We start from the raw sequence: 72,089 nt of genomic DNA on the forward strand, positions 1-72,089 counted from the left end.
ATCTTTTATAGCCAGTTTTAGGTAAATGGCTAAAATCAAGCTCCAGAGACTCAGTCAGAGGGGGGAGTAGTGAGCTGGCAGTAAAATGGAAAAATACAAAGAGAACTTTAAGAGATTGAATCTGAAAGGGTCAGAGGCCCCATGCCAAATCAAATTCATGTTGAGAAGGTTTGTTCCAGTTTTCTTAGCTTTCCATTTGTTTCCTTTTCTGCCCTGGTTCTTTGTAGCTTTGTCGAGTGTTATCTCTAATCTTTCTCCTCCTTTATGACTTGCTTCTATGCGGCACCTACAACGGCCTCGCTTACCTTGTGGAGAGAACTCTTCCATCGACTGATTTTCTTCTGATGACAAAAAAACTGGCTTGAATTTTAAAGTTGTCATCATCTTTAAATTTGGCACGACGGGGTTCGTGCACAAGGTAGTGGGTTATATCTGGGAAGAGGAAGCTTTGCCCTATGTGAAGTAATCTTGGGCCTCAGTTTCTTTATCTGTAAAGTGGGACTAGAAATAACTCAGGGGGTCATTGGGAGGATTAGACATCCTTGCATGCGTGAAATTGCTCTGTGTATGATAAAGTGCTAAATGAATCTTATTATACTTAGCAGTTGAAAGAAGGCAGGCTTAGCTGTTACAAGTGGCCTTTGCTTGGAAAGAGGAAGTCAGGCAGTTCCCCTGGGTTTTATTATTTACCTGAGTAGCAAATAGGACAGAACATACTGGTTCACATGGCACGTTTCCCTGAATTGTCTCCCTGGGGCGGGCTGGTTCTGTGGTTAAGGAAACACCGCCTACACCACTTTCTTCTGTCACCGCTGGTCAAAACACAGAGAATTTACAGTTTATCTCCCATTGATCTGCTTTCTGAACACAGTCGTTCAGTCCCCATTTATGGGCATACTCTGTAGAAGTTTGGGGGCAGCTGGAGTGTGTGCAGCCCATATGCCCTGCTTCTCTCTTCTTAGATTTACACCTACCTGCCAGTCACACAGTGTCCCTCTCCCAGGTGTGTGCTGGGCATGTTAATGTCTCCAACTGTTGGGCACAGGGCCAGCCGTGTGAGCACTTGACCTGCACTGACTTGGCTTCTGTGTCAGTGTTGACCTGCCCAGCAGCAGCATCTCAAGTAATAATGTGGTCTTTGAATCTGCTGCTGTCACCTTCAACTTTAATATATTTTTAACATTTTCCAGTGTTGCTTAGTCTAAGGTATTGAGGGGGTTTATAGCTCGTTATTAAATACACACACCTGTATTCCACTTACTGACACACATCCATTATGTTCAGGGGCAAAGCTTTGCAGAGAGCTGATTGATTTATTGGGGCTATACTTTTATTTATTTCTTAAGCACTAGGGACCCTCAGATGCCTTTTTTTTTCTTTTCTTTTTTTTTTTTTTACTCTGGCTATTGAACTAAGGTTGTTTTAAGTGCTTTCAGTAACATTTCAGAAAACTGACTAACTGGGTTGCAATTGCAGTTCCAAATCTTATTAGCTTTTTGATCTCGTGTGAATTACCTCCTCTCTCTCTATTTTAATATTCTTATCTGTGAAATGTGGATGAAAGTCAGATCAAACTCATATTTTGGGCAGAGAGATTAAATGAAAAAATCCTTATAAAGTGCATATCAGAATGCATGATATGTACTAAATACTCAATTAGCTTACTTAGTATAATTATTTCAGAAAACCCAACACAGAATATCAGGACTATACTACTGAGATAAATAGCAGGTGTTCCGATCTGGATATCTACACTTTGGCTCTTTTAGGGAACTCTAGATTTGGGATGTTCAAAAGGTATTCCAGCTACCATTAATTAAAACTGACTTAGCCCTGGCTGGTTAGCTCAGTCAGTTAGAGGGTCATCCCCAAACACCAAAGTTGTGGGTTCAGTCCCCAGTCAGGGCACATATGGGAAGCGACCAATGAACGCACAGCTAAGTGGGACAACAAATGCATGTTTCTCTCTCTCTTCTTTCTACTCTCTGTCTCTCTAAAATCAGTCTATCAATCAATAGTAAAAAACATACCACCACCACTCACAACAACAAAAAAACTAACTTAAAGCCTTCAAGGGTTTTTTGGGCAAAAGGATCTTGAGCCAGCTTATGATTTGAGGTAGGTTTATGAAATTCATAAATTACTCCATCCAATAAACGTGGATTGAGGGCTGCTATGTGAGCCAGGCACTTTGGCTCAGACATGAAAAATATACGATATCTTTTCTTTGAAGAGATGTGTTGCTCCTCTTTGAGACGGATTCTCTCTTAATCGCCACCTTCCTCACTGAAACCCTGTTATCCTGTATCTTTATTAACCCACCAGGTGGACTCATCTGTAAACACTGACTACTGAAGATGCCCTGATGGTTCACACATTTACAACATCCTTTGATCTTTTTATAAAGTTAGACAATTTTTAAGACTAGTTTTATATTCACAGTGAAATTAAGAGGAAGGTACAGAGATTCCTCATACATGCCTTGTCCCTTCTCCCATACACATGCACCTTCCCTGTTATTAACATCCTTCATAAAGTGGTATATTTGTTGGAATTGATGAATCTACATTGACATAATCACCCAAAGTCCGTGGTTTACATTAGGGGTCACTGTTGGTGTTGGACATTCCGTGGGTTTTGACAAATACATAATGACATGGATCCACCATTATAGCAGCATACAGTACTTGCATTGCCCAAAAAATCCCATGCCCCACCTAAACATTCCTCCTCCCTGTCCTGTCCCTGACAACCAAATTTTTTTTTAACTTTTTTGATCATTATTTTCTTTTCTAGAATGTCACATATTTGGATTTTTTTTCAAGCTGTCATTTTTCACTTAGTGATAAGTATTAAGGTTCCTCCCCATCTTTCCATGGCCTGATAGCTCGTTTCTTTTTAGTGCTGAGTAATATTCCATTGTCTGTCTGTACTACGGTTTATCCGATTACTTACTAGAGGACATCTTGGTTGGTTCCAGATTTTGGCAATTATGAATAAGACTGCTATAAACATCTATGTTCAGATTTGGGTTGGGTAGAAAATTTTCACTTCTTAGGGTAAATATCAAGGAGTACGATTACTGGATTGTGTAGTAAGAGTATGTTTAGTTTTGTTACAACTTACCACATTGTTTTCCAAACGACTGTACTATTTTGCATGTAATCTTCAGATGTCTTCCCATGTGATCTTCTGTCATCTATTTACTTCCTTGCCTTGAGATTGTTTCTTTGCTTATCTAGAATATAGGTGCCATGAAGACATACGTTGTCTGTTCACCTCTGCACGCTACCTGGGATAGCCTGTGTGCTGTAGGATGAACTCTCAGTAATCACTCTCTTAATGAAAGAATTCCACCATCCGAGGCTTTGCAGTGTGGGGGTTAGATAACGATGCCGTCACCATTTCTATATGTGCTCCCCATTTCCTGGCTGCATTCTCTATCTTAATCAGGAGCTATCATCCCCAACGCGTCTCTAGTGTGTTCTGCGAATGAGACCATATGTTCAGTGAGGCAGCAGTATTTTGGGGAAAGACTTTTTTGACCGGCGGGTCAGAGACTTTGGTTTGTGTAATCCTGTTAGGAAACTGTGCTTACTTGGAGGGTTTCATCTTCTGATTTACGAAATCCTTTGCACTCAGAAAGGAAGTCTCTGAGCTGTGCCATCTGGTCTCAGTGCCGGGTTGTGAAGAGCACACTTCCAGATGGATGCTCTGCGCATGGATGCCGGCCCTGCGAACACACGCCGGGAGGTTCAGGGACAGGGAGGTGGACAGTGATAAATTTGCCTTTAATGCAGAAGCTTCCTGTCCCCTGGGCAGCAACGCTTCCATTTTAATTTTTGTTTCATCTTTTTTTTTGGTTTCCCATCATTTTTCTCTTTCTGGACACTTATACACAATTTTTGTTTAGAATTTCATTAAATAACACCTTCCATTTTAATTTTTGTTCTCCCAAGTTCTCCTGGCGCATGGAAGAGACAGCCTTTCAGGGGACAGGAAGTGAGAAATGAACATTTGGGGGAAAGTAGCAGTGAACCTCCTACGATAAAAATCTTCATTTCCCTTGAATTTTGATATAAAAGAGTTTTCAGATATTATGTCCATACAATTGATATTTATTACTGGCATTTATGTGCATTTATCGTGAGCTAGTCACTGCCAAGTGTTTTACATGTATTATCTCAGTTAATTCTCAATAATCCTACAAGGCAGGTTTTGTTATTATCCATCTTGGAGAAGGAGAAACTGGGGATGCCCTGAGAGATGAAGTGACTTCCCAAAGTTACCTAGTAAAGTGGGTTTGCTGGAACCTGAACTCCGATGACCTGCTTCCAGATCTGTGTTTCCTAACAGCTAAGCTGTGCCATGAGTTTTATAGACTCAACTGATGTTCTTACAGATTTTAGTGAAATGCTGGTGTCATACAAACTTATCTGGTTCTCTTGAATGTAAGTACATATTTTATGCAACACTTTGTTAAAAGCTTTTTGAAAAAGCTCTTCCAAAGCTCTGGCTGGTTGGCTCAGTGGTAGAAAGTTGGCCCGGCGTGTGGATGTCCTGGGTTTGATTCCCAGTCAGGGCACATAGAAGAAGCAACCATCTGTTTCTCTAACCCTTCCCCTCCACTTCTCTCTCTTTTCCCCATCCACAGTCATGGTTCGATTGGTTCGAGCATGTTGGCCCAGGGCACTGAGGATGGCTCTGGGCACCGAGTATGGCTCCATGGAGCCTCTGCTTCAGACACTAAAAAAAGCTCAGTTGCTAGCATGGCCCCAGATGGGCAGAGCATTGGGCCCAGATGGGAATTGCTGAGTGGATCCTGATAGGGGTGTTTGTGGAAGTCTGTCTCTCTATCTGCCTTCCTCTCACTTGGAAAAAGAAGAAAAAAATGTTTTAATAAATTTTTAGTTTTATTTCAAAGAACTTTGATTTCTTCTATGTATACTATCGTACTGTTATTCTGCATATAGACACCACCATCCCCCGCCTCATCATGCTGTTAAGAGGGAGAATGAAAATGTGGCAAGTGTAATATCCCCAAGTATTTAACAAGCTCATCAATCAAACACTGTCTCATACTCCCTTTATAAATCCTGGTTCACACTATCTTTAAGGTATCTGAGATGGATACCTTTTCAACTTGTAGTAAGCTAAACAGGTGATTCTTATGTTTCTTTTCTACTTCTCAGTTTTCTAAAGATTCATATCACTTCCTGGAATACTTTTATTTTCACCCAGTTTGGTTTACTTCTAACTTTGGTCTTAAAGAGCCATACTTTGTGCTCTTTTTGTCTCAAGCAATTTCTCTTACCTAGTAATAGTCTGGGTGAGATTGTTTTTCAGGACAGTTTCTTAAACACAAAGAGTCTAATAATCAAAACTCCTCTCTCTGCTTACCATAACAAGAAACTGGAGAGTAAAGGTCTGACTGTCCCCCTTTGTCCTTTCCCCATAACTACTAATTCAGTAAGAACAAAACACAAATAAATATCTCAATTTTTTGTCCATTGTATTAGTGAACTTTTCTTTCTTTGTGGATTAAGAGACTCAAACACAAATCCCAATATGGCATCTTCACGATCTTTGGGTTTTCTAGACATTTCAGGAATAAGGAAAGCTTGAAACTGGGTCACACATTTATTTTTTTTAAATTTTTTTAAAGATTTTTGTATTTATTCATTATAGAGAGGGGAGAGAGAGTGAGAGAGAGAAGGGGGGAGGAGCAGGAAGCATCAACTCCCATATGTGCCTTGACCAGGCAAGCCCAGGGTTTTGGACCGGCAACCTCAGCGTTTCCAGGTTGACGCTTTATCCACTGCGCCACCACAGGTCAGGCCTGGGTCACACATTTATAAAGCTAGATTGTATCTCATAGCTTTGTCTAATTCAAGATGGAGGTCATCTCCTCATCCTTGTAAATTTTATGTATTATCAATAAACAAATAAATACAACAACTTATATTGCTTTTCTATAAAGTACTGTTTATATGTGAAGTTTTTCAGTATATCATTTCTAAAAGAGAATTTATATTAATTTTAATTTAATGCTGCTATGAATGAATTTATTGAGCATTTGTACTATGCCTTCCTTGTGTTTAGAATTCTGAGGATGTTAAATAATCTATGCCATGGTCCAAGTTATGAAGGAATTTAAAGGCTTATTAGACAGAAATGTTTATAGAAAATTACAAATTTGTAATTATTACAAAGCAGTTAAACTGTAAAAATAAGAAACAAAGATATTTTACTTGTACTTTCCAATTTCTTCTAAGAAAAATTTCAGGTATCTACAATCCAATATATTATTTTTCATATTTCCTTCTGTATGTTTTATTCATTCATTCATTTTGTCATACATTCATTCACTATTAACTGAGCAAATATGTGTAAAGATGACCATAAATCTTTTCTAGGAATTTTGAGATTCCATGTAGTCGAGTCTAACCATCATTTTAATGGTAGAAAATAAAAACAAAATGCTTGACAATGATAGATAAAAAAGTTTGAAATATTTAACAGGATTTTGGCTTCTGCTTCCATTGACATATTTTAGGCTAATGGTATATTTAAAATTGTTTTAAATCAAACAGTGATAGACCACTTTTTATTTTAGAAACTAAATCAGTCATTGGGGATTTTAAAACCTAAGGCTTTTTTTCTGAACTCAAAGAAGGGAAAAGAGAGACAATTCCTAGTTGATTATAGTGCAATGATGAGTACTAAAAATAGAAGCAGGCAAAAAAGACTATGGGAGATGGAAGAAAATGGAGAGCACCTAGAACTTCCTGGGAGAGGTCAAGAATGGTGTCTGAGAAGACGCGACCATAAAAGGGCGGAGGGATAAGGAAGAGTCCAGTTCCTTGGGTTGAAAGTGTGGCTTATTTAGGTTCATTGTAATTAAGAGGAGAATGAGAAAGAGAGAGAACAGGGTGGGAGGTAGGGGAGGATAGACAGAAAGAATGAATGTGTGTTTACTGAGAACTGTTTTAGAAAATTATTTACTTAGATTGAATTCCTCAGTTGATCCCCAGAAACAAAAAATTACTTGAGTCACTATTTATTGATTATCCCAAGGATGGCACATAATAAATATTCTAGATTCCAAGGAGAAAAGCTAATTCACTCATTAGTACCTAGAATCTCCTAAGGTATTAGGGCTTAAAAGTCTGAGGAATTCCAGGTGAGAGAGGCTTGAAAATGAATGAAGGCGATAGTTGAATATGACTCATTAGGATAAATATTTTGAATTTAACTTACTTTTTTACATTTGGTTTTGTTCTTCTTATAGTATTTGTTTGAGGTTTTGGGATATCACTTTTTGAGTTATATCTACCTCTCTTCCTGTCCTTCCTTCTTACCTTCCTTCTTACCACTTTAAAAGAGTCCTCAAATATCAATAATTGGCCAATGTAGGACTTTCTCCCCCTGCATGAGCCAAGGATTTTGTTCAAGGATTGAAACCTTAGTATAAAGTCTTATTTTGTTGTGCTAATTCACATCTTCTGCATTTGATGTTAAGCAAAATTTTCATGGCCAGAATTCAAGTTGTGGTCTTTATAATGGTATGGAGGGAGTATGAATTGGCCCCAGAGAGGTGGTATTTAGGCTGATTTTAGAAAGGATTCTATTTCCAAAGTGACTAATTTTACAGAGTAAATCTCTATAACAATTTCCCAGCCTTCACAGTGAAGGAAGCTTTCCTTTCCTCTCTTTCTTTTTTTCTTTTTGTAAAGGTTAATGTCTTCAGATGTCCTCCAAACAATGTGCTCTGTGTCTCTTTATCCATTTTTGCAGTTCTGGTTCGCTTCTTACATTGCTGGAGAGGGAGTTAATCAGCACGTCTCCTAAATGGTAAGTCACTCCTTTAGAGAACAGATAAGACGTGGCTTCCTCTCTTGACCTCTGCTAGCAGGTTTCTGCCAGTTCGGACAGTCTTCTCTTTAGAAAGCTTCCAACTTTTTGTTTCAGGGGCTTCCTGGCACAGATTGGGAATAAGCAGGTCTAGGTTTACAAAGGTTGGCCCACAAGTTGGCACCTGCTCCTCACCGTTCTGTGTCTGGGGCCAAGAGAAGCAACCCTTATGACCTCCTTTCAGCTTGTGCCACATTGCCAAGAAGAGAAATGATTCAGTTCTTTACAGAGATGCTGGCTTCTTCTTCTAAGCCCTGAATATAAATTCTGCACAGTGCACAATGTTATCTAGGGAGCTAGTGCCCAGTGATTTGAAAAATCAGGTTAAAGTTACTAAATTTCACACCCTGGAGAGAGAGAGTTGATGTGGTCATCCAAAGGAGAAGGTCAATTCAATTGGACAGGGCCAAAATTAGAAACCGTCTTGGCTTATTTTCATGATGGCATTGTATAAACCAGACCACATAGTCCTCCAGCATTATTCCTCTGGCCGTGCTTTTATTAGACAAACAACAGCATGTCTTGAATGAAGCCATAGCTGAAATAAAGAATACAAAATCTTTTCTTCTTAATGAGGGAGAAGCAAACCATTTTCTCACATAGATAGTCTATTGATATATTATTAGACAGAAAAGGCTGAGTTCCAGGAGCCGCACGATTGATCAATCATGAGAACTCATATGTTGCGATGTATAACGGTCTGGTTGTATTGGGCCCCTTGCAGTGAGGATAGCTTGCCAGGATGTAATCTGCAACCCTTTGTTTTTATTTTGACAGTTTCTGGTCCCACCATTGCTTTTAAGTAAATCTCATTATGTGAGCTGAGCATCTAAATGAAAGGTGGTTTTTTTTTTTTGTTTGTTTGTTTGTTTGTTTGTTTTATCTCTGCCAGCATAGCAAATAAACCTTCCTCCTGCTTCTAGAATCCTATGGGCTCCTCTGTGCATCAAACAGCTGCATCAGCTTTATAGGAAATAAGTTTGTTCCTGTATTTTTCCATTAAGGGCTTGTTTATAATGGTAAGGCTAACTGTGAAATCTCTTTGATAATGCAGAAATCTTGAAATCTTCTTGACAGCACACCGTTCTAAAGTCTTTCTCTCTAAAGCAAGTAAGTTAGGCCCCAATGTTCCAAACATTTTTAGTGGTAAACTCTATGCTTTGCACGGTTTGAAATTTCACACTGCACAGTTCTCCTGCAGTTTTTGGGACCTAACCTCGATTTCTCATTTCATTTGCACCTTCTTTCAAGTCGTCAGGATTTCCATATAGAAATTGAAATGGGAAGCGAGGCTCTTGCTATAAAATAATTCTTTTGTGACATTACCTGGTAGTTAGATATGGAGTGAATTCCAAAGGAAGGGTTATTTTCAAACATTTCAGTGAAACTAATAATGCTACTATTTTAAGTTATTAACACATAAAAATTTTATACTGTGTTTTCCTTCAATGCATTGGCTTAAAAGTGTTGAAATGCTATCCTAAGGGTAAATTATTGTGATTTTATTTATAATAACTGGGAGCTGTATATTTCTCTAAGATTAAAAATATATATATATACAGCTCTGTGGTTCCATCAGAAGTCTATTACTTTCACATTTTCTCATTTATAACTTACTACACTTATGAGAGTTCAGCTAGCAGCAAGCATCTTGAACTTAAGAGCACTGAATCATTTTCCCCACAAAAGAATTCTATTAAAGGGTGTAATAAGATTTTGAAAATTAAAAAAAAAAAATGCTCAAGCCACTGACTTATAATGGTTCACCTAGGAGATCACATTAGATGAGGCATGTTTGAATCTTACTTTTCTGTTTCCAGGCCATTATTTCTTCTACCAGATTTCAGGGAGGTGAAATTGATGGCAGTAGAGGCAAACAAGAGAGGGACAGGGACAGAGTTTGCCGACATGATAGCTCTCCAGCTCTGAAGGGCACTGTCATTTCGGAGGCTGCATTCTTCACGGGGCCATGGCCACATCGGTGGCACCCATCCGGCTTTCTTTCCGGCTCTCACGCTGCTGCCCGCCCCACTGGGCTTGCAGCCTCCGGCTCGTCACCATGCCATCTTAATTCTGAGTGCACAATCAGTGTCTGAGAGCTCATCAGAACCTCAACCTCATTATTTCTCATTTGGGTCACTCAGCACTTTTAGTGGCCACGTTCGATGGCTATGGATGAAAAAGAAAAAAAGCAATAGGTGGAGGTGTAAAATCCTTTATCTCCTATTCTCCTTCACTTTCGGTGCATTTTGTATGCAGATGGGGCTGGAGGTTCAGAGAGCTCCTACGAGCACGCCCGTTTGGTAAGATCTGGGTAGCTTGTGGACCACCATGTAATCGAAATGAGCACAAGGTCATATGATAGCACTGACTGAGCATTAATCACTGCAGTCTGAGCTTAGGTAAGTTAAATTGTGGTTTCTCTTTCCTTTTTCTGTTAAATAAGGGCAATAATATCTTTCTTATGTCTTTTGGGTAATAACATGGGATAATCCATAAACAATTTTTTATATTCATTTCCAGTATCATAATTGCATAGAGAATGTAAAACTCAGCTGGCTACACACTTTTATGCTAAAAAAGAAAATGATTGTACAAGGTAAGGCTATCAATGTGCAAGGAAAGAAGTCTGTCCTGATATTCTTTCCTTTCTTCCCTATATTCCCACTCAGAGCTGAGAAGCCGTGAGTGCTGGACAAATATCTTTTGGATTTTTTTTTTTTAAGAAAGCAATCCCAAAATATTGGAATTGAAGTGAACATGTAAATAGTGGAAATTTTTCTATATCATGTTGTGCACATTCTGCTTTTGTAGCAACAAAAGTAGTAAATAACAGTTAACACTTACTGAATATTTATGGCCTGTCTTACACTGTCCTTTATGCCTTCTCTGTATTTTCTTTTAATCCTGACAAGATTCCTATGATAGCAGCTGCTATTATTATTCTCATTTTAGACTTGAGGAGATATATAGCTCAAAAGAGGTAAGTCGACTTGCTTATCTTAGAAAGAAAGTCTTCATTCAGTGTGTGTGGCATTGCACTTAAACATATATTTTTATTCGATTTTTTTTGTAATTTTGTGAAAATAGACTAGAGCATTACTGAATATTAGTCTAGGAGGATATGAAATGAGACAACAGCACTTGGTTGGTGGATAAGCAAATGCAGTGTGACGTCACAAACACACAGGAGCATCCAAGAAAGCTGAGATAATTAGTCAATAATGATTGAGACACCAGGCATTTCCTAAGGGAACATTTAACCAGCTGGGAGGAGTTAATGGACCAAATCAGGCTACAGGTCATTAACTCCAACAGTCATTATTCTTGGGAAATGTCTTATTTTGAAGTTAATACTATGGCTTGAATATGTGTATTTAAAGAAAATTGCTTTTTTGTTGTTGTTGTTCTAGATGGACTGAAGCAACTATGATGAGGGAAAGTCTGTGAAAGGGACTGATTGTGGTTTTCTAGAGCAAAATATGACAGAAAAAATGTGTATGTGTGAAAAGAGAAGCATATCTGAATACTTTAGGCTCCATTTTTTTAGTCATAGGGATTGGAATTTACCCATCATCCCTTCCCTTTCACCACCCGCCATGGCAATGGGAAGCATGATCCCCTTCCATAAGATCAGATGAGCCCCTGCTCACCTGCAGAGCTCAGTGAAGCAGTGCTGCAAGGGACTGTTGAGCTAAGATAAAGGTCAAAGGCCAGGAGGAGTGGGAAAGAAGAGGGAGAAAGGGGGAAGCAAGAAAGACAGAGTTTCCTAGAAAGTCAGCAGGAAGAATTGACAAAATGGAAGACAGTCAAGAAAAGGTAGAAAAGGGATGGATGACCTCTTAGAGAATCCTAGGCACTTTATCTTTCCTCTTTTTCTCCTTCTATTGGCCCCTTGTCCAGTTTCTAGCATCATTACCTGTTGGAATCACTTCTCTCACAGAACTTATCATCATGCCTGCTCCTCTCTTCAGAATCCCTATTCCACTTCCATTATGTGGATTCTCACTAGATCATTTCCATTCCTAACAGAGGCCAAGAGTTGAGCACCCAATGTAGGCTGGATGTTTAGGAAATGGTTATAGAGGAAGAAAGGGCTGATGCCAGCTCAGGTTTTCTTCTGTGATTCCATGCAATTCTTCTCTGGCCCCAGACTTGCACACCCACTCGGCAAAGCAGCAGGTCTAGAGGTCATCAGAATCATGAGCCTTGGCTGAGGGAAGGATGTCTTACTTTTCCTCACCTCAAGAAGCAATCAAATTTATCTCCCTATCATATGTTAACATTGTAGTTCCTCTTTGCGAGAAGTTCAGGTAGAAATTCATTTTCCCCAGTGACATTTTAATGCCTCAGGTAGATTGGTTCATTGGGAAGCTTTCCAATGGCTTTCTCCTTAATTTTACCAAACAGATCGGAACCCCCTCGGCTTCCATTATCTCTTTCTTTCTTCAGTTTCACTTTGGCCCTGTATCTCTACACACACACACACACACACACACACACACACACACAAACTTAAATCCTTTAAAAACCTATTCTAATTTGTTGTTTATGCTTTTGATTTTATCTTTTCCATGTCCTCCAAGACTGTATTTGATCAATTATAATCTCTATTTCTATACACACTAATTCTATATAACCAGGCTCACATTTCAAACCAAAAAACAGTGTTTTTCTCTTGATCTTATGCCTCTGGTAGCTATAAGTCCTATCTTCTTTTTATAAAGCCACAGTCTTAACACTACTACTAATAAAAATATTATTAGCCCTGGCCGGTTGGCTCAGCGGTAGAGCGTCGGCCTAGCGTGCGGAGGACCCGGGTTCGATTCCCGGCCAGGGCACACAGGAGAAGCGCCCATTTGCTTCTCCACCCCTCCGCCGCGCTTTCCTCTCTGTCTCTCTCTTCCCCTCCCGCAGCCGAGGCTCCATTGGAGCAAAGATGGCCCGGGCGCTGGGGATGGCTCTGTGGCCTCTGCCCCAGGCGCTAGAGTGGCTCTGGTCGCAATATGGCGACGCCCAGGATGGGCAGAGCATCGCCCCCTGGTGGGCAGAGCGTCGCCCCTGGTGGGCGTGCCGGGTGGATCCCGGTCGGGCGCATGCGGGAGTCTGTCTGACTGTCTCTCCCTGTTTCCAGCTTCAGAAAAATGAAAAAAAAAAAAAAAAAAAATATTATTAAAGATTTGCTATGCTTTAAGTACTTTATGAATGCCCCTACTTTCTTAGCAAATTTCAATCATGCAATAGTGTTATCAACTGTAGTCACCATGTTATACATTAGGCCCTCAGACTTTATTAATCTCTTTATTAACTTATAACTGAATCATTGTCATGATTACTATAATTTTAAACTTAAAATTAGATAATATGGGAGTGGAGGGAGGGGAGGGGCACAAAGAAAACCAGATAGAAGGTGACGGAAGAAAATTTGACTTTGGGTGAGGGGTATACAGCATAATCAAATGTCAAAATAATCTGGAGATATTTTCTCTGAACATATGTACCCTGATTTATCAATGTCACCCCATTAAAATTAATTTAAAAAATTAGATGATATATCGCTTCCAACTTTATTCTTAGTTTTCAAAATTCTTATGGCTTCTAGAAAGCTTACATTTCTTTGTAAAGTCTGAATAGCCTATCAATTGTCTCAAAAATATATGATAGAATTTTTACTAGGATTATGTTGAATGTATAGATAAATTTTGGTAGAATGAGAATCTTGAAATATTGAATATTCAAATCCATGAATACAATATGCTTTTTTATTTACTTAGGTCTCTTAGTTTATCTTTGTAACATTTATAGATTTTAGTTTAGTGGTCTTGCATATTTTCCATTATATGTGTTCTTAGGTATGTGACATTATAAATGCTATTAAAAATAGTACTGCTTTGTGAACTTATAGAAGCAGAGAGTAGAATGGTAGTTGGTAGGGGTTGGAGGTGGGAAATCAGGGAGATGTTGTCCAAAAGGCACAAACTTCAAGTTATAAGATGAATAAGTTCTAGAAATTTCATGTACATCAGGGTAATAGTGACTGTTGTGGGTAATATGATAATATACACTTTAATTTGCTAAGGAAGCAGACCATAAATGTTCTCCCCACTAACATAAGAAAAGTTAACTGTGGATAGTGATGGATGTGTTAATGAGTTGATTGTGGTGATCATTTTATAATGTATAGAATATCAAATCATTATGTGACACATCTTAAATCTCTATATAATTTTTATTTGTCAATTATTCCTCAATAAAGTTGGAAAATGGCACTGTTTCATAAATTTTATTATCTATTTTATTGCTTCTCTAAAGAAATATAATGTTTTGTGCACTGATTGTATATCAATTTCAGTTGCTAAAATGAAAAAAATGTGCATCTAATAATCAAAGAATGTTTTTTTATTATCATTGTATAAATACAGAAATCTAGACTCAGGGGTTTTTATGACTAGTTGTAGCTAGTAAGAGGCAGAGCCAGGAATTGGGCTTAGACCTTGCAAAACTAAATTCCATGCTTTTTAGACCCAGCCATATCTCTTCATGTATGCTAGCTATAGATCTGAAGTAGCAAACTAAAATTGCAAAGAGAAACACTAATAAAAGTTGCCTAGATCATGTGGCAATTCCTTATTATATTTTCTTAAGCCACTTAGACAAAAAATTCTCAACCTGTAGGGCTTAGCCCGAAACCCTTAAATGGCTGAGGATCTGGAAAGTCATTTCCTCGAGCCTTTTCATATCTTTCAAAGCCTACTTTATCCAAGATTGTGTGCATGTGACCGTATCATCCCACAGCTAAAAACAGTCTCTATTTCAGTGAGGCCTTAAGTTCACAGAAAATGAAACAAAGTCCCAGATAATGACAACCATTTGAGAATCTGTGTCCTCCAGGAATCAAAAAAAATGGCTCAACAGCATGTCGCCGAAGGACGGAATCAGGAATGAAGCAGATATAGTGGCACCTCCTTAAAGTAACAATGAAGTGCTGACTAGAGCAATGTCTTCCTGTATGGACTATAACAAGTCACTTCTAATTCCCTTCCTCTTTCTGGTTATATATAGGTAATGCTTGGAATATTAAAGTACCTTGTAGGCTGGTTATTTAATTGCTACAGAACTGGTTTCACGAAGGAAAGAGAAAACAGATCAGAGGTAAGATGTAAATGTGAAACTTGACAGACTGCCGTGTGCTGCTCAGGTCTATCAATAGAACTGTCCGCCCACAGATTCTAGCTGGCTATTGTGGACCCATGTAATATGAGAGGAACACATCTGACAACTTGAGGAGCGAATGTAACTGCTCTTCCCTCCAAAATAACAAGAAGGGTGTATTTTTGTCTTCTCGTTTCCCACGCTATCTGGCATATTATACATTATCAAAGTAATTTTAGATTGGAATAGCTTTCCTGTTGGCTCATGAAATGTTCATGCTTTCCTTTTGCTCTTTTTTCGCCCCTGTTGCTTCCTCACTCCAGTCTCCTAGGTGGTGGACTCTGTCTGAAGCACTGGAGAAGCAGTTTTCAGATTCTTGCTGTGCCTCATGACTACAACACATAAAATGCAACATTTCCCCCCCTTGATTTTTGCTCTGGGAAAGTCTTATCATTTCAGACTATCTAGAGCAGAGATCCCCAAACTTTTTACACAGGGGGCCAGTTCACTGTCCCTCAGACCGTTGGAGGGCTGGACTATAAAAAAAAACTATGAACAAATCCCTATGCACACTGCACATATCTTATTTTAAAGTGAAAAAACAAAACGGGAACAAATACAATATTTAAAATAAAGAACAAGTAAATTTAAATCAACAAACTGACCAGTATTTCAATGGGAACTATGCTCCTCTCACTGACCACCAATGAAAGAGGTGCCCCTTCTGGAAGTACAGTGGGGCCGGATAAATAGCCTCAGGGGGCTGCATGTGGCCCACGGGCTGTAGTTTGGGGACCCCTGATCTAGAGAAAGAGATAATCAAATACAGAAAGGAGACTGAATCTGACTTTAAATTTTATTTAACATTTATTTGTCCAGCAAATATCTAAACTTCCGCGGATTCAATAATGAACAAAGAAATTGTTCTCACGTTCCCTCCTTTCTAGATGGGAGGCACACCAATGACAGAAATATAATGATAGGCCGTGATAAGTACATTTTATTAGAGTATTTAATACACACTTTTCTTTATTGTGGTTATACAGGTAGCGCAGTATACGTCTGCTCAGGCTGCCGTAACAGAATACTACACACTGAGTGGCTTAAAAAGGAAATTGATTTTGTCATATTGCTGTATGCATACATGTCCTTCCTTTTGTGCATACACAGAGAAGAGGAGCTCTCTGGTATCTCTTCCTATAAGGACACGAATTCTATTAGATTAAGGTTCCACCCTTATGAGCTCATTTAACTGTGCTAACTTCCACAGAGGTCCCATCTCCAAATGCAGCTGCATTGTGAGTTAGGGTTTCAACATGTGAATTTGAAGGAACTCAAACATTCATCTGTCTCTCTCTTTTTCTCACCATATATATGCGTGTCTTATATCAAATCTACTCACATATAATTATTTTTGTTATTTATTATAACTTTATATTAAATAATATAGTTGTTTGTCTAAATAATATAACTATATAATTTATATTATACATAATTAGATTTTATATCAGTAGAAAGATTATTGTCAATACATTTTAAAAGTTAAATATAGTTTAATTACTGGCTTCTTTCCTGTCAGGATTGTCTATTTTGGTGGAGTAATAAGTTTTTTTTCAATAAAATAAATACATAAAAGGATATGTTAAATAGCAAGTCCTTTGTCCCTTCAAAAGTTAAATATTAATTTTATTATCACTATAGAGAATACTGTAAACTTTGTATAAAAAGTTGAAGTCACATGATTCAGTGCCAACTTTTGCTTATTTTATCTGGATGTGTCATATGCTTTTGGACTTATAAAATAACTTCCTATGTCCTTGGTGCCTTGGGTACCAGATTGCAGGCCACTGGGGACAGTTATTTCTTGAAGAGGAAGTGGGAGGAATAGAGCTGGACTAATAGAATGAAGTTATCCCTACTGCCTTGAAAGGAAAGAGCAAAGGGGAGAAGAGAAGGTAGGAGAGTTAAATTAGCATAGCACCCTCTGCAGGGAAAGAAATGGGAAGAGTGGGCAGAAGCCCTCCTCTCCACATCAGGAAGTCTCTCTGCTTACAGGTTGTAAGTCCTACCAAAGCTCCGCTGAAGAGCAATGAAATGATGTGGTCATCCAGCCTTGGCTGTATTCAAAGAAGGACACAATATAACAAATGGGTTCCTATTAGCAAGAATGCAGTGACTTCTCCTTGCCTGAAGAATTAACTATTAAGAGCATTAAACTGTATTTCACACAGGTTGAATCCTGATGAACCGAAGGGATATTCTAAGTACTAAGAATTTTGCTTTGAGACCGTTGTTCTGGCTGGAACGGGCTTTGCATGCATCAGCTCTGCCGAGGAATGCTTTTGGCTTGGTCATTAGATTTTATATTACTACAGTGACAAATAAAATTATTTCAGAAGAAGAAGCTTATTAGACTTCAGCATTTTGGTTATGAGTAGCCTACTTTCTACTAAATGGGAACTTAAATCACTGCAAAACAGATAGAAGGAATATTAATCTCTGGTTACTTATGATGTGAGTCTAAAAGCACTTTAAAAAATAAAAAAGAAAGTAACCATATGAAGTTTAGGAGATAAAAGCTTTAATGCATTAAATCTTGTTGTATAATCCCAATTCAATCCCATTAATAATAGTATTGATTGGGCTGATTATCTCAATTTTGGAGCCTGATCTTTCCCCTTTATATCTGTTGTTTCTCATAAGTGTGTTCCATGGCCAAAGGTTTTATTCTTCTAAGCCCAGGATCTTCCCATTATTATCTTATCTGAATGCACAGAAGTCCTTGAGGCAGGGTTGCTGTCATTGAAGCTTGGAGCTGTTCAGTAATTTGCTCTGGGGTACAGGATGTTTTGAGATCCAAATTCGGGTCTAGCTGATTCCAGATTTGTGTATTCCACATGCCACAGTACTTCTCAGTGACTGAGTTCTATTTGCCATGCCCTCTAGTCTTTCTATAAATTAGGAATAACTGCTAACATCAGAATATGACTGTCAACATTAAAATGGCACCCTGAATATGAATGTGCTTTGTAAATCTCAAATTCTAGACACTAGAAATGGTATAAGGTGGATATACTATTAAAAATTTAACACGACTGTTACAATGGGGAGGTCACTTTAAAACACTCATGCCTCCAATGTGATGTCGTTCACTTGAGTCATCTTTATAACAAACGTGGACTATAATGATTAAGACACATATTACTTGAAAACTCTTGTCAAAAGCAGCAAGTATGTAGAAAACCAGGATCACTAAGAGTAAGACCTCTGTAGCAACTTTGATGCTTCTAACTGACCATTGAAAACCATTATATACATAGCTATTGTTTTCATAGGTGGGACACAGAGCTGTAGCATAGGAAAATATTATCCTGATTATAACTTAGGAAGAAGGAAGAAATATCAGGGGGTATTATTAAATGTATTTTCTTAGGGACTCTCACGGGAATATTTGTGCTTACTGCTCTTCTAAAAAAGTAGAGAAGAGTAAGTGGTCATAAGCATATACAGTTTCACCCTCCAAAAATGCATCCTTTCTTTCATGTGTAGCAATCAAATTATTTCTGGCTGACTATTTCTGGCTCAAAATCATCTGCAAATTGCCTGGCTACCACTCACCTTGTTTCATCCTTGCCTACACATTTGTCAGCCATCAGAACCACCTACAGCAGCTTCCACTCACATGGCATGGTTAGTAACAAATCCCCTCAAAGTGAAAATAAATGTGAGCAGTCGATGACACCTTCCTTTCTCCTCCTTCCTCATGGCTAGTGCCCATTTGGCACCAAGCATCACACTGTCCAGATGGTGGCCACTTCTCTGCTCCAGCTTTAGCACATTCTCTGCCAAGGCGCTGAGTGCCGGCTTTCCGGTGAGAATCTGCTTGCAAGCAGATAGCTGCCTGGGTTATGTCACCTCCGTCATGGTTGTCAACCAAGCTATAGTGAAACAAGGGTTAGGGCCAGAGAGGGGAGAGGAGGCAGGCAGAGGTTGGGTTCCTACCAAAGAAGGAGTTATTGGACAAATGAAAGGCACTCACTTGTGGGACTTTTGGTGAGAACATTGAAGTCTCTGGACTTCAGTTTCCTCGGTTCTAAGATGAAGGCGTTGGATTGAATGGTTCTTTCTCACTCTTCTAACATTCTACACTCTTGTGATCATTTAGTGTGTATGCCTCAGGAGGGTAGCTATGAGGAAGATCCGTTCCACATCACAGTGATGACTATATGATGGCCAACCGGCAATTTCGGGGAGGAATAAAGTTGCAGACACATGTGGGAGGTAGCTTCTTTATAGCAGAACTAGGTTTTGGTCTGCCTGATGAAACATTTTCATTGAGATCCTAATTTCAGACTGTCATGGTCTTCAATGTCCAGAAGAGTTTTCTAGGCAAGTGCAATTTCTTGTCTGCAATTATCTATTTGGTACTGTGTTGTTGATATAGGAAATGGTAATTTATTTGGTTTCTACTGTAAATTAGGCACTGGGGACACAGTGAAGCTAATATTCATGGGACAGGCTGTGCAATGGCTTCCACCAGTGGCCTATGGACAATTTTCTCACAAGAGTGCCAAAATATATGACCTTCAGATATTTTTTACTGAAGTGAAAGCCATTCAGAGAGGCTTTCAGAGAGGTCGTCAGATCTCATCTACTTTCCTTACTCTGACCATCAGAACAGCTTTAAGAGCACTGCTCAGGAGCGCGCAGTGGGTTCTGGAGCTGCCCCCGGAACTAAGTTCCAGAGAGGGAGCTTGCAGCCTTGATACAGGGCTTTGGGCTCTGGCCCAGCTCCATCCACATTACACTGTGTAGCCTCTTCATGATGTCCTGTGTGGCTATACATATTTCTTTGTAGTTTCTGTTATCTGTTACGTAAAAAAGTAGAAATCAAGAAAAATGCTGCCAGAGGGAAAGTGGGGGAGGGAGAGGGAGAGGAGGACAAAGGGGATGAGAATGAGGACAGAAAGAGACTTTGCTGTGGGCAAGTGGTGCACGATGCTCTGTGTGGATGGTGTCATATTGAGTTGCACACTTAAAATCTATATGGTTTTTTGAACCAATGTCATCCCAATAAATTCAAATAAAGTTTTAAAAGGATACTGATACTTTGTCCAAATTAGTTATTCCCTTATCAATATGTTTAATAACTGTTTTGAATGTTCAGTAACACTGACTATTTTGTCATGACCTACCCAACTTTCTTCTCCATTGAAAGTTTCCGGTTGGGGGTGTGGAAGTATGGGGAAGAGCTTGACAGAAAGATACTGTTTTCTCTCTTTGAACATGCCAGGGTTCTGCACATGATTATGTATTAAAATGAGTTAGATCTTCTGTTTTGTATACTTTTCATGTGACACACATTTGTGTTTCCTGTGGCATATACCTTGTTGTGCATTTTAACTCAGGGAAACAGAAAGGGAAGACCCATAGAACTTTTTGGGAGCTGGGACCCAATTAGTGGACAGAGACATTTGAAGAAGAGGTATGCCTAATATTCAGATTTCAGGTGTGTGTGTGTGTGTGTGTGTGTGTGTGTGTGTATGACTGTGTGTTTTGCTATGATATAAACTGCACTATTCCAAAAATGTCTGTGAAGTCTGCTACACATGAAAGGCTTTTTGAACTCTCCTTTGCTTTTTTTCATTTTGTGTGTGTGTTAAATAAAAGGGCTGAATTACTCATATGATAGATATTGTGTAGAAGTTGACAGTTTATGGAAATTGTAAGATGAACCATAAACTGAACTTACGTAGCAGAAGTAAGTGTTTGGAGGCAGGCTGTAATATTAAACCGCCCCCTTCTGCCTAACCCAAACACACATCCCCACTAACCTCCTTCTTAAGGTTTTCATTAGACTTTCAACAGGATGTGGAGTGGGAATTGTTCAACCTTATCTATATCTGAAGGGAAAAAAAGATGACCCCAGCTGATGAATGCATTACATATGGGACCGTAATTAAAGAAAATGAGAAAGGAAAGTCAAATCATTAAAAGTAATCTAAATGAAGTAGGACAATTCTAACCCTATGGGATTCATTCATAGCATGATTATTAGTATGTGGCTTTACTTAAAGTATTTTACGTCCCTTTACAAAAGTCCTCTGGAACCTTCAAAAATGAGGGAACTAAAATAGAGACAAATTTTTCTAAAGCACTTTCTGGCAGGTTTTCAGGAAATTATTCATTTGATAGTCAACATTTATTGAGTACCAGTTGCCTTAATTGAGACATTATAATGGGTCCTGTGAGAATATGCAAAGGATACTCGTGATCCCTGACCTTGAGACACAGAGACAGTGGGTTCTTTTTTTATTGAGAGGAAGAGCAGTAACATGGAACCTTAGCTTTAGGAAGGAAGAGCAATATACTACTCCTCTCCAAAGTTGCTATTTCTTTTTCTAGAACATCAAGATGAAATGTTACAGCGTCACCCTTTAGCCTTTGTTTTAACCTAAATCTGAGAGGGGATTGAGGGACCTCAAGAAATATCAGAGTTAGTAATTCTTATAGTAATTAAAACTCGTGTGTGTGTGTGTGTGTGTGTGTGTGTGTGTGTGTGTGTGTAGGAGCAAAAAGAGAATGGGGAAAGGTGCAGAAGATTAGTATTAAAAAATGAGAGAAATTGGGAAACTTTTACTACAAAGGAGTACTTACAATTCTTAAAAGCTTTTTCAACTGGTTTAGAAGAAAATGACTAAATCGGATTTGTATTTGCAAGCTATGGAGTTTTAGTCTATGCTTCATTTGTAAATATATTCTCCATGTCCATTTGCCCAATAATATATGCAGTACAAGGCAGTTATATGATTGCATTCACAGAATAAAAGTATCACAGAATGGCAAAATATTAAGATTATTTAGTTTGACTGTGATGACCATAAAGTTTTCATTTATTTTACACCTTCTGGAAGGAGTAACTTGTTCTCTCAGTGGCAGCCTAAGACATCTTTGAGAACCTTGGAGTGGCTTGGATTATGTAAAAGATTCTGAATTTAGTTGAAATCAGTCTGCCTGTAACTATCATTTATTTATACCAATTGATTATTCAGAAATGCAAACAAAATAGGATAATTCCTTTTCACAACAGAGCGCTGAATATTTTCAGCTTTCTACCTTGTCACACCAACTTCTATCCTCCTCCTCTCCCTCCCACCTGGCTCCTCCTCCCTACGCAAAATAGACTCATTTTCTTCCTCCATTCTTTGTGGGACAAGATTTGAAGTTCTGTTGTTGACCAAAAAAAGATAAAACAAAACAAAAACAACTCTGTTTGCCTATGTTCTTCTTCATTGTCACAGTCAAGACACAATATTTCAAGGGTCATTCATTTGTTTAAGAACATATTTACTGAATATTCACTTAAATCATGGCACTGTACTCAATACCGAGGATAAAGCAGTGAATACAATGCATTCAAGTACTACTCTCATAGAACTTACATTTAAGTGAAGAAGGCAGAAAATATACGATGTAAATAATAGAAAGTAACTTAGAGAGTGGTATGTGTTTGTGAGACAAAGTAAAGCTGGATAGAGGTAAAAGGTATAGGTGAGGGGAAAGGTGTTATAATTATTAGCTAGTGAGGCCAGGGCTCCTCACTGAGAAGGTAAGTGTATTAGTTTGGGTTTTCTAGAAAAACAGATACCATAGGATATAAGGAAATTGACCATCTCTATCTCTATCTATCTATGTATCTATTTATCTATCTATCTGGAGATTTACATAAGGAATTGAATTACAAGGTTATGGAGGCTGAGATACCTCATTACCTGTAGTTAGCAAGCTGCAGGCCCAGGAAAGCTGACGGTATAAACTCCATTGCGACTCCAAGTCTGGGTCCAAAGGTAAGAGAAGACCAATGTCCTAACTCAGAGACAATCAGGCAGAGAGAACAAATTCTCTTACTCAATATTTCTATTCATGCCTTCAGCAGATAGGATGAGACCTATTCTACATGGGAGAGGGTCATCTGCTTTACTTAGTCTACCTGCTCAAGTGTTCGTCTCATGCAGAAACACCCCCACAGAAGCACTCAGAATAATGTTTAATCATACCCCTGGTCATCCTGTAGCCCAGTCAAGTTAATATAGCAAAATAAACATCTCAGGAACATTTAAATTTAAGTAGAGACTTTAAGAGAGTAAAGAAATGAGTTATATGACTGTCTGGGGAAGGATACTTCCAGACAGAAGAAACAGCAATTTAAAAGGCCTTTGTAGATATTGGAATTCACTCTTTTGGTTATTTCTTCAATTTCTGATTTTGTAATCCTCCTTAGTATCCAGAGATCTTAATTGCAAATTATTTTCATAATGTGGTTTGTAATTCATCGTTGTCAAGAGATACATATTTATTTAGAATGAATAGGTACTCACCAAATAAAATCTTTGTCCTCATTGAGCTTCAATTTTTTTTTCCAAAACTGTTTCGTCTGAGTTTTGGACATTGAAAAACATTATCTTTATATCAGCATTATATCATTAGTGCGAAGTTATGGCTTTCTCATGCTCCTAATACAACCACAAGTTACTTAGATATTTCAGTTTTTTCCCCCAAATCTCGACTCATTTAAGAACTTGATCTCCCTGACATGAGTCTTACTGGGCCTAACACTGCATAATAATGTTCATTTGTTCATTCACTCATTTATTCATTTGACAATACTCTGTCTATTTGCTATGTTCTTGGTTCTTGGCACCGTATTACAAAGATAATGAATAAGATATATGAGGATACTTTTCAGTTATATTTTCTTCTTATCAAAATATCTGTAGCTACATTTCTTTTTAGTTTTCTTCCTACTTTTCTCTTCATTTTATTATTTGCAATTGCACTCCAAATTGTATTTTTGAGACTGTAACAGTTTTTTAGTCATAATCTCTTTAAAAGTCTTATGCCATGAATAATGCATATTTTTTCTCTAAACATTTAGAAGGCATTCACAGAGTCTGGAGTGTACAATTCATGATGTCCAGTCTTCTTTTTCCTTTCCTCAAAAAAATAAATTTCAAGATAATGAGGTTATTTTCTTTCAACATTCACATTCTTCTTACTTTATCAATCAATGCTTCTTGTTGTCAGCTCTAGGTCCAAAATTGTCAAAATAGTCGTTTCTTCTGGCTGTTTCTTTCTTTAGGTATTAAATCATCATTACTGATATTTGTGTACTTGTTAAATGGTTAGTATTTAGCCAAATAAAATATATGGCCTATTTATAGATGGTTGAAGTCTTCTTTTACTGCTTAGAACGGTAAAAACCTCACCTGCCTTGTTCACTGCATATTCCTGTACCATGGTGGATGCCCTGTAATACTCACTGCTATTATATCAGTTACTCAATGGTCTCCAGTGTGCTCTGTCTTTGAGAAATGGAGATTTCTATGCAGTGTTAATTTTCTTGACTTTTAGCACTATTCCACCTTTAAAAATATCTGTTTCTTTTGAATAAAACAAATCCTTCTAACGTCATGTTCTGATATAAAGGGTGATTCCATCACATATTAAAGATTAATTTTTTGTATTTTTTTGTATTTTTTTGAAGTTAGAAGCAGGGAGGCAGTCAGACAGACTCCCGCTTGTGCCCAACCAGGATCCACCTGGCATTCCTACCAGAAGGCAATGCTCTGCCCATCTGGGGCGTTGCTACATTGTGGCCAGAGCCATTCTAGCGCCTGAGGCAGAGGCTATGGAGCCATCTTTAGCATCCAGGCCAACTTCCGCTCCAATGGAGCCTTGGCTGCAGGAGAGGAAGAGAGAGACAGAGAGGAAGGAGGGGGAGGAAAGTGGAAAAGCAGATGGGCGCTTTCCTGTGTGTCCTTGTGCCCTGACCTGGAATCGAACCCAGGACTTCCACATGCTGGGCCAGTGCTCTACTGCTGAGCCAACTGACCAGGGCCAAGATTAATTTTTAATATTTTTATTCATTTGGCTTTTATTGAGTGTCTATATAAGAATAGTAATAAAAACTTATTGTGCATTAACAGTGTATCAGGTACTTTTTAAAGCCTTGTACATAAATTAACTAATGTGAGTTTTATAATCCAAATGAAGTGAGAAAACTTTCCAAGGTCAAGCAGATTATAAGAAGAGGAGTGTGACAGTATGCTGGGCACCAGTGATTTAGTAATGGATGAAATGGAGAGGGTTACTTTTTTTTTTAGAGAGTTTCCAGTCCAGGGAAGAAAACAAATGTAAATAAATAAGGAAGATACTTTCAGGTGATAAGTACTATGAAGAAAACTACACATGAGAATGTGACAGAGTGACAGGAGAGGAGGATAACTTCCATAAGGTGGTCAGGGAAGGTCTTTCTGGAGAGGTGACTTTGTCGATCAACAAGACTGCTTTCAGCAGCAAGCTTGAAAAACTGAATGCATAGAGTTTAAACAATAGAGGACTTTGCTGTTTCAATAAAAAGATGTCTTAAGGTGGGGGGGCTCTAGGACTAGTTGATCAGAGGCTAATGGAAGTAAAAGAAGACTGGTTCTTGCATGCCTGTCTCAGCATGCAGACTGGCTACCTCCTTGCAAGGTGGTTGCATCACTTCTAGGCATTTCATCTTCACATACATTAGGCAAAGTTTTTAGGTAAGAAGAGACAGTTTCTTCACATAGATTAAAAAAAATTTTTTTTATCATCAAAAAACTCTGTTCCCAGCAGACTTCACATTTTACCAAAATTGTGTCACCTGTATGGGAAATAAAATTATTATGACAGTTCTGGAGTCTAAAATTTAAACTGATAAATTCAACTCCTTCAGTTTTGGTTTGGGTCACTTCTCTTAAGTATCAGAATGACCAACGAAGATTAAACAACAAAACATTAGAGATGAAGAGGGAGCAGATGTGGATAGGCAGCCACAAGCACCTATAATGCCCTGAGTCCTGAGTAATAAGGAGTCAACCATACGAAGATATGGGGGAAAATATTCCAAGGGAGAGAACACCAGCTTCAAATCCTGGAAAGCAGGAATTAGCTCAGTATCTTTAAGGAACAGAAAGATGTGTGGTTGGAACACAGTGGTAGGAGAGAATCAGCAAGCACTGGAGCTCAGAAAACATATACAATTGTACAAAATACCTACAGATTGTATCATTAATGCCACTAGTATTTGGGCATTTAAATTATTTTCCAGTAGTGATGATAAAAATTAGCTAAAACACCTCTTTCCAACTTTTTTTCCTTATGGAAGAAATTACCATATACGTCAGGACCTTTCTGGTTGTAAACTACAGAAATCCAACTTGAATTGTTATGGTAAAAAAAAAAATCTCTAGGTTTAAGAAGCAAAAGACCAGAACAGTTAGAGATTTTTACGAAGCAAGGGCAGTTCCAGGAATCTTAAGTGCTGACATTATTTGAGCCTTGCCAGGATTCTTTTTCTTTCTGTTTCTTATCTTTTTTTTTCCTTTGATTTGATATGGTAGTTTAATAATAATCGACTGTAGTAATGACAACACTGTCAATCTCATCCAAGTCCTTGGCTATCTTCTTCTAGATAATACTTATGAATTTTGCATAAGATTGCTGTCATCTTGACATTATTGTTTCATAAGATTTATAATCTTGCAAACCATTTGTCTAGTTATGGAGGCTGGAATTCCAAGATCAAGGTGCTGGCGGGGTTAGTTTCTGCTGAGATTGGTCTCCTTGGCTTGCAGGTGACTGCCTTCTCTCTGTTTTCACATTGTTCTTCATCTTTTTTTTTTTTTTTTTAAATCAGAGTATTTCCCTTCACTGAAAGGTTTAAGGCTATATTTTTCAAACTTTAGCATCAGAAAATAATGGATATACCTCATAATTCTACATGGAAAAGTCCTAAAGAAGAACACTAGTCAGATTAGGTCAGAAGCCCATCATGGTCAAATTGCTATGACAAAGGAGTCAAGGTTACATGGTAATTCAGTGGCCCTCAGACCAGCAATCTAGAGAGTGAAAAGGTCAGTCAATTCCTCAACAGATGGGGGGTGCTATTCTCAGAAGCAAAAAAGGCTACTAGACAAAAACAAAACAAAACAATCAAGAAAATAAAACAAAAACAAACAGCAAGCATTCACTAAAAGAATCCATTAGCAAGGTGGCCAGTGAGAATTGGATGTTAACTCTGCAGCTAGGGAATAGAGGTTTACTGGTTCAGGAGTGGCATACACTTCTTACTTTTCAGTCCCAGACAGTTAAACCTATTAGGTGATTTCATTAGCAAGCTTAGATATCCGATTCAAGATCAGCACTTTTCCAGCAATCAAATCCCATTGAATTGTTTTGGTTCCTCTAAGTCTTTGTTTTAATTTAGAGAAGTTACTTTTTTTCTTTGTCTATTGTGCTTCAGGGACTTTCATTTTCAAGGAGTTATTTAGTATATAACCTATCTCAACTGCTTTGGGGATTAATCAGTGTTTTCTTTGTATACTAATAACTGGTTGACACACTAGAACAGAATTATCTGGAATAAACACCAGACATATCTGGAAGGGATTTTATTAATAGTTGGGGGTAATTCCCATTTTATAGATAAAATGAGATTCATAGAAGGTAAGTGTTTTGCTGAAGGTCATATCTCTTGTTACCAAAAAATCCAGTATTAAAATCTCAAGACCACTTGATGCCCTTAGTTTTATGTCATTTTTATTGCATCACACTTGGTGAAGAAAAAGTGAAAATAAATTCATTGAGAAGCAATGCGAAGATCAGATTGGGTCATCCCTGTTTCCTTTTTTTTTTTTTTTTTTTTTTCATTTTTCCGAAGTTGGAAACGGGGAGGCAGTCAGACTCCCGCATGCACCCGACCGGGATCCACCCGGCATGCCCACTAGGGGGCTATGCTTTGCCCCTCTGGGGCGTCGCTCTGTTGCGTCCAGAGCCATTCTAGCACCTGAGGCAGAGGCCACAGAGCCATCCCCAGCACCCGGGCCATCTTTGCTCCAATGGAGCCTTGGCTGCGGGAGGGGAAGAGAGAGAGACAGAGAGGAAGGAGAGAGAGAGAGGGGTGGAGAAGCAGATGGGCGCTCCTCCTGTGTGCCCTGGCCGGGAATCGAACCTGGGACTCTTGCACGCCAGGCCGACGCTCTACTGCTGAGCCAACCGGCCAGGGCCCATCCCCGTTTACTTTGAAGAGCACTTTCTGCCACTGGGACTCGATATAAAGCTGGCTCGATCAGCAAGGGGCAATGGGGAGGTGCTTTGCGAGAGAGATGCTTGTCTCCTTTGTGCAGGAAGGATCCTCAGTGTTGGGAATGTTTAAGCAACACAGGAGATCTCTCAGAGGAAATAGATTCATAGATTCTTCGCGCTCCTTTTGACCCAATCATATTCTGCTTACCACATATCTCTTCAAGCTGCCTTTATTTTTTTTTTTTTTTTTTGCTTTGCTGCCGCGGATCAGCGCAGCTCATAATTCTGGGTCTTGAGTGAGAATGGTGCAGAATTAAGAAAATAGACTTATTAAGAAAAAAGGATGGGATCAAGAGGCCTCTTCAATGCTGATGGCAATATCTGAGTGCCCCAGAGCCCCAGTTTGCTTTATTATATAGCCATATGCAAATCAAGGAAATCCTTGATACAAAGTTACATATCTGAGGCTAAAACAGGAACTCTCCCAAGGCATAAGCAGGAATCCCCCTACCATGCATAAGCGAAATCAACCAACATCTGAACAAACAAAGAGTAAGAGGAAGGGCATGTAAATTGCTTCCAGCAACTTAAGCAAGCAAGTGAAGTGGGTGCAAATACTCAGCATCGTAGCCAATATGAGGTGGACGGGGAGAACTTAACCTTTTGCTAAGCCTCGAATCTACAAAGGCTTTTTGCCGTTTACGGTGCACAACACTTTGCCATGGCTGCAGCTGTACTTCTGGTCCCTCACTCTCCCTGTTTCTCAAACAGCCTCCTTCTAACTCATCATCACCATAGTGATCTGTCTGGAATGCAAATTGGATCACATCATGCTACAGCTTAAAATAGTTTAAGGTCTATCCCTGCCTCCAACCGCACAGAATAAAGTTAATTCCCTCACCCCAGCATTCCTCTCTGCCTCGTCAATCTCAATTCCTGCCAACCCTGGTCCTTGATTGGTCAAAATTTGAACTGACATAATAATTAGAACTCCTCGATGTTAGAGCTGTGGCGCCTTATTCATCTCCATGTATCTAATAATGCACAAATGTTTATTGAACTTATTCCCTTTAGAATATAGACTAGGCCTAAACATCAGAAGAAACAAATCCACTTTGTGAATAAGTTAATATTTTGTAGACAAAACTGTAACTCTAAAGCCATTGCCCTTGGAATTTCCTTCCTTAGTCTTCTGAAAGTAGGTTCCTTGCTATTGTAATATTATAAGTAACTGATTAAGTAAATAGAATTTGAATTTTGCAATCTGATTTGTGGTTTCAGGGACTATCTGGATTAATATTTGGACTGAATACAAGGCTAAATCCTAACTAAATCTAGGCAAAGAACTTTTATTTGATTTTTGAAGTGTTTTTTTTCTCTTTTCCGTTTTAGTTCTCTTCTTATATATTTCTGTTCCAATTTCAGTTTTGAAAAAGAGTGAGTGACAGAAAAATAGAGAAATTGCTACTAAGAGACAGAAGACTGTAAGTCCTGATACACAGAAACAAACGACCGCTTGGAGAAGGGATATAACTCTCTCAGGGTTATGTGAATGGGAGTTCACGTCTGGGGACCCTCCCAAAGGGTAAAGTCCTTCTGTCTTGCTCAGATGTCAATTAGACTATGTGAATGGGAGTTCACGTCTGGGGACCCTCCCAAAGGGTAAAGTCCTTCTGTCTTGCTCAGATGTCAATTAGAAAGATAAAGCTGAGGCTCTTTGTAAGAGGAAAGATTATTTTGAGATCGTTAGTGGGTGGGTTTCTTAAGATGAAAAACTGGAGAAACTTTAAATAACTTGACTACTCTTGGATCCCCCCTTAAAACCATATTCATTAAAGATTCATCTCAATGCCTATACCTAGGGAAGTTAAGGAATCTAGATAATGAAGGGCATAGCTCAGTGAGTGACATTAACTCAGCTCTAGGAAGGCTGAATTCAGAAAAGTTCAGTAGCTTGTCCAGATTGCAGTGTCTCCAGGGGAACCATTTCTGGTTGTGATGAAAATATATAAGGGGGGCAAACTTGGAAACAGGGGTGAAGTGTTGACTGTGCATACATCTAGGTATCAACTTCAAAACACCAAGTGTTAGCTTACCCTCAGCCAGGCTGATTCCGGGTCCTGCCTTCCTGATACTAACTAACTTCATTGGTCTAGGTGTCTCCAGACCTGGGTGAGTCTGGCTGCCATCAGGGGTGAAGTGTTGACTGTGCATACATCTAGGTATCAACTTCAAAACACCAAGTGTTAGCTTACCCTCAGCCAGGCTGATTCCGGGTCCTGCCTTCCTGATACTAACTAACTTCATTGGTCTAGGTGTCTCCGGACCTGGATGAGTCTGGCTGCCATTGACAAGCATCAGTGACTTTGAATGGATAGGAGGCAAAGAATGAGGTCCTCATTACCTTTGCTCTGTCCTAGTGGGTATGACTCAGTAGGTCTGGCATACAGGGATACATTTTTAAAATTTATTGCATAAATCATAACTTAAACCATTTTCATCACATATATAGTTTGGAAAATAAGTACAGGTAGAGCTTGTTTCATAGAAAGAAATTCTTTATTTGAACCCCCCCCCCCCCCCACTGGCATCTGTGACTTAATGTCTCCTGGTTGGTGGTACCCAAATCTACTGCTTCATTCTAAAATGTTTCCATTGGCACACACACACATCTCAACCTGTTTGCCATAATTTTCATCTGGCTTTCCTCTTTTCAGCCAATTCTTTATACTTCTGAACTCCATTTCTGTTGGACCCATGTTTTCCCCATTTCCAGGCAGTTACTATGTCTTGCCCATCTTTCTTCAGACTCTTTCTCATGACTGTCTTTTCCCTTTTATACCTCTGTCATCACCCATGCCCAAACCCTCCCGGCCTCATTATTATAATCTTTCTAGATTATTACAGCCTCTTATAAGTTTTCCTTGTCTGCAGTCTTCACCGTCCACACAGCATCTGGCATCTTGATGTAGACTAATTTTTCCTAAACAGATATTCTCAAGTTACCAGCTCGCTGATATGTATACAATTTTAGATCTCACTATTTGGTAAAATGCTTTTCAAACTAGTGGCCTCACTGTTCCTGCAAACACATAAAGCCGAATCCTTTCTCCATAACTTGGTTTATGATAAAGCTCTTGCCTGGAAACTCTTATCTTTGCATTCTTCCATCTGTCAGGGCTCAGTTCAAGCCTCTCTTACCACTTTCAGGAACTTTTATGTGACTATTCCACTCTTCACTGATCACGATCACGTTTTTAGCTAACTACAGCCTTTAGAAGCTGTGCTGTTTGGATGGTTTACTCTTGTCTCACCTGCAATAATAGGCTGTCAGTTTCTGGATATTAGAAATCTTGCCTTGCATGTCATTTGTTGTCTCCTCAGTGCATCCGTAAGTATCTGCAACATTCTATGAGCTTAATAAATGTACCCTCTGCTTTAAAAAATGCTATTGGTACATTTATTTTAGTTTGTCATTGCTAATTACCTAGCACTAGGTATTTAAAATCCTAAAAATATACTCCTTGTTATTTGCTATTGCTTTGTAGTCCTTGATTTCCAGGGTATTTAGGGTGAGCTTCTCAAAGGACAGAATAGCTAAAGAGAAGGGATTTTCCTCTGTGTTATAAGAAACTATTCTGTGAGCATGCCAAGTTAATATTAATTCCATAGTGATTTCTATAAAGAAAAGTTTAGTAAGGATAAGTCAGTGTACGGAATATTTATAGTCATCTCTTTTTTTCTTGTATTTCTGTAGTTGAAAATTAACTCTTCTTATTGTTCTCATATGTGGAGTTCATAATGTTCATCCTTGGTCACTAAGTAGTAAGTAAGTAAGCAAGCAAGCAAGTGAGTTAATAACTACTAGCAACAGTCAAAGTAATAGATACAATAGTAGATATCTACCATTTATATGTATGTATTTATAGTATACCAGACACTGTACTAGGTATGATACATACCTTATTTTATTTATCCTTATAAAACTATATGGGGTATTATTAGTCACCATTATAGGGTTACTAAGGTTTCTCAAAAAGGATAATAACTTGTCTAAGGACTATAGTTAGTAAATAATAGATCTGGAAAAGAAACTCAAATCTGTCTGATTTCAAAGCCAGATCATTGTAATATCATTTACCTTAGTGAAATCATCGGAAAAAGATTGTTTAAGTAATTAAAACTGTATTACATTAGGCAGTAGTGCAGTGGGAAGAACGTCATTCTGGAAGGACAAGCTAGCTGTTCAGTCCCAGAGTCATCGACCCTGAGGTCTCCAGCTGGATCCCAAGGTCACCAGTTTGAACCCCCATCAGGACACATATGAGAAGCAATCAATGGCACAACTAAGTGGAACAATGAGTTAATTCTTCTCTCTCTCTCTCTCTCTCTCTCTCTCTCTCTCTCCCCCTTCCTCCCTCTCTCTAAAAAATAAAACAAAGTAAAAAAAACTATAGACTTTTACATACATTGGTTGCAGCCTTCTTTTCTGGTGTGTCTGCATGAGATTAGTAGAATCTTGAGTTTTCCGAAGGTACTAATGTATGATCTGAGCAAACTTGGGACAGTGAACTCAAGCAATTCAAAGATCCATTATAGGAAAGTCAGCTCTTGATTACCCCTTTACCAGTCATTTAGGCTTGAGTCTTTGAGATATTTATATTTATGCTGACCAAATGTGTAATATTCTGGAATTTATATTAATCTTGATTTTCCCAATTGTAAATAATAAGTGTATTCAAAGACTTATACAAAAGTCCTGGACATTCATGGTATAAAGAATATTCTAGTGTTTTTTTTGAGCACATTAAAGACTAAGATAGCAGACTGAAGTTATTTTATTGAATTAACCCCAGCAGTACTTTTTTCAATTTTCATTTATTTAAGAGTTCAGTCGTAATGTGCTCTTTGCAGTGCAGCTGCTGTGCATGTTGAAGGTATAATGTGTAAAGCTGGTTGATATTTGAACCAGTTGCTGTCTGACAAGTCTTAAGTTATTTGTGGTTCATATTATAGTCCTATGTGTTGTGTGTATGATTCGTTTGGCATTGATTCATAAGATTAAAAAAAAAAAACAGAAACATTTAACATAAAAAGAAAAGAGTATTTTGCGTTGGCCTTATGGAAGCTGTAAAGTTGTTCAGTTGTTTCAAAAATAAGCACATTGTGTTTTTTAGCAGATCACACTGGTTAAGAGTAAGGATGGGCACAATAACAGAACTAGTGCTTCTCCGACTTCACCTCTCCCTCTAATTATAGACCCTTCAATTCCCCTTAAAGGAGTCTCTAGGTGGTGTCTCAGGATACTCGAGAGCAGTCTCTGGCTCAAGAGTTGGTGCCACGATGCTGGGGATGGTTCTAGAAAACCTTTGCTAATATATCATTGCCATTGCCAAGACTACAGCTTCCAATATTTGTGGATGCAAAAGCCTCAGCTATAAAGAAGTTGGAAGCTTTCCAGGCTTTCAAAGCTGAACATCTCATGCCCTACCATTGTGCCATGTGTCCTACTAAATGGACAGAATTTCTCTTCTGGGATACATACTCCCCAGTCTCAGATCAAGGCCATTTGTATTCCTGATGGCTCACAGGCACTTCAGCTTAGTCATAGTCATTTATCTTAGACTTGGGACAAGTTCATGGGCTCTGGGGTGAAGGACATATCAGTTAGATGCTGTATTTGAAATTACTCCTCTTCTTCAGTCTGAGTGTGTTTTTTTCCCAAAAGGAATTAGGTTTCTCATGCAAATTAACCCCTGGATGACAGTTCCAGGATCCACCAAATTTGCCCTTTGGATACAACTGATTCTTTTTTTTTTTTTTTATAATAAATTTTTATTAATGGTAATGGGATGACATTAATAAATCAGGGTACATATATTCAAAGAAAACATGTCTAGGTTATTTTGTCATTAAATTATGTTGCAAACCCCTCGCCCAAAGTCAGACTATCCTCCGCCACCCTCTATCTAGTTCTCTGTGCCCCTCCCCCTCCCCCTAACTCTCTCCCTCCCTCCCTCCCATGTCCTCCCTCCCCCCACCCTTGGTAACCACCACACTCTTGTCCATGTCTCTTAGTCTCATTTTTATGTTCCACCAATGTATGGAATCATGTAGTTCTTGTTTTTTTCTGATTTACTTATTTCACTCCTTATAATGTTATCAAGATCCCACCATTTTGCTGTAAATGATCTGATGTCATCATTTCTTATGGCTGAGTAGTATTCCATAGTGTATATGTGCCACATCTTCTTTATCCAGTCTTCTATTGAAGGGCTTTTTGGTTGTTTCCATGTCTTGGCCACTGTGAACAGTGCTGCAATGAACATGGGGCTACATGTGTCTTCACGTATCAATGTTTCTGAGGTTTTGGGGTATATACCCAGTAGAGGGATTGCTGGGTCATAAGGTAGTTCTATTTGCAGTTTTTTGAGGAACCACCATACTTTCCTCCATAATGGTTGTACTACTTTACAGTCCCACCAACAGTGAATGAGGGTTCCTTTTTCTCCACAGCCTCTCCAACATTTGCTATTACCCGTCTTGTTGATCATAGCTAATCTAACAGGGGTGAGGTGGTATCTCATTGTAGTTTTGATTTGCATTTCCCTAATAACTAATGAAGCTGAGCATCTTTTCATATATCTGTTGGCCATTTGTATCTCTTCCTGGGAGAAGTGTCTGTTCATGTCCTCTTCCCATTTTTTTATTGGATTGTTTGTTTGTTTGTTGTTGAGTTTTATGAGTTCTTTGTAAATTTTGGATATTAGGCCCTTATCTGAGCTGTTGTTTGAAAATATCATTTCCCATTTAGTTGGCTGTCTGTTTATTTTGATATCAGTTTCTCTTGCTGAGCAAAAACTTTTTATTCTGATGTAGTCCCATTCATTTATCTTTGCCTTCACTTCTCTTGCCATTGGAGTCAAGTTCATAAAATGTTCTTTAAAACCCAGGTCCATGATTTTAGTACCTATGTCTTCTTCTATGTACTTTATTGTTTCAGGTCTTATATTTAGGTCTTTGATCCATTTTGAATTAATTTTAGTACACGGGGACAGGCTGTAGTCGAGTTTCATTCTTTTGCATGTGGCTTTCCAGTTTTCCCAACACCATTTGTTGAAGAGGCTTTCTTTTCTCCATTGTGTGTTGTTGGCCCCTTTATCAAAGATTATTTGACCATATATATGTGGTTTTATTTCTGGGCTTTCTATTCTGTTCCATTGGTCTGAGTGTCTATTTTTCTGCCAATACCATGCTGTTTTGATTATCGTGGCCCTATAATAGAGTTTAAAGTCAGGTATTGTAATGCCCCCAGCTTCATTCTTTTTCCTTAGGATTGTTTTGGCTATTCGGGGTTTTTTATAGTTCCATATAAATCTGATGATTTTTTGTTCCATTTCTTTAAAAAATCTCATAGGGATTTTGATGGGAATTGCATTAAATTTGTATATTGCTTTGGGTAATATGGCCATTTTGATTATATTTATTCTTCCTATCCAAGAACAAGGAATATTTTTCCATCTTATTGTATCTTTTTCGATTTCTCTTAACAATGCTTTGTAATTTTCATTATATAGGTCCTTTACGTTCTTTGTTATGTTTATTCCTAGGTATTTTTTTTTTTTTTTTGCAATCGTGAAGGGGATTATTTTTTTGAGTTCGTTTTCTAATATTTCATTGTTGGCATAGAGAAAGGCTATGGACTTTTGTATGTTAATTTTGTATCCTGCGACCTTACTGTATTGGTTTATTGTTTCTAATAATCTTTTTGTGGAGTCCTTCGGGTTTTCGATGTATAGGATCATATCATCAGCAAAAAGTGATACCTTTACTTCTTCTTTTCCGATATGGATGCCTTTTATTTTTTTGTCTTGTCTGATTGCTCTGGCCAGAACTTCTAGCACCACGTTAAATAAGAGTGGAGAGAGTGGACAACCCTGTCTTGTTCCTGATTTAAGGTAGAAAGTCCTCAGTTTTATGCCGTTTAATAGGATGTTGGCTGATGGTTTATCATATATGGCCTTTATGTTGAGATATTTTCCTTCTATACCCATTTTGTTGAGAGTCTTAAACATAAAATTGTGTTGTATTTTATCAAAAGCCTTTTCTGCATCTATTGATAAGATCATGTGGTTTTTGTTCTTTGTTTTGTTGATATGGTGTATTACGTTAACCGTTTTGCTTATGTTGAACCATCCTTGATATTCTGGGATGAATCCCACTTGATCATGATGTATTATTTTTTTAATATGTTGTTGTATTCGGTTTTGCCAGTATTTTGTTTAGTATTTTAGCATCTGTATTCATTAGAGATATTGGTCTGTAGTTTTCTTTCTTTGTGCCATCCTTGCCAGGTTTTGGTATGAGGGTTATGTTGGCCTCATAAAATGTGTTTGGAAGTATTGCTTCTTCTTCAATTTTTTGGAAGACTTTGAGTAGAATAGGAACCAAGTCTTCTTTGAATGTTTGATAGAATTCACTAGTATAACCGTCTGGGCCTGGACTTTTATTTTTGGGGAGGTTTTTAATAGTTTTTTCTATTTCCTCCCTGCTGATTGGTCTGTTTAGGCTTTCTGCTTCTTCATGACTCAGTCTAGGAAGGTTGTATTGTTCTAGGAATTTATCCATTTCTTCTAGATTGTTGTATTTGGTGGCATATAATTTTTCATAGTATTCTACAATAATTCTTTGTATATCTATGATGTCTGTGGTGATCTCTCCTCTTTCATTTTGGATTTTATTTATTTGAGTCCTGTGCCTTTTTTCCTTGGTGAGTCTTGCCAAGGGTTTGTCAATTTTGTTGATCTTTTCAAAGAACCAGCTCCTTGTTTTATTGATTTTTTCTATAGTTTTTCTGTTCTCTATTTCATTTATTTCTGCTCTGATTTTTATTATCTCCTTTCTTCGGCTGGTTTTGGGTTGTCTTTGTTCTTCTTTTTCTAGTTCCTTAAGGTGTGAAGTTAAGTGGTTTACTTCGGCTCTCTCTTGTTTGTTCATATAGGCCTGAAGTGATATGAACTTTCCTCTTATTACTGCTTTTGCTGCATCCAGAGATTCTGATATGTCGTATTTTCATTTTCATTTGTCTGTATATATCTTTTGATCTCTGCGCTTATTTCTTCTTTGACCCATTCATTTTTTAGAAGTATGTTGTTTAGTTTCCACATTTTTGTGGGTTTTTCCCCCTCTTTTTTGCAGTTGAATTCTAGTTTCAAGGCTTTATGATCAGAAAATATGCTTGGTACAATTTCAATTTTTCTAAATTTGCTGATATTGTCTTTGTGGCCCAACATATGGTCAATTCTTGAGAATGTTCCATGTACACTAGAGAAAAATGTATACTCTGTCGCTTTGGGATGAAGTGTCCTGTAGATGTCTATCATATCCAGGTGTTCTAGTATTTCGTTTAAGGCCACTATGTCTTTGTTGATTCTCTGTTTGGATGACCGATCTAGAGCCGTCAGCGGTGTATTGAGGTCTCCAAGTATGATTGTATTTTTGTTAGTTTTTGTTTTAAGGTCAATAAGTAGCTGTCTTATATATTTTGGTGCTCCTTGGTTTGGTGCATATATATTAAGGATTGTTATGTCTTCTTGATTCAACTTCCCCTTAATCATTATGAAATGACCATTTTTGTCTCTGAGTACTTTTTCTGTCTTGTAGTCAGCATTATTAGATATGAGTATTGCTACACCTGCTTTTTTTTGGGTGTTGTTTGCTTGGAGTATTGTTTTCCAGCCTTTCACTTTGAATTTGTTTTTATCCTTGTTGCTTAGATGTGTTTCTTGTAGGCAGCATATAGTTGGATTTTCTTTTTTAATCCATTCTGCTACTCTGTGTCTTTTTATTGGTAAGTTTAATCCATTTACATTTAGTGTAATTATTGACACTTGTGGGTTCCCTACTGCCATTTTATAAATTGCTTTCTGTTAGTTTTGTATCTAGTTTGATTCTTCTCTTTTGTTTTTCTATCATTTGTTTTTGTTTGTTTGTGTTCCATACTTCTTTCCTCTGTTGCTACCTTTTTTAAGTCAAGTGTTTTTGTGGTGGTTTTTTCAAGGGTGGTTACCATTAAGTAATGAAAAGGGTACCTATCATATTCATTGTAGTACCCTATCTTATAAGTATTTCTGCACTTCATCGTCCTTTGCTACTGTTAATCTCCATCCTCTCCCCCCTTTTTTTCCTTTGTTGTCACAGTTTAAGTTTGGTTTTATTGTGTTCTTGGTGGAGCTGTTACTTGTGGTGTTGTTTTCTTTTGTTCTTTGAATCTGGTTGGAAAACCCCCTTTAGTATTTCCTGGAGTGGGGGCTTTCTGTTGATAAATTCTCTCATCTTTTCTGTATTTGTGAATGTTTTTATATCTCCTTCATACTTGAAGGATAGCTTTGATGGGTATAGTATTCTTGGCTGAAAGTTCCTCTCTTTCAGGGCTTTAAATATTGGGGTCCACTCTCTTCTAGCTTGTAGAGTTTCTGCTGAGAAATCTGATGATAATCTAATAGGCCTTCCTTTATATGTTGTACTCTTCTTTTCCCTGGCTGCCTTGAGAATTTTTTCTTTGTCATTGATTTGTGTCATCTTTATTATGATGTGCCTTGGAGTGGGTTTGTTGGGGTTAAGAAAACTCAGTGTTCTGTTTGCTTCTTGAATTTGAGGCTTTAGTTCTTTCCACAGGCTTGGGAAGTTCTCGTCTATTATTTGTTTGAGTATATTCTCCATTCCATTTTCTTTTTCTTCTCCCTCTGATATACCTATTATTCTTATGTTATTCTTTCTGATGGAGTCAGACAATTCCTGTAGGGCTTTCTCGTTTTTTATTATTTTTGAGTCTCTTTCTTCTTCTCTCTGTTGTGCCTCAAGTTGTTTGTCTTCTATTTCACTAATCCTATCTTCAATCTGGGCTGTTCTGTTAGCTAAGCTTGTTACCTCGTTTTTCAGCTCGTGAATTGAGTTTTTCATTTCTGTTTGATTTGTTTTTATAGTTTCAATTTCCTTGGTAATATATTCTTTGTGTTCATTGAGTTGTTTTCTGATCTCCCTATATTGCCTTTCTGTGTTTTCCTGTATATCTCTGAGTATTTTTAAGATTTCTATTTTAAATTCTCTGTCATTTAGCTCCAAGGCTTCCAATATGTTAAGTCTTTTCTCCATAGATTTTTCCACATCTATTTGTGTTACCTCTCTTTCTTTTGTATCCATAATATTCGATTTCCTCTTTCTTATCGGCATCTGAGGGTGGTCTTGTTGATAGCACTAATTAGAATTAATAAAGAGTAAAAAGTAAAAAAAAAAAAAAAAAAAAAAAAAAGGTAAAACACCCCACAAAAAAAAACAGTAATAATTTATTATTTCCCCCTTTTTTCTTTCTTCTCTTTCCCTCCTCTCCCCTCCTCAGGGAAATATCGTGCCTATAATGGAGGGCCTGATTTGGGGTGAAGAGTTCAAGGGACAAAAAAAGGGAGTAGGGACCTACTAAATGCAAAAAAAAAAAAAAAAAAAAAAAAAAAAAAGAAGGAAGAAAATCTTAGACAAGCATAAGATGATTTGCTTGTAAGTGATGGTCAACTAAGAGATATAATGAGAGGGATAAGAGGGAACCAGAAAAAAGGACCAAAAAAGAATAATGAAGAAGAAAAAAATAAAAATAATAAGTAAAAATCTGTTGTATTAAGTGGAGCGAAGACTAAATACAATGGAGACCTTGGGTTGGGAGGACCCAAAATGCCACAAAAATAAACAAACAAGAAAAAAAAATAAAAACAAAAGCAAAAAAGAAAAATAAAGCCAAAAAAAGCCTTGAGTCCCAAATTAACTAATTTGTTTGTGATTGAGGATTAAATGGGAGGAAAGTAAAATGAGAAAAGAAAAAACGAATAGAAAGGAAAAAATAAGAAAAAGAGAAAAACGAAGGAAGAAATAAAATAGGAAGAGAAAAGAAACAAAATAAAGCAAGACAAAAAAAACAAAAGAGGAGAGAGTGAGAGTTAAGTGTTTTGGAGTATAACCTTAAAGGAGGGTGAGGATGAAGAAGAGAAATAAAATGTAACACTCATGGGTAGTGTAGTTCAAGAAAAGGGAAGCATAAGATGGGCAGAGAATAGAAGGACCGAGGTGGAGGAAATAAAGGCAATAAGATAGAAGAAACAAACAACAACAACAACAACAACAACAAAAAAATTAGTGGAACAAGTTGTAAAGTCTGTGGATTTTTCTTGATTTTGAGATGTTAACTTCTTCCTTTTTCTTTTCTCTCCCTCTTCCTGGTCAGTGACTCTGTACCCCAGGCTCTGCCCCTGTGTCACACTTAGGTAGGGATTTGCAGTTGATGGGATTCTATGGCAATGTCATATAATTGGCTTTAGTCTTGCTGGTAGTCAAGGCTTGTTGGCGTTTGCAGGGTCCAACGATGAGAGAGTTTGCTTTCCTGGATTCTCTCTCCTAGTCCCCCCTTCCTGAATTAGCAGCCTGGTGATCCAGCTATAAGGCTGCCACTGCTTCTGCCTGGGGAGTAAGAGGCTCAAAGAGCTGGGAAATCCCCACTCTATCCCCATTCAGTGCAAGGCTTTGGGAAAGGCTCTGGCAGTCAGGGCCTCCAGTGTAATCAGGCGGGGGTGGGAGTCAATTGTTGTCAAGGTGACTGTTCAGCTCCTAGCATTCCATTGGACCTCTCAACCCAGGCTTTCCACACTTTGTAGCCTGTTTTGGCTGGGAAGAAGAGGCACTAGTCTCTGCTTGCGACTAGTGTAGTATAGATCTTATTATCTGCCAAGTCCTTCTTGTTAGCGTTTATCCCTGAATATGGAGGCTCTATCAATCAGAAGTTGCCCCCGCCCCTTTAGTGAGAGGCACTAAAAAAATATCACGCCTCTTGTCTTGGATCGCTGAACTGAGAGAGATCTTATCAATTAGAACCGAGGGTGCGCAGATTTCATGGGTTAAGCTAATTTCAGTGATTGGGTCGCAGCTGTGCTCCCGAAGGTATTTCAGGCTGCCTGTGCGCGCCCCTCCCCCAACGCTTGATTGTTAGCTTGAATGGCTGGGTGAGGTGCCCCGCCCACAGAGAGAATCTCCCAAGCCTCTCCCGCTTGCCCTGCCGCTGGTGGATCTCACCAGGCACAGGATAATGGGGCACCCTGGGTGTGCGGGCCAGTAGGGCGCTCTGGACGCGTGGAATGCCCAGGGCCCGCTCGCGATTGGGGTGCTCCGGGCACCGGTGGCTGGCGACTCTCACTCGCAGTGCGCGGGCCGCTGGGGACGTAAGCGGTGCTCGCTCTGCAACCGGACCGGGCGCTCGCGCGGCTGCTCGCGGCAGCTCGCAGCGGCTCGCGGCGGCTCGCGGCTCCCGAGTGTGGGCTGACTCACCACAGGCGCACTTCCTCGCGGCTTGAATGAACGTCCCTGCGGTAGCTTCCTCCACACCCTCGTCTCTCAGATTCAAGTGATAACAGTCCTTTCGCTATCAGTTTGTGTGGAACTCCGGAATGCTCCGAGGATAAATTTTTCTGTTTCTAGTTGATAAATTTGTTGTGATTTAGGGGAGAGCTGTCGGACGCGCTGCTCACGGCGCCATTTCCGTGACATCACCCCGATACAACTGATTCTTAATGCATTTATAAGTTAAGTCTGAGCTAATTTTACATGTTATTGTAAGCTAAATATGCTTGTGCCCTTGTTAGTGAAAAGTGCATTCTTCTGTGAAAGACATGTGTTCTACTTAATGCAGGAAGAATTTAAGTTAAATTTGTTGTAAGTGGCTTTGACAATTGCTTTCTTCTCCCTCCCTCCCTTCCTCTATCTTCTTTCCTCCTCTTTATCTTCTTCTCTTCATTCTTCTATCCCTGCTTTCCTCTCTCTCCCCCTTTCTTCCTTTTCTTTCCCTTGTTTCTTCCCTCCTTCCCTCCCTCCTTCACTTCACCTTCCTTCCTTCCTTCCTTCCTTCCTTCCTTCCTTCCTTCCTTCCTTCCTTCCTTCCTTCCTTCCATCCTTCTTTCCTTTATTCTTTCTTTCACTCCCCCCTCTTTCCCTTCCTCCTTTTCTGTATTACTTGGTTTTCCTATATAGGATTGAAGTAAGTTTCCATACAAGTTATAGTTTATCTTCCTCAGTTGCACACAGAGCATTGCTGTATTAAAGCTCTTGTGTCCTCTGACTTTTGGTTGGTAACTAGTAATGACTTACATTGTTATTGTTTCAAATCTATAACAAATCTACTTTATAAAACAGTGGTCCCCAACCCCCAGGCTGCGGACTGGTACCAGTCTGTGGGCCATTTGGTACTGGTCCGCAGAAAAAGAATAAATAACTTACATTATTTCCATTTTATTTCTATTTAAGTCTGAACGATGTTTTATTTTTAAAAAATGACCAGATTCCCTCTGTTACATCCATCTAAGACTCACTCTTGACACTTGTCTCATAAGTTCGACAATTATATTTAAAAATACCACAGTTTTTATGCCTGTCACATAATTTTATTTTGTGCATTTATCCGTCCCACCCTAAAGGCCAGTCTGTGAAAATATTTTCTGACATTAAACCGGTCCGTGGCCCAAAAAAGGTTGGGGACCACTGTCCTAAAACATACTTCCTATGCTCTGCTAGTTATTGTAGGTCAATCCTGTTTGCCAATTAAGGTGAATCCATCCTTGTTTCTCATCACAATCAGACCATGTGACACATTATGCATTCAGACTTTTCTCAAGTTATGATGCTTGCTATTGTGATATGCTGCATTGCAGCTAATCTTTATTTTAGTCAGTAAGTCATCATTGGAAATCTGAAGAGTCTGAGTTGTGGCATTTTGTGAATATTTGTCTACAAATTTAGAATGTTCTTGACAGAAGGATTGACTTAACTGAGCATTCAACATTGAATAATGAGCGAGCTTCATGTTCAGGAAGAGACCTACGTGTCAGGTACTTCTCTGGATGCCAATGTACAAGGGAGCAGATGAGCCCAGAGCTCACAGTGCAGCAGGGAGGACACACATGGATCATGTAACCACACACACTCTATGTCTCATGAGCACAGAGCTGGAGGAGCTAACACAAAACTTGTCCTTTCTCTTGAAATGTTAAGAGAAACAATGTGGACGTATTTGTTTGTTTGTTTTTTTAATCTAGCAGCAAATATAAATATGTGGTCACATGTAGAATATTTTAATCATGAAAATCGTGAAATATCAATTATTTTTAGATTAAAATGAAATGTTCTCCTAGAAGTCCCTTAAATTATCTGTAATAATTAATCTGTAGTTTTTACATAGACATTCACATCATGAACAACAGAAAAACATAAAGAGATAAAAAAAAAAAGCAAAACAAAATAAACTATAGAATGAAGCTATGGAAAAATAATTTTTTAAAAGCTTATTACCTAGTCTCATCCTGTCTCTGTTCCCACCTTCCACCCCCGGGGCCTAATCTCAGCTGCTTGTTACTTAGTGAGGTCCGAGATGAACTTGAAAACTATAATATAATCCTTATTGAACAAGCCTAGACATCCATGTGAGAAGCATGTACTTATAACTGGCACAGCTTGGCCAACTTCAGCTCTGATAGTGTTCCGTGTAGTTTGTCATCCCACTGCATAACCTGCAATAAAAGACTTAGGAAAGATTCTGTTTGAGAAAGCCATTGACAACTTGGTGGTGGTCAGCTGCGATATGGGAAGACATAAGCACAGAATCCTGAAAGAAGGCATTATTCTTCAGCAATTTAAATACAGACTCTTGAACAGCTTGGAGGTTAGGAGTACCAACCCCTCGTGCAGTTGAAAATCCATGTTTAATTTCTGACTCCCCCAGAACTTAACAACTAGTAGCTGTTATTGACTGGAAGTCTTACCAATATAACATAACCATTTGATCAACACATATTTATATGTTACACGCATTATATACTGTATTCTTGTAATAAATTAAGCTAGTGAAAAGAAAATGTTATGAAGAAAGTCATAAGGAAGGGCAAATACATTTATAGTGTTTTACGTATTTATTGAAAAAACTCATGCACTTCAAACCTATGCTGTTCAAGGGTCAACTGTACAGCCGTCATTGCTCAGTTTCAGACTCCTTTACTATAAGTACTTAAAAAAAGTCTGTGTAAGAGAAAATAACATTTTTGTCTTTGTTTGAACAAATGCCTGACTAAACAGATGGACCCTGCCTAATGCCCCAGACTGCCAGCTCATTTGGTGCTTTGAACCATAAGTGAAAAGATTTTAAGGTGATGCTACTTTTATAGAAGAAACACTGTTGATAACCTTCCACAGCCAACTCTAGAAATTTTCCTCACATACAGGAAGAAAAGCATCATAAGGTCAGCATACTCCAGGTTTTTTAGGACTGCATGGCTTCAGGAACAGGACTTGGAAGTACACCTGGAGGGAAATAGTTTGGCAGGCAGTATGGCACAGGTGTGAAGCCAATACACTACACTAATTTAACAATTTCTATGTTATTTTCAAACAAGCTGTAAATGTTGTTCATGTTATCAATTAGACCGTGGCCACTTACATTAGATGATTGATATAAAGATTTTGGAAAGCGAACTGCACTAAACAAACACAAGGTATTATGACTGTATCTTCGTGCAGGTAATCATAGTCACTGTGACTCTGTTTATGGCTAGGAAGAAATAACCATGAGAAGGTAACACTCCTGATAATATAAGTGTGCATTTGTCTGATTAAATTAATGTTTTGGATTCAATCAGTTTTTCCCACCCCAGCTCTTTTCTGAAGCTTGGATGACATCAGTTGCTAGTGTCCGACATTGCAAAGTTTTGTCTCCTAGGATGAACTACATACTATTACTGATTTCGTAGTCTAGGAAATCTCACACAGTGTGTGAGGAAATCAAATGCTTTTTTAGATGAGGCAACAGTGTCTAAGAACCAACCTGTAATCTCTGTGTTTTCCCTTCCCCAGGGCACAGTCAAGTAGAAAGTGGTTCTTTCTGGAACTTTACCATCCAACATCCTGTAAAACAGTATGCAACATTACCGTGATAGGTGCTGGCTTGGAAGTCAGAGACAGTGGAGTTTGGCACCCATCTGTCAGTTATTAATTATGGTCTTTTGATAAGTTCTTAGCCTTTCTTGGTGAGATGACTGCTGTATATGATGGAGCCTGAGAAGGATCTGCTAGATGAGTAGGAAGAAAAGTAAGATAAGGTGGCGTCCCAGGAACCCTTGTAGACTATATCTCATTGAGAGTTGTTGAATCCCGAACCTTGACTTTCCTAAAGATGCTAATGTCTGCTGTATACAAATTGTGTCAAATGCTGCCAATTGCTTGAGGAAGTATTAATCAAATGCTTGATCACTGAGAAATGAAAGACAGAAATGAGATGAATGTTGCTGGGAAGTAGAACCCAAAGGAACTGTTTATTTTTTTTTCTTCTTTTATGATCAGAGAAGTAACAGTTTCATTATATTATAATCAGAATCGATCAATAAGCAAGGATGAAATAATTGATAATATTGGAGTGAAATAGAAAAATACTGGAATGATACTCTTAATTTGAGGTAGGAGATGTGGGAGATAATATTCCAGAGAAAGTGCAAGTCTTTGCCCATCTTTTTCACATTCTGTCCAGAAGTAAATTAACTTTCCTTATATGTAAAGCACAGTTTCACCTTCATGCTTCTGTGGTCCCCATTTCTCACGTGTAGAATATTTCTAACATACATTTATTTATGTTAAGAGTCAGAGAGAGGGATAGATAGGGACAGACAGACAGGAATGGAGAGAGATGAGAAGCATTAATCATTAATTTTTTGTTGCAACACGTTAGTTGTTCATTGATCACTTTCTCATATGTGCCTTGACCACGGGCCTTCAGCAGACTGAGTAACCCTTGCTCAAGCCAGCAACCTTGGGTCTAAGCTGGTGAGCTTTGCTCAAATCAGATGAGCCCGCGCTCAAGCTGACGACCTCGAGGTCTCAAACCTGGGTCCTCCGCATCCCAGTCCGACACTCTATCCACTGCGCCACCTCCTGGTCAGGCTCTAACATTTATTATTGAAGGGTTACTATTCCTATGTTTTCTCATCTTAAGAAAGTCCACTCCAACTGCAGAGGCCATCTAGAATGAGCAGCAAGTAGATGCTACTGTGGACACCTAAGATGATAAAATTGGAATTGGATTTGTACTTGATTTTAGTTAGCAAAGGTGAATAGCATGTCAAGTTAATTTACATAATTATTTTTCTGTCACAAGAAACCTTTCAAACTCCACAATTTACATTTAAATTTATTAAGACGACAAAATTAAAAACTCATTTCTTCAGTCACACCAGCCACATATCAAGTGCTTATAAGCCATATAAGGATACTGGCAATGATTTTAAAGAGTGCTGATAAATAACATTTCCATTTTGGAGAAAATGCTGATGGACAATGCTAAAATCAACTTCAACATAGTCTACAAATACAGTTAGGATGCCTCCTTATACAATGCTTGATGGTCCACAGTGACTTGGAAATAGATCCTGTTCTTATCCTCAGGAAACATACAGTTCATCAGCAGAGCTAGACATGCAAGCATGACATAGACATAAACATGAATGTACATGACCATAGGCTGACTAACTGGAAGTATCTAAATACTTCATCAAGAATGGATTTGGGCAGAATTGTTATGAAGAATAAAGCTTTGATTGGCAAAGGGAGAAAGCACTCCTAATTGAGGAAACAGCATGAGCAACATTATTAGAACATCAGAATGCACATGGGGACGAATGTACATAGTATTCAAGGTGATAGTCTGATGCTACTGCGCTTTATTATGCGCAAAAAACTAAAACTAACCAACCAAACAGAAAGCAACTCCCCTCCCCCCCACAAAAAAAGAAATGCCCACATTTTGTCTCAACTAGTTAATCCATTTGCCTTGAAATTCCCAAAATGATAAACAGTATGCAAGATGTCATTTATTAGTTGGGTTACTGCCAATGCTTCTGTGCTGACTTCTGATGAGGCTCATTTTACAAAACAGCTGGCCCGAGTATGGAAATGTCGCTTGTTTACTTCGCACAAGTCCAAATACGGGGACATTTTTGTGCTCAGGCCAGCTGTTTTGTAAAATGAGCTGAAGTGAAGCCAGCATACTTAGGCACACAGGTGAGGGACAGAGATGAGCTAGACGGTCCATCTCAGCACATGCAGGCAAATGGAAACAGACGGATGAGTGGGTTGTAGAGGAGTGATGCTCTTTTCCCTTACTTAGTGACTGACCTCATCTACTTGTAATCATGACCCAAGCAGTGTGCTAGCATTTGTGCATGTTTTATATATCTAGCAACCTTGTTGAGTGCTCTTATAAATTCTGTAAAGATTAATCATCTATTTATTCATGCTTTTGTGTGTGTGTGTGTGTGTGTGTGTGTGTGTATAGGTGATTGTGCAACTTAAAAGGGGAAAACCCCCCAGAAATTTGTATCTTTCCCTTCAGTCTTTCTATTTTACTCCTTGTTTTAAATAGTATTATTGTATTGGCTAGACCTTTCAGTACAATACTGCATAGCAGAAGTAATAACATAGTTTTTGTTGTTGTTACTGTTATAGCCGACGTTAAAGGAAATATTTTCAAAGTTCTATCTTTAAGTATGATGCTTACTGTCATGGTATTTGTAAATATCATACATTTTCTCAAGTTAAGACAGTCTCCTTTTAATTTTAAAGCTTTTTAAAAACCAGGAATGAATAATGAATCTGATGCTCTTGGGAATTAAAAGTATATTTAGGTGGTAAGATGACTTAGCTCCCTTAATTTGTTGATGTGATGAATTTTATTGATAGACTTTTCTGATTGCTTAGTCACCCTTGTCTTCCAGAAACTTACATGTTTGTGGCTAATTATCTGGCACCAGCTGGGTGACCTAAGCTTCAATTCAATGATCAGACTAATTACCTGGAGTTACTGACAGATCCCACAAGTTAACAGCTCAGTCCCACAAAAGTGCCCTCGCCCTTCCCCCCCCCCCACTTCGTTGCCAACTGCAAATCCAGGTTGTCACTAGTACTTCTGATTGACTGGCTGCAAATCCAAGGCTACCACAACCCCCTGTTTTGGTTCAATAGTTTCCTAGAAAGACTAATAAAATTCAGGAAAACAGTTTATCAGATTTCTCTTTTTTTTATAAAAGGATACAACCAAGGAAACGCCAGATAGAAGAGATGCACAGGGCAAGAGATGGGGGAAGGGACACAGAGCTTCCATTTCCTCTCTGAGAAAACCATCCTCCCAGCATCTCCACGTGTTCACCAATTGGGAAGTTCTCCAAATTCGTTAGGTTAAGATTTTTATGGAGGCTTCATTACATAGGCACAGTTGATTTAATCATTGTCCATTAGTGATTAAACTTAATCTCCAGTCCCTCTCCTATCCCCAGAAGTCAGGGGGTGGGGTTGAGAGTTCTTACCTTCTAATCATGTGGTTGGCAACATTCTCTATCTATAGTGGCTATCCAGGAGCCCCACTGCTAGTCAATTTATTAACACACACACACAAAAATGGATAGATTCCTAGGGTTTTAGGATCTGTGTGCCAAGAATGGGTATGGGAAGGCAAAGACCAAATATATATTTTTTATTAAGCCATAATGTCAATTTGTATACAAATAACCAATGTCTCAGGCATGAACTCTACCAATTCAACTCACAAAAAGTTGATGTGTAACCAAAAGTGCTAATGTTTTACAATGGGAAGTGTACATGGCAAGAAGACTGGAGGGTTTTTGTGGGCTGATCAGTATATATATTTTCCCTGTATAAGAAAATTATCTAGGAAATCAAATTATAGACAAGTTGGTTAATGAGCACAGATTCAGAATAATGAGAGTTAATTGGATAATTATAATGGCTGTTGAGCTATGGTAGCCCAGAGCACTATGTAGAAATCTACCTATTGAAACAACTGACTCATGGAAACAACCTACTGTCTGCTGATGAATGAGTAGATAAAGGAGCTATACTAATGCAGAGGAATACTAGTCAGCCTTAAAAAGTGAAATCTTGCCATTTGCAACAACATGGGTGAAACCTGAGGGCATTATGCCAGGTGAAATAAGTCAGACAGAGAAAAACAAATGCAGTGTTGCCTCATTTATATGTTGACTCTAAAAAACAAACAAACAAACAAAACAGGCTGTTAGATACAGAGAACAAATTGATGATGGTCAAAGTAGGGGAGTGGGAGGCTGCCAAAAGGGTCAAGAGATAAAAACTTTCAATTGTAAAATAAATAAGTTATGGGTATATAATTAAGGAGAGAAAGAGAGAGAGAGAGGGAGGAGAGAAATGGTGCATTTAGACCCATTGCTGAAAGGACAGCTTTATAGTGTAGGTCATACCTGCTCTTTGACATAATTTTTTATGCTTCCTATTAATTGTTCTTATTTACATATTAAAATGAACAATGGCCCTGGCCGGTTGGCTCAGCGGTAGAGCGTAAGCCTAGTGTGCGGAGGACCCGGGTTCGATTCCCGGCCAGGGCACACAGGAGAAGCGTCCATTTGCTTCTCCACCCCTCCGCCGCACTTTCCTCTCTGTCTCTCTCTTCCCCTCCCGCAGCCAAGGCTCCATTGGAGCAAAGATGGCCCGGGCGCTGGGGATGGCTCTGTGGCCTCTGCCTCAGGCGCTAGAGTGGCTCTGGTCGCAACATGGCGATGCCCAGGATGGGCAGAGCATCGCCCCCTGGTGGGCAGAGTGTCGCCCCTGGTGGGCGTGCCGGGTGGATCCCGGTCGGGCGCATGCGGGAGTCTGTCTGACTGTCTCTCCCTGTTTCCAGCTTCAGAAAAATGAAAAAAAAAAAAAAAAAATGAACAATGACAAATGATTACTACCACAATTAATACTATCTCTGTAGCTATAATTCCCGTCTCCATCACATCTTATTGCTCCTTACTGTGTATAGACTATATATAAACTTATGCAATCTTCACAATTATGTGAAGTATATACCAATAACTTTATTTTAAGGATGAGATAACTGAGCCATAAAAAAGTTAGATTGAACAAAATCACAGTAGTAGTTTATCTTGAATTTAAACTGTCTCCAAGTTTCATGTCTTTATGATACAGTTGATTAACTAAAAGCCTGATTGGCTAATCATTTTTGAGAGAACACTGAAGGCACTGAATCTAGATGTTCTTGAAATACTTTAGCCCCTCATTACTGAGAGACATTTCTTCTACAGATGGCTAATCTCATTAATTACACTTCTCCCAATTTCATTCTCAGCATGCAAATTTGAAGTAATGTGGATTGTCTTGCTGATACCCCCATCTGCCTTGCTAGAATACTTAAGTAGGCAAAAGAGCCTCTTCTTCTTTAACAAGAGTCAAGAGACAAAGAAAGGAAATGGGTGTAATAGTAAGAAATTGGGAGAGAATCAGAGATTATACAAGGAAATTTGTCTGTAGTAACTGATAAGTTCTTAGTAAAGTACTTAGTAAAGTCATCCTTTTGCTCTGACAGTAAAAATCCCATTTTTTAAAATTATTTTTATTTATTTATTCATTTCAGAGGAGAGAGAGAGATTGAGAGAGAGAGAGAGAGAGATATTGAGAGAGAGAGAAGGTGGGGAGGAGCAGGAAGCTTCAACTCCCATATGTGCCTTGACCAGGCAAGCCCAGGGTTTTGAACCGGCAACTTCAGCATTCCAGGTCAATGCTTTATCCACTGCGCCACCACAGGTCAGGCAAAAATCCTATTTTGAAGGTTAGTGTCTTTACTGGTGTCAATGATATTTGTAGAGATCCAAGAAACACAAAATCTACTTTAGTAATACTTGGTTGCTGAGAAAGCTGGGAGAGTAACTAATGAGTTTATGAAGATAGAGGTGTCTGATATGCAATAGATATTTATCCTTTGGGTCAGAACAGAGAATTGGACTGGAGTTATGGGTTTGAGGATCACCAACTTGACCAGTATTTGATACTTGAGGAAGATGTAATGCACAAGATGGTCCTAGAGTGTGTAGACCAAGAATGCAATAGGGCAGAGTGGAATCCTGAAGATGAGGTAAGAGTTGGGCAGGGAAAGTGTGGCCCACATGGAGACTGAGAAAGAGCAGTGAGAAAGGTGGAGGAAAACACAAAATAGGAAGACTAAGAAATCAATCTTTAAGATGTCATACATGGTCTCTGTGTGTCTGATTCATAATTATATGCATTTTTAGACTGCACACACACCTAATAAATACTGGATGACATTACTATATTTTCTAATGAATTCTTTAAGATGTTTAAGAGGCAGTTTGGTAACATGTTAAGAACACTGAATTTTTAATGATTGATGCTTCTCATCTCTCTCCGTTCCTGTCTGTCTGTCCCTGTCTATCCCTATCTCTGACTCACTCTCTGTCTCTGTAAATAAATAAATAAATAAATAAATAAATAAATAAATAAATAATTTAAGAACACTGAGTTTTACAGATAGGAGCCCTACTCCCTAGTTATTAACTATTCTGTGTGACCTTGTGACCTACTTTCTCTGAGCATCGATGTTTGTGAAGCATTTTTATACACAGAAAAGCACTATGTAAAAGGCAGTTATTTTTTAATGTTCTTTAAAGTAATAAGCTTAACTATATATTTAAACTTTATTATTTAAAAATTTATAATATGTGCTTGGAAGAGTTTTTAAACTATGGTTTCATAGGCTAATGTGTGTTGTAAATTAGATGACAGTGGAGATAAATTTTATCTTAAAACTTTAGTTGTTACATCTATAAAGGTTTAACTCATATACAAATTCTATGTAAGAGGATATTTGATTCACCATTATCAGAGATATTTCTTATTGAATTTCTGTCCATTTTTGGTCTATATTTAAGGCAATATTGTGAGGTACATTCAAGATCATAGTTCTGGAGAGCTGTCTTATGTTATTAAAAATAATTTTCTTTATCTATAACATGGTTTTTGCCTAAAATCTCTATTGCCTGATATTAATATTGCAACAGTAGCTTTTGTTTCTTCAGTGTTATCTAAGTTTTATCTTTTTACATTTATTAAATGCAATGCTTTTATATATAAATATTTGAGTATTAAGTATTTAGCTTTGTGTAAACAGTAGACAATTTTTATTCTTTTATTCTATCTCAGAATCTGTTTTCTTGTGGCTGAGATTAATCCATTTATATTTCTTGTGATTATTATTATTATTATTTTATTAAGTGAGAGCCTAGGAGGCAGAGAGACGGACTCCCACAGGCACCACTACTGGGATCCACCCGGCAAGCACTCTATGGGAGGATGCTCCGCTCATGTGAGGCGTTGCTCTGTTACTCGGCAACTAAGCTATTTTACCACCTGAGCGGAGCCATCTTTAGTGCCTGGGGGCCAACTTGCTCAAACCATTAGAGCCATGGCTGTGGGAGAGGTAGAGAAAGAGAGAGAGACAAGGGAAAGGAAGAGAGGTTGAGAAGCAGATGATTGCTTCTTCTATGTACCCTGACTGGGAATCAAATCTGAAACTTCCACTGTTTTTACTTAAATTATGGGTTGATTTCTTGTCCAGAAAATTCACCACTATTATCTAAATATATATTTTGCCACCATTTTCTATTATTCTTTCTGAAACTCCTGTTGGAAGTATGTTAGACTTTTTCAAGGTATTCTTCATATTTTAACTTTCCATATTTCCTATTTTTTTTTATAGCTCTGGGCAATATTTCCCAGTTCACTTGTCTTTTTTTTTAGTTGTGTTTACATACTGTTTTATCCATCCCCTGCCTTTTAGATTTTGGTGATTTACTTCTTTTAATTTCCAGAAATGTTTAACTTTTTTTTTGCTAATATACCTTTTAAAATATTGTCACTAATTTTTTAGTGATTTATTTCACATTTTTATTTTTTACTTACACATATTTTTGAGTTTTTTATACTATTCTAGGGTTTTAATTAGCATGCTATTTATCCTCTTATATTTGCTGACTTTCTCATAGTGATCCATTTTTTTATATGGTTATAATTTCTTGGGATTAAGCTCACCTTTATACTTATTGACCTGTTGGAGTTATATGTGATCTGGGTGCTTTACTTGGTCTCTTTGTTTGTTTTTTACTTCTGTGAGAAATACTAGTTTTCATAAATCTTAGATCAGTTTTTTCTTTCTAAATTTATTTCCTAAATAGAGTGTCCTGGGCCAATTGGATAGTATACATTTCATTCTCACACCTAATTAGACATACAATTTATTTCCTCTTGGAAATTTAACTTTTTCAACCAGTGTTTTGAATAGACTAAAGGTTGCCTTGACACTTCTATTCTCCATTTTCTTAGAAAATATAGCTATTTTACTGTCCTGGCTTTATTCAAGTGCTTTATTTCTATGTCTCATGTTCCTGAATAAAAGTTAAAAATCTCGCCTTTTACTGCCAAGATCTATATTAGGATCTGATGAGTTCTTTTCCTCCCAGCAGCTGAGGCATCAACTCTTTTATTTACTCTTTCACTTATGAACCTACTATTTTCTCTCCTTTTCTTTAGGATTAGTTTTGTATAAAATATTATATTCATCAAGCATCTCTCTCTATGTATTTGGAGTGGAAGTAGAATCTGCATCACTGAATCAGTCTTATTTCCCAAAGAGATGATGTGTATTAGGTGATTTTTAATTAATAAAAATCTTTAAAAAAAATAGATGTTTTCAAATATTTTGCAATTTAGTGTTTTTATTTAGATAATTTTTCCTTCCTGGCTCAATTGTTCTAAAACATAGTGTAGTTTAAGATTTTTTTTTGGGGGGGGGGTTGATTTCAGAAGTATATACATGACCTTATTTTAATGCAAAAATTTCAATATTAATAAAATACGTTGTAAAACTTGCATTGAAATGATATACTTCAGCACTCGATGTGAGAAAAGGTCCAGTAATCATTCTGCTGCCTTTCAGATCATATCTCATTAGCCCTGACTGGGAATTTGACACTGCTACTCACTCTCTTTTCTTTTTTTTTGTGCTCCAGTAACACAAAATTGATAATATATTGTGTTCTCATTCTGCTGTTTGTCATGCATTTGACTCTTGCTGTATCTTCTTATTGGACTTCTGTCCAGCCTTTCTGTCCTAAACACCTGCACCTGGCTCCCACTCTGCCACATGGAACTGCTCCCGTCAGAGTGAGAAGACGCAGCACAGGTGTCTGCTCCTTGGAGAGTAAATGAATGGACAGAAAACATGAACATGAGCAGCTGGGGTTCCCCCAGAAGACATGTTGAAGTCTTCATCCCCCAGTATCTGTGAACGTGACCTTATTTGGAAATAAGTTATTTGTAGATATAATCAAGTTAAGATGAGGTCATTTGGGTGGGACCTGATCCAGTATGACTGCTATGATTACAAAAAGAGGAAAATGCAGTATGATGACAGAGACAGACAGGAAAAATGCCATAGGATAACAGAAACAAGGCCCAAACTGATGCAGCTACAAGGCAAAGAATGCTAAAAATCGATGGCTACTTTCAGCATCTAGGAAGAAATGAGGATGAGCTCTTCCCTGCCAGCTTCCAAGGACCATGGATGGCCCTGCTAACACCTTCATTCAGTCTTGGGGTCTCAAGAACTGAGCTATGAAACATGTCTGTTGTTTTAAGCCACCCAGTTTGTATTACTTTGCTATCTCAGCCCCAGGAAATTGATAGAGGTTTCCTTAGGGAGAGCCTTAATTTTTCTGCACTAAGGAGCACTGAGTTTTTACCAAAGCCTTTGCACATGGTCAAGATCATAACATGCTGTCATCAGATCTGAAAACCCTCTGCGATGTGTAAGTATCAGTTTCCACGTTTGTTCTATTTTTTCCCCCTCATAACCGGTCATCTTTTCATATGCTGTCTGAGGAAATGACGTGCCTGCCCCTTCTTCACTCAGACTGCACCCAGGCCGAGGAGATACTTTGGGCTCCTCCTCCGTCTTCCCCACTGTGGCATCCCTCCACCTTCCAGCCCTGGAATCCAGTCTGAGATAAGATGCTGAGATGGTCAAAAAACAAGAAGCAGGTTATTATTTTATTCCTCTCAAGTCCTGCCTTACACTTTTTTAAATACAGTTCCCCTTTGCTTATATGTGTATGTTATATCCACAATGAGTCAGACAAGAACCACATGCAATTTCTTTAGATTCCACCACTCCTATACGTCCTTAAAAAAAAAACAACAAAAAATTATGTGCTGACCTTTCTGAAACTCTTTGTGTAGATAACAGGTGCACTAGAGCCTCTCACTACCTTCTGGTAAAAGTGAGCCCTTACGGATTGCTTTAAAAAGACTTGGAGTGGGAGAAATGTAGAATCACCCTGCTCTTTTGCAAAAGGTCAGACTGGCTGACTGCTTCAAAGGATCACAGTTATTTTACTTATTTTTTTTTCAAGTAAGGATGAATATGTTTCCGATTTCTGTTTTTCCTCAGTGACCCCCATCCACCCACTTACCACCTTTTCTTCCTAGTGTTTTCTCTTTGCTGCCTTACCCACCTACCTGCTCAAATCAATTTTCAAAAGAAAGCTTTGCATAAAGGATATTACTATTCATGATAATAAAAATTGTACATGATGAACAGCATGGGCGGAAATGAAAGCTGTGTGTCAAATACGAGTCTCTTGGGAGGTGTGGGAGTGAAGGGGGAAGAGTAAGCACCCCCATATCTCAGAGCCTCACCCCCTCTGCCTTCACTTCAGTCTGCACCGCCTACTGCCTTGACATTGGCTCGTGGCCTCAGAATGAGAACGTTTGAGTCAAGCTCCCCTACTTTTTACATCTTCTTCTGGTGCAACCTGTTCCCATGATCCTTTCTGAGAAATCTGTGTTAGCCTTTGTTCTGTATACCATGTGCTGACTGATGAATAAATTGTATAGGTCCTCTTTTTTCATGTGGGTTTAAATCCTGACTCTATTAGATCTGTACAGCTTATTTAACTTCTCTGAGCTCCAATCAGTTTTGTATGTGTCAAGTAGGAGTAACAATACTTACCTTGCTGAGTTGGTGTAAGAGTTAAATGACTTATCATGTGCATTCTTGGCTATACACATGCATTTACTAGAACATTAACTGGTTATATTATTATGATTGCTAACATTTGGTTCCATGCTCATTTCCTGCTGGCTGTCAATATTCTGCTTTGGAACAGGTTCTTAGATAGGTCCGTCAGGAAACAGAAATCTTTGTCTGCATCTGAACAATTGCGCTGTTGCTTTCTGAGATTGCTTATGCACCATCCACCTTTAAGAGGCAATGTGGAAGGGATGGAAGGCAGCTGGTTTCTTTCATGGCTTGTTTGTCTGGGAGCCTGTGGTGAAAGGGAAGTGCAAGGACCACCTGACAGGCTAAAGTGAATCAGGCTGAGTTGAGCCTGGCATAGAGGGTAATGAGACTGTAGCCACGAGGAGGCCTTGGGAACACATAGCGCAAGGGCAGGGGTAGCACTGTTCTAAAGCCAGATTTCAAATTGCTTAGTAGTTGCTTATTAATGCATTTCTCCCAACACTTCTATGAAGTTGATATTAAACTAATTTTGCAGGTGAAGACCCAAGATGCTGAGCTTGCTCTCTTCAAGGTCAGTTAGCCAGCTAGTGGGCGGGAAAAGGTAATACCTAAGGGATTTCTTTTATCTTTGCCCATAAGGACAAATGCTAATGGTGCTTAAATAAACGACTCTTTGTAAGTAGCTGCAAAATGAATTGAATAAGTTTTCCATTTATACTGAAGTGGGAGGAAAATTCTGCCCCTTTAAATTGGGAGTTTAGAAAATGGTAAGGATTTATAAAATAAGTTTTATGTGCTATTTGTTTTTTGATGAGGAAAAATGACAAGTAAAAAATTAGTTTGGATGGTCTATAATTTATCATTTGGTAATTTTTTTTTCATTTTCTTACATTTCCCTTTTCTACATTTGTTAGCAGGTTTTTCATGACTTTCTCCCACCCCTTTAATAATACTGTTTTGGAAATAAATAGCAGGAAAAGGCAAGTAGAAATTTCATTTTCAAATGTTGTTTTCTTTCTGCCTCTATTTAATCAGTGGTTTGCTGGTTTATTAACTTCATCTTGTTGTGGGAGAAAAGTAAAGTAATTCTTATAAAATATAGTATTGATTTTACCTAACTCTAAAAGTGAACATGAAAAATTAGATAACCCTTAAATGTCTTGGGCTTGGAGAAATGCCAGGGGAAAATTTACAAGGAACAAAAGACATATTTAATTCCTTACTTCTAGAGTCTCTCTCTAGGGCACTGTGGTCAAAAGAGTATGCAGTTTGGAGATAAGGTAATTGCCCTAAATTCCAGAGTCACCGTTTGTCAGCTATGAGAAATTGGAAATCATTTAACTTCTTTAAATTTTAGTTTCTTGGTCAAAATATGATCGAAGTGGTAACTTCTATCTTATTGGTTTATGATGAAGGACAAATCAGATAATATGCAGAGTAGAACTTTGTAGATTGCATACGGTGACAGGTAATATCATCTATCAAACTGTCCGGGCCACTGTATCCAGATAGTTGGTCAAATAGTATTCTAGATATTTCCACGAAGGTATGTTTTAGATAAGATTAACATTTAGATATAAATGTTAGACTGTGAAGTGGTAGACTATGAGTAAATTATATTACCCTTCATAATGTAAGTGGCCTTACCTGAATGGCCTTAATAGAAAGCATGACTTTTCTGGAAGTAGAGGAAATTCTAACAGCAGACTACCTTGAAATTTGAAACTGCAGTTCTCCCCTGGGTCTCCAGCCTGCTGGTCTACCCTGCAGATTTTTGGATTTGCTAAATTTTCCAATTCTGTCTGTGAGCCAATTCCTTAAATCTTTCTACCTATAATATACATACATTCTACTGGTTTAGTTTCTCTGGAACCCTGACTAATACACATACCACTACAGGAAAAAGAAAATATGTTTAATAAGCATCTTTTTAAAGAAGTTAAAACATTTCATTTTCTTCTCTTTTTTATTTCCTATTTTTAGAAAAAACATAACTCCTTGGCATTTTATTTTTTGGTTGGTTTATTGATTTACATACAATGAAGTTCATCAGTTATATGTCTAATTTGATAAAATTTGATAATTTTATACAGTAACACAACCCACCAACATCATTACATAGAACATTTCTATCATATCAAAATTTCAAACTGTCTTTTTGTAGCTAATTTTTTTTCCTAACCTTATGGTCCCAGGCAAACATTGATTTGCTTAATATCAGTACAATTTTGCTTTTCTTAGAATTTAATAAAAAAATGAAATTATGGAGTACAGTACATAGTCTTTGTATTACTTAATGTAATACTTTTGAGGTCAGTCATATTGTTTGCATCCATGCCATTTTTCTTATTATTGCTAAGTAATATTTTACTGTAGGAATATAAGCACATTTTCTTTATCCATACATCAGTTGCTGGATATTTGGATTCTTTCCATTTGGGGCTATTATGAAGGACCCTACGATGAACATTTACATACAAATCTTTGTGTGGATGTGGACAGATGTTTTTATTTCTCCAGATAAATGTATAAAAGAAATATGTATATATTTGTTTTTAGTAAGAGATGGTCAAACTTTTATTTTTTTTTAATGTGTTGCCATATGCAATGTATGAGGGTTTGAGTTGTCTCAAATTCTTTCAAGTACTTGGTAATTTTAGAAATTCTAATGGGTGTTTGGTATCCCATTATGGCTTTAATTTGCTTTTGCTAATGGCTAATCATGTTGAACAGGTTTTCTTGGGCTTATTTGCATCTATATATCTTCTCTGTTGAGTTTTCTGTTAAAATCTTCTACTCATTTTAAAAATGGGTTGTTTTCTTGTTACTAAGTTGTGAGAGTTCTTTATATATTCTATATATGAGTCATTAAATCAATCTATGTTTAAAATATTTTCTCATAGTAGTCTGTGGATTATCTTTTCATTTTCTTAAAAATTTTCTTTTGAAAAATCTTTTTATTTTAATGAAGCTTAATTTATTATTTTTCTTCTCTTTATGCCTCAGTTAGAAATTTTGGCTTTATTCAAACTCAAAGATTTTCTTCTGTTTCTTCTTAGAAGTTTTGAATTTATAAATCTACAATGCATTTTTAGTTATATTTTGTATATGGTGTGAGGTAAAGAAGGAGCACATTTATTTTATCTTGAATGTGCAATTGTTTAAACATCATTTAATAAAAATATCATTGTTCCTCAACTGAATTACCTTGGCACCATTAGCCATATAAGAATGATTTTATTTCTAAATTCTCTATTTGGTTCTTTCTGTCTAAATGCTTATTTTTATACCATATTTTGGTTTTTTGGTTGCTAAGGTAGGAAAGCAAATCTTGAAATCAATAGAGTATGTCTTTCAACTTTATTCTTTTCCCAAATTGTTTTTGCTAGTCTACATAAATTTTATAATTAGATATTCAATTTCCAAAATAAATAAATAAATAAATAAATAAATAAATAAATAACATAAATCCCGATGAGAGTTTTTTTGGGGAGGTTGGATTGCACTGAATCTGTATTAGTTGAAGAAAAAAATTATCTTTAAAATATTGAATCTTCTATCCTACTCACACACACACACATACAGACAAGTTAGAACAAATACTAATAAAAGATTTCAATAAAGTTTCATAATACAAAATCAATATACAAAAATTAATTGCATTGTTATACAGCTATAGCAAAGTATTAAAAAAAGAAATCAAGAAAACCCATCTTATTTAAAATTGCATCAATAAAAATATAAAATATCTAGGAATAAAGTCAACCAAGTAGGTGAAAGAAATATGTACAATGAAAACAATAAGATATTGGTGAAAGAAATGGACGAGGATACATATAAATCAAAAGGTACTTCATATTCATGAATTAGAGGAATTCATATTGTTAAAATGTCCGTACTACCCACCAATCTACAAGTTTAGGAAACCTGCAGATATAGAAAACAAAGTCCTAAAATACGTATGGAACCACAAAAGGTCCTGAATAGCCAAAACAATCTTGAGAAAGAAGAACAGAGCTGGAGGCATCATCCTTCTTGATTACAAGCTCTACTACAAAAAAATAGTAATAAAAACAATATGATACTGGCATAAAAACAGATGTATAAGTAAGTGGAACAGAACAGAGAGCCTGGAAATAAACCATGCATACATACAGAGTCAATTAATTTTTGGCAAAGCAACCAAGAATATACAATGACAAAAAGGTAGTTTCTTCAATAAGCAGTGCTGGGAAAACTGAATAGTCACGTGCAAAAGAATGACACTGAACCTTCTTCACATTTTACATCATTCACAAAAACCAATTCACCAAAATACCTGAACATAATATCTGAAACCATAAGACTCCTAAGAGAAAACATAGAAGGTAACCTGCTTGAACTGATTTTAGCAACTATTTTTTTTTTAAATTGACACCAAAAGCAAAGGCAATGGGCACAAAAATAAACAAGCAGGATCGCATCAAACTAAAAAGTTTCTGCACAGCCAAGAAAACTATCAATAAAATAAAAAGGCAACCTATGGAATGAGAGAAAATATTTGTAAACCACATATCCAAATAAGAGGCTAATATCCAAAATATATATATATATGGAACTCATATGACTCAATAGAAAAGAAAGACAAATAACCTAATTTAAAAATGAGCAAAGGATAAAGACATTTTTCCAAAAACGATAGATAAATGCCCAAAAGGTACATGAAAACATGTTCCATATTACTAATCAATATTACTAATCTACAGGGAAACAAAAATCAAAATCATAATGAAATATCCCTTCATACTTGTTAGGATGTCTTTATCGGAAAGGTAAAAGCTGACTGCTGATTAGAATATGGAGGAAAGGAAATCTTTGTTCACTGTTTGTGGGAACGTGAACCAGAAAACAGATTCCTCAATAAATTAAAAATAGAACTGCCGTAGGATCCACCAATCCTACTTCTGGGTATATATTCAAAGAAAACAAAATCATTATCTGAGGGATATCTGTACCTTCATGTTCATAGCAACACTGTTCACACAGCCAAGGTACAAAAACAATCCAGGTATCTGTCAACAGATGAATGGATAAAGAATATGTGGTGTGACATACACACACAGACATGTAATGGAATATTATCCAGCCAGGATCAGCCATGAGAAAGAAGGGAAATTCTGCCATTTCTGACAACCTGGATGAACCTGGAGGGCATTATGCTAAATAATATAAATCAGACAAAGACAAATACTGCATGGTATCATTTATATGTAAAATCTTAAAAAGAAATATTTGAACTGATTGAAACAGAGTAGGGAGAAATTGATAAAAGGCTACAAACTTTCAGTTAAAGATAAATAATGTCTGAGGATATAATGTATAATAGAGTGACTATAATCCATAGCACTGTATTATAATGTATAACTGAAATTTTCTAGGGCAGTGGAATTTAAATGTTCTCACACATATACACACAAAAGTTAAATCTATGAGATGATGGATATATTAATTAACTTGATGGAAGTTAATTAATTCATACACAGTGTGTATGAATATCAGATCCCATTGTTCCCTTTCAATGTTTTGTTAAATTTTATAATTTTGAGTCTATTGCAAATGGAATTTTAAAATAAACTATTCTTAGAACAGTTTTTGATTTAAAGAAAAATTGTAAAGATTGTACAGGGAGTTCTTGTCAAGTTCACTTTTTTTCAGCAATATTTAATCTGTTGCTAATTTCATTCAGTGTATTTTAAAAAATTTTAGCTATTGTCTTTTTCATCATTAGAAATTTGGAGTCTTTTAAACCTAATCTCTTTCATTTCTTTCCTCATGTGTGTATTATTGTATAATATTTCTTCTACCTCTTTGAACATATGGATACTGTTTTTGATTATTGCTTGAATATGTTTATCTGCTAATTCTATTATGTTATATTTCTGGGTCTCTTTTTATAGATCAGCTTTTCTTCTGGATGTGGATAATACTTTTTGCTTCTCTGCATAACTGACAGGGTTTTTTTTATTAGATATAAGACATTGTGAATTTTATATTATTGGGTGCTAAATTTTGTTGTATCTCTTTAAATAACATTAGGCTTATTCTGACAGTCAATTAGGCTTACTTGAAATCACTTTAGATCATTTCAACCTTACCTTTAAGATTTTCTATGGTAGGTCCAGAGCAATGCAGAGCCTAGGGTGGATGTCTTTTTCATCTCTGAGGCAATATCCAGCTGAGGAATATACCTAATGCCCCATGTACTAGGAGATCTGTCCTTTCTGGCTGGTGGGAACTCCTGTTGTTCCTGGGCCATTGTGAGATTTGGTTATTGTTCTTCCTGCTCAGTCCCACTGGTTCTTTTCCTGGTTAGTTTCTTTACAGAAATGAGATGATCAGTGCTTAGCTAAAGTTTGGAGGGATCTCCATTATATTTCTCTGGAACTCTCTTTGTAATTTCCTACTTCTCAGGGATTTTGTCCTCATATGCTAGCTTCTCTGGCTTTCATTAACTCCAAACTGTCCTCTCAATTCTGCAAGTCACCTGGGTTCTTTTGAGGAGGCCTGCCCTTCATGGCATGGAAACTCTTTTGAGGCTATGAGTTAGGGCTATAGTAGTGTTTACTTCATAATCCTGTGCTGATTATTGTCTAAGGTCTAAAAAACTTGTTTTATGTATTTCATCTAGTTCTTAGTTGTTTAATGCGGGAAGGTAAATCTAGTCCTTGCTATCTTAATATGGATGGCCTGATGTGGAAGTTCTTAATCATGTTTTTATGACATTCAGCCTTCTAGAGTATCAATTTACAGCCTGACCAGACAGCAGACAGTGGCGCAGTGGATAGAGTGTCGGACTGGGATGCGGAGGACCCAGGTTCAAGACGCCGAGGTCACCAGCTTGAGCGCAGGCTCATCTGGCTTGAGCAAAAAGCTCACCAGCTTGGGCCCAAGGTCGCTGGCTCGAACAAGGAATTACTCAGTCTGCTGAAGACCCGTGGTCAAGGCACATATGAGAAAGCAATCAATGAATAACTAAGGTGTCATAACAAAAAACTGATGATGATGCTTCTCATTTCTCTCCATTCCTGTCTGTCTGTCCCTATCTATCCCTCTCTCTAACTCTCTCTCTGTCCCTGTAAAAAAAAAAAAGTATCAGTTTACAGCCATAAGAAAATAAATAAATAAGCTTACCACAGTGTCACTGTGTTTGGATTCAAACCCTGATTTCTGTACTAATAACTGTGATCTTGGGTCAATAAATCCCCCTCTCTGACCTTCAGTATTTTCCTCTATGTAAGGACATACTTTGATGTGATACTTTGCAGATCATCTACATGTGGCTCTCCAAAGTAGAGCCTTCAGTCTGAGGACACAGGTTATAAGGCTCTAAGAGATATCCTTGAGAGTCAGAAGGGACAGGCTATGTCTTGACTGATTTAGAGAATCTCTACAGAAGATACAGGATAGGATGCAGAATAAAGTCCTTTGCTTAAATGATTTAGGCAAAAGCCCAACTGGGTTACCCATTTTGACAATCCAGCTTCAGAAGATGCTATTCAATCAAAATCTATGTGTAATATTTTTGAAGTTGTGTAGCACAACCCTTGTTGTAATTCATGGCAGACCCAAGAACACTGGGCCTCAATTAAGCAAAATTCTTATTTAACTGGTTAGAACTTAGGTGCAAAACTGGAAGACAACTCCCATCTCAATTCAATGAGCATGTGGCTCATTGGAAATTTGATTTTCTTGTTTCCTCTGGGATTGTCAGCCAAACTCATGATCACTGAGGTTAGAGAGCTAAAGTCCAGAAGGAGCCACTCTTTGGAAGTCCTAGGGGAAAACTTAAACAACTGTCCACCTCTTGGGAAGATGAACTATTGTGTGAGGTTATCACAGGCCTTAGAGTCCAACTCTGCAGATTTGACTCTTGGCTTTGCCCCTTTCTAGGTCTTAAGTCTTGTATGCCTCAGTTTCTTCATTGACAATATGGGTATAAAAATAATACTTCCTCTGTGCACTTGTTGTAAAGAATATGTATATGAGTTAATACATAAAGGAATAAAGAAATAAATATAATGAGCTAATGAGTAAAGTAAGACCTGAAAGAGTATCTGGCACTCACAATACATTCAAATGTTAACCTTTTCATAATTATCTTTATTTAAAAACTACTGAGAGCCTGGTAGGTGGGTCCTGTGCACCCTCAGGAAGTAAAGAAGTTTTCCCTCAGTTAATTCAGTCTCAGTTCCTTTACCTCCACCGTTTGGGTCCAATCCTACAGGGCTTTGCTGTCAGCTAACCTTCCAAGCTGCACACTGAATTAATTCAATAATCCCCCGTGATTGCTTAAAATGTTTCTCCTCCCAGGAACATTTGCCTTCTTAAAGCAGACTCTGAAAGATACAAAAGCTTCCTAGTTCTCATAAATGCTGTTTCGGGCCACTCAGACAAGGCTGCTTTACTGGGCAACTCCAGAGGATGCCATACTCAGCAGCCAGTGAAGAAAATAATTTGCTATAGTGTTTTTTAACCTTGTTCACGGGAATCTTTGGAATCATAGAGGAGATAGAGAAAAAAGAACTCGAAAGCCCTATATCCCCTTACCATCTGTAGGATCTTTTATCTAATTTCCATATTGGATATTGGACTGTCTCCTTTACAGACAAGGTTTACAGTCCAATGGTTCAGAATACTGTTGTTTGTGTGTTTTTTTAAATGAATTGATAGACTAGAAAGATATTTCTCACCAGGAATTTATCTAAATCCCTGTAGCTCTGACAAACCAGCTTGAGCTGGAATAATGCATGAGATTGTCATGATCAGGTAGCCTTCAGTTCACCTTTGTCAAGTGATCTGAACCTCATGAGGACTAGGTAAAAACCAAGTGTCATTGTGTGGCTGACACAGTGAATGCTGAGGCATCTGAGTGCCTCACATGCCAAAGTCTTTTGACTTTGTTTTTATCCACAAACATGTTTATAGCAAATCCAAAAGGATTTATATAATACTTTTTATCTGATTATGGCAACAATAGAACAAAATTTCTTACATTCTCTCTATTCTTTTCTTTTGACCTTTAGGATCTTATCTTTCCATCTTTTTTTCCTGTGTTTAACACAACATGCTCACCTTTTAAATATGGTATCTCTCTTTTAGGCACCTTGAGTAATCTTCTACCAGGGAGAGACTTCTCTTGATCATAGTTCATAGAAGATAACATTTTAAAATGCTCTAAATAGAAATATTTGGTAACACATCTTTAAGACACGGAGTCCATCCTATAAAGACTGGCATATGAAAATTTCTGGAGTTAAGTGACATAAAATGCCTGAGGTGATATATGACAGAAGTTGGGTCCTCAGGTAAAAATGACGGGAAATATCAGCAGTAGAATGTTGGCAGCGGTGGAAAGGATGGCTAAGCCACCTGGCTTGTTTTCTTTTTTATCCGAGAACCTTCTTTTGCCTTCCTGTGTGAGTAGACCTAGTCCCTATCTGCTTTTCCCATTCAATCGGGTAGGTTTACTGCCTCGGATACTTTGTTTGCTTTACTGGCTTCCAGTCATGAATCATTAACATAGAACTCAATAAGCCCCAGTGAATCCATACCTAGGGAAAGCTAGGCAAAAGAGTTGAGTAGAAGAGGTGGCTGGTTATGCTTCAAGGTGGAAAGAGAACTTTGGACTAAACTAAAAGGACTCTTCAACCAAGGAACGCTGAAGAAGCCACACAGAGACTGGTAGGAAAAGCGGAAACGCGGAGAGGGCTGCCCAGCTCCTCGGAGTGAACGGCAGCAGGGAGAGACTCACGTGGCGGGAAGTGAGTTTAGCAGAGGGGAAAGGGTCCTGAGCCCCAGGAACAAAGCCCCAGCCTGCTGCCCCAGACCCCAGAAGAGACGTAAGGACAGTATTTAGCCGGAAATAAGTCAGGATACTGTTTGTGAGAGAGTCTGATTTCTCAGACCCAGGATCCTTCTTAAAGGGACCACGCAGAACATCTCTCTCACAAACACTCACCCGGGGCTCCTGGAGAGGGAGGGAGAGGGGAGAGAACCACAGTAACAGGAAGAGAGTATAATCTAGGAGGCACAGGGAGAAACATTTTGGGAGATAGCCACCCTAACCCCTGGGACGAGTCACTCCCCAAAGCTGAAGTGAATATTTCCCCCGGAAACAGCAATACCAGCAAAGGGAAGCAGGAGAGCAGCCAAACAAGCTCCCCCGCAGCATTCAGAGCAGAGTCGCATAGAAAGAGGGAGCTTTTGGGTCTACAGTAGTGAGTCTTAGGGTCCGAGCTGCAACGCCCCCACCCACGCGGCTGAGGGCGAGCCGGAGGGTGGGCGGCACCGGGAGACAAAAGCGCGGTTCTGCTGGCAGGGTTGGAAGCCGGCTGGCCACCACTGGGCTCAGGTGTGAGCTCAATCTTGCCCGGCTAGGGAGAAGGGGGCGTGCAAAAGCGGCCAAGCTCAGCTGCCGGCAGCCTGTAATCCAGCCTCCGGGAGAAGGGCGGGAAACCCGGAAAGGGTAGAAACCAGCCCCGGAGCAAGGGCAGAGGAGCACATCCCTGCCCCGCCTGTGCAACCCAGGCTTGCGGTCCGACTTGGTAGCCGGCTCCTCTCGCGGGGGTGGAGCCAAAAGCCCAGAAGAGGCGGAGTTCTGCTACTGAGCTGAGCTTGGGCACGCAGCCCTGCCAGGTGGTAGAGCCAAGGCTAGCAGCTGTTCCTTGAGTGGGATCATCCTGCAAAGGCAAGGCGAAAGCTCGGAAACAGGCGGAGACCCGCAGCTGAGCAAAGGTGCTCACCAGTGCCCTCAGGACCGAGCATAACGTTACACACGGGGGCGAGGCAAAGGCCAAGGCCACCAACCCTTGTGCACCCGAGCACGTGATCACAGCCACTCCCGGGAAGAGAAAATGCGGAGGCAGAGAAACACAACACAAATAAACCAAGAGAAATCCCCAGAAAAGGACCTAAGTGAATCAGATATAACCAAATTACCAGATGCAGAGTTTAAAATAACGATTGTTAGGATGCTCAAAGATATTAGAACCACCATAGATGGCCATTACGAAAACCTAAATAAAGAGATAACAAATATAAAAAAGGACATTGAAATAATAAAAAAGAATCAGACAGAAATGACAAATACAATATCTGAAATAAAGAATACAATGGAAGGAATTAAAAGCAGGATGGATGAAGCAGAGAATCGAATCAGTGAGTTAGAGGACACAATAAATAAAGGCATGGAAGCGGAGCAGAAAAAAGAAAAGAGACTCAAAAAGTCTGAGGAAACTCTAAGAGAGCTCTGTGACAACATGAAGAGAAATAACATCCGCATCATAGGGGTTCCTGAAGAAGAAGAGAAAGAACAAGGGATAGAGACTTTGTTCAAACATATTATAGTGGAAAACTTCCCCCAATTAAGGCAGGAAAATGTCTCACATGTTCAGGAAGCCCAGAGAACTCCATTAAGGAGAAACCCAAAGAAACCAACACCAAGACACATCATAATTAAATTACCAAAGCTAAATGATAAAGAGAAAATATTAAAAGCTGCGAGAGAAAAAAAGACTATCACCTACAAAGGAGCCCCCATAAGGATGACTTCTGACTTCTCAACAGAAACACTTGAGGCCAGAAGGGAATGGCAAGAAATATTCAAAGTAATGCAGAACAAGAACCTACAACCAAGACTACTTTATCCAGCAAGGCTATCATTTAAAATTGAAGGAGAAATAAAAAGCTTTACAGACAAAAAAAAACTCAAGGATTTCACTGCAACCAAACCAAGGCTGCAAGAAATGCTAAGGGACCTGTTGTAAACAGGTCAAAGGAAAAAAAGAATATAGCAAAAGAGAAAAACAGTTTTAAAGAAAAAAAATGGCAATAAACAATTACATATCAGTAATAACCTTAAATGTTAATGGATTAAACGATCCGATCAAGAGACATAGAGTAGCTGCGTGGATAAGAAAACAGGACCCATACATATGCTGTCTACAAGAGACACACCTTAAATCAAAAGATGCACACAGACTGAAGATAAAAGGATGGAAAAAAATATTTCACGCAAATGGAAATGAAAAAAAAGCTGGGGTAGCAATACTTATATCAGACAAAATGGACTTTAGAACAAGGTGGAAAGAGATCAAGGACTGGTGAATGCAGACCGGGAGCTGGTCTCAGGACTCCACCAGGAACCCAGGCGACAGTATGAGGTCTTGTCTCTTCACTGGCTTTCCCATCCTCAGATCCTGTAGCGAGACATGTGTCTGTGAAGTTTGTAGTATCATCGTGTGGAAGGCTTTCCGCCTTGCACTGGAGTGATGGCAATGATGGGACACATGAAGGAGAAACTTCACAGATTTTCAGCTAACATCATCTCAGTTTTGTGATTTCTAAGATGAAACTCAGAGCCTTAAAACCAGAAATATGTATACAAAATGCCACAACAGGCTCTCATTTGCCTGACTTGACCTGTAGTCTAAACCCAAGCCAATCACCATAGCCAGTAGTCATAGGACACTGTGATTTGTCCAGATGTGGTTCCAAGGCCACCTCTTGTGATCAGGGAATCAATGTATGATGATTGACAACTCTACTGAGATTGGGTAGACAGGATAAGGGCAAGTTTTTAAAGGGAAAGTGTTTCTGGTTGACAGAAGTGGGAGAAGAAATGCTGTGCCTTTAAACAGTGGCTGTTCCTAAATACTTCTGCACACTGGAGTCATCTGGGGAGATTTAAAAAATACTGAAGTCTTTCACCCCCAGTGAGTTTGATTTCATTTCTCTGGGGTATGGCCTGGGCACTGGAGTTTTGTAAATTCCCCAGGTTTTTCCAGTGTGCGGCCATGGTTGAGGATTCATTGTCCAGTTGCTTTGCCAGGTCATCATTTAATACATTACAAAAGATTAGTCCTTCTAAATCTCAGTCCTCTGTTCTTTCTTTATCCCCCCCCCCCGATTTTGTTTTGTCTTTTTCAGTCCTCTGTTCTAGACAAAGCCCTGATTCCACATGAATGTTTTCAAGACTCACTAAAATTTGATTTCCTCCCTTTCCAGTTTTATCTTCTCATCCCCACCCTATGCTCCATCAAACATAAGGTTTTGCTGGTCCCAAACATCTGGAAAAGACCCCTTGGTTCTCATGTGTGATGATCTCATTTCTTCAACTTAGAACAGAGCTGCCCAATGAATTATTTGCAGCAATGGAAATGTTCTTCTACTCCATCTAATATGGTAGCCACTAGCCACATATGGCTATTGAGCACTCAAAATTGTGGCTAGTGTGACTGACATTTTAATATTATTTCAGTGTACTTAATTTAAATTAAAGCAGCCACATGTGGCTAGTGGCTGCTCAGACAGATAGAATGTTTTATTCAGTGCCTCTCAGTCAACATTCTGTCCTTATTTACAAGATTCATTTTGTGTAACCATCCTGTCCTAAACTTTTCCCTGAAGACTGCAGTTGAAAGACATCTCTTCTTCCTGTTAATTACTGAACATTTTATTGAACCTTATAAGTGGCACTTAACCTATCCTGACCCACATTGTTCTTTCTGTCGCCCTTGCTACCATTCCAGATGTTAGAAATTTCTTGAGAGAAGAAAACAATTAGAGGTCTTGTGTTTAGTAAAAAACTCAGTGAGCACTTGTTAAATAAATGCAGACATTTATGCACTGCAGAAGCACAAAGGCATACATATTATAAGGCAGCAGATACATATGCATTGAGGTTCACATGTTTAAAAGTGCCACCATCGCCCTGGCTGGTTGGCTCAGTGGTAGAGTGTCGGCCTGGTGTGCAGGAGTCCCGGGTTCCATTCCCAGCCAGGGCACACAGGAGAAGCGCCCATCTGCTTCTCCACCCCTCCCCCTCTCCTTCCTCTCTGTCTCTCCCTCCCCCCCCCTGCAGCGAGGGCTCCATTGGAGCAAAATTGGCCCAGGCACTGAGGATGGCTCCATGGCCTCTGCCTCAGGTGCTAGAATGGCCCTGGTTGCAACAGAGCAATGCCCCGGATGGGCAGAGCATTGCCCCCTTGTGGGCATGCTGGGCGGATCCCGGTAGGGCACATGCGGGAGTCTGTCTGACTGCCTCCCCGTTTCCAACTTCAGAAAAATATAAATAAATAAATATGCCACCATTTTTATGGGAAGGCATATGTTCTGGCTGTGTGAAAAAAACTGGGTCAGTGGAATAGGTGGAAGAGGATGACTAATCCATAAAGTGACCATAGGGTTGTTAGCCTAGCTCATTTGCCTTGGAGGCAAGAAATAATGTTGAAGATTGGAAGTACTAATGATTTTTATTAAAGTAAATGAGGATGTGCGGCCACTCAGAATGCCCTCTAAACTAAATACTTCATGAAGAATTCCGAGATCAGTTCTACAGAATATTATAAATTCATCCTGACCCATGCTTTTCCCCAGAATTAGCCTGTAAGATAATGAACTCTCACTTCCTAAATTTTCCGCGAGTGCTACCATTGCTGAGGAAATGTCACTTTTAGAGAATTGAAAATTATTATTCCAAAGGGTTTTCAAGACTGACTGAATCAGGTCTGGAACATTATTGAAATGGTAAGATAAACTCAAGCACTTTCTGATAAACGAAAAATTCTTTTACAAAAATACGTTCCCTTCTGAATTATAGCCAAATGTCACCAAATCGTTTTCAATGAAACTTTATCTATTAACAGTGAGGAAATGGGGTGAGGCTCTGAGCTCTTCCCGGGAGCCCTGCAGCTCAGGTCGCTCTCCCCTGAGTGCGCCGGTAATGGAAACTGCTGGAGCTGGAGGTCATTAACATTTTGAGAACACTGCAAACTGACACTGTGGAATGTTATGACATTTCATCCCAAGATATTTAAGCTCTTTTAATCAGTGTTTGTGTTGATGATTCTTCACAGTTCTTAGCTTTCACATAAAAATGGCATGCTTTGGCATGTCATTAACAAAAGACTAATTTACTTATTACCCATTGCAATTGTTTCTAGATCTCTTTCTCCCTCCCTCCTTCTAGTCTCCATTTCTCCTTTGTCTCTCTATATTATTTCTGGTTTCTGCTTTCATTTGTGCTACTTTTTAAAGTGCTTCCAATTTTTCCTTCTGCTTATATTCTTCCTGGCAAGTAGGTGGTCTTGGCCATCTCAGGCCACCTTCTTAGTAAAGTCTAAGTATAGAGTCTGGAAGAAAACCAGTCTCACCTCTGAAAAATTCCCATTGTCCTTGGTTAGAAACAACTTACTCTCCTTTGAACATTGCTCCACGGATGACTTATCTGCACATCCTTTTCTTTCCACTGCTTTCCCTCTTTCACTTGCTCTTTATATTATTGTTTTAGGCTTCATCAACAAAAGTGTATTGCGACCAATCTAATGTCAACATTAAGTTTCCAAATCTGAGGTGTGAAAAGAAGAGAAACTTTACTCAAGAAAAAGTTTGCAAACCAGAGAAACACAGCCTCTGGTGGAAACTGAAGTGCACTCCACTGAGACAAGGGGGAGGCTGCATTTTATAAATGTCCTGCCTTGGTTCTGATTGACCCATTTTTGTACAAATGAAGAATCCAGATGTGCACAGCTTGATTGGTCTAAATAGTACTGTCTGGATTGGTCACCTTTATGTATTTTGATTGGTCTCCTTTATGTATTCTGATTGGTCACATAAAGCTGCTGTGATTGGTCAGTGGAAATGCAAATAAAGATATAGCTGCATAGTTTCAATTGGATGCAGGTCTCATCCCATTGGTCAAAAGATGACTTCAGGAACTCCTTATAGCTCAGCCATCTGGAACACAGTTCAGGAGGCTTGGCGGGTCAGTCTGCGACTTCCTTGAAGAGCAGTATGCATGAGAAGCCTCTGTCAGCAATGGCTGCTAGATCCTGGTTCTGAAATTGGGCTCAATTAACCATGAGGAATCCTTCTTGGC

Source organism: Saccopteryx leptura, chromosome 3 (genome assembly GCF_036850995.1).
Source record: "Saccopteryx leptura isolate mSacLep1 chromosome 3, mSacLep1_pri_phased_curated, whole genome shotgun sequence".
Classification (NCBI taxonomy): domain Eukaryota; kingdom Metazoa; phylum Chordata; class Mammalia; order Chiroptera; family Emballonuridae; genus Saccopteryx; species Saccopteryx leptura.